Source organism: Oncorhynchus clarkii, chromosome 29 (assembly GCF_045791955.1).
Source record: "Oncorhynchus clarkii lewisi isolate Uvic-CL-2024 chromosome 29, UVic_Ocla_1.0, whole genome shotgun sequence".
Lineage (NCBI taxonomy): Eukaryota > Metazoa > Chordata > Actinopteri > Salmoniformes > Salmonidae > Oncorhynchus > Oncorhynchus clarkii.
The window spans coordinates 28,008,584-28,064,288 of record NC_092175.1 but is presented as its reverse complement, the minus strand read 5'-3'; the positions used below and the strand labels follow the sequence as shown (position 1 = coordinate 28,064,288).

At 40.7% G+C, this 55,705-nt stretch overlaps 2 protein-coding genes and 4 non-coding genes across 7 annotated transcripts; 3 read left to right on the top strand and 3 right to left on the bottom strand.

Moving 5' to 3' along the window:
• Positions 1–7,791: 7,791 nt before the first annotated feature.
• On the top strand, positions 7,792–20,635 carry LOC139388734 (uncharacterized). 2 transcript variants are annotated; one of them, XM_071135608.1, is made up of 5 exons: positions 7,792–8,145; positions 15,692–15,749; positions 16,003–16,035; positions 19,225–19,382; positions 19,575–20,635. In XM_071135608.1, exons 2-5 carry the CDS (start codon positions 15,701–15,703, stop codon positions 20,274–20,276), a joined length of 942 nt encoding a protein of 313 aa, XP_070991709.1. In that variant the 5' UTR covers positions 7,792–8,145; positions 15,692–15,700; the 3' UTR covers positions 20,277–20,635. The 2 variants fall into 2 exon arrangements, with proteins under 2 accessions (XP_070991709.1, XP_070991708.1); XM_071135607.1 differs by lacking the exon at positions 7,792–8,145 and having other exon boundaries at positions 15,617–15,749.
• A 239-nt stretch (positions 20,636–20,874) lies between these two features.
• Positions 20,875–20,956, top strand: trnal-uag (transfer RNA leucine (anticodon UAG)). The gene has a single exon. It is a non-coding gene; the product is annotated as a tRNA-Leu (tRNA).
• Positions 20,957–21,414: 458 nt separating this feature from the next.
• trnat-agu (transfer RNA threonine (anticodon AGU)) lies at positions 21,415–21,488 on the bottom strand. Its single transcript has one exon. It is a non-coding gene; the product is annotated as a tRNA-Thr (tRNA).
• Positions 21,489–21,844: 356 nt separating this feature from the next.
• Positions 21,845–21,926, bottom strand: trnas-gcu (transfer RNA serine (anticodon GCU)). Its single transcript has one exon. It is a non-coding gene; the product is annotated as a tRNA-Ser (tRNA).
• A 355-nt stretch (positions 21,927–22,281) lies between these two features.
• On the bottom strand, positions 22,282–22,415 carry LOC139388851 (U8 small nucleolar RNA). The gene has a single exon (XR_011629374.1). It is a non-coding gene; the product is annotated as a U8 small nucleolar RNA (small nucleolar RNA).
• A 14,426-nt stretch (positions 22,416–36,841) lies between these two features.
• Positions 36,842–44,903, top strand: LOC139388576 (vesicle-associated membrane protein 2-like). Its single transcript, XM_071135320.1, has 5 exons — positions 36,842–36,968; positions 42,016–42,118; positions 42,332–42,490; positions 42,670–42,721; positions 42,940–44,903. Coding segments are annotated over exons 1-5 (333 nt in total). The 5' UTR covers positions 36,842–36,966; the 3' UTR covers positions 42,957–44,903.
• The last annotated feature ends 10,802 nt before the right edge of the window (positions 44,904–55,705 follow it).

The following is a 55,705-nucleotide window of genomic DNA, read 5'->3' as shown; positions in this document are numbered from 1 at the left end:
CATATATCCAAAGGCATCTCACCTGCATCCACTAGTAAGGCACATACAGTACATATGTTGATTTAAATGCACCAATGCATATCTTTAAAGCTATATACTGGATTCTGTCCAGCTTCTGAAACTAAGTCTTTGCTGCTGTTCCATAAACTATACATTCGTAATCAATTGTTGTCCTGATCAGAGCTCTATAAATATCTATCAACGATTGTCTGTCAGCACCCCATTCATAACCGGAGACCGAGTGCATAAGATTCACCACGTTCTTTCACTTTGTTTCAACATTTATGACATGATCTTTCCATGTATATCACTCATTGAATATTTGTACTTAGAATATTTGTACTTAGAAACCCTCCCCATAGACTGTCCATACAGAAACAACTGTACATTATCAGCAACTTTTATCTTCAAGAAGAATATACAGCAAGACTTTGCCACAGACAATTTAAAACCCCAGTCAATCGACCATCTTTCAACATCCACTGTAGCTTGTTGAAAAGATTTGATCACACAAGAGACATTCCTTCCCCTCTTCCAAATAGCTCCATCATCAGCATATAGGGAAGCCCCAACACCCCTGCCTATATTTGAAAACACATCGTTTATCATAATGTTGAACAAAATAGGACTGATAGCACTGCCTTGAGGAATTTAATTGTCAACTCCATAGTCATCAGATAAAATGGATCCAATTTTAACTCAAAAAGAGTGATTAAATGAGAGGACCAAAACCCAGTTATATAATCTCCCACCAATACCAAGTCTTTCCATCTTAATCAATAGGCCTTCTCTCCACATAGTGTCATGGGCCTTTTAAATGTAAACAAAAAAAAAAAAAACAGTAGCCATCACTTTTTTCATGACCTGAGTGTTTTCAACTTCATTGCTCATCTTTACTAATGCATCCAAAGTAGATCTACCTTTACTGAATCCACTTTGACATTGACTCAATAAACCTCTATGCTCCAGGAAATATGACAATCTATTGACTATCATAATTTCACAAGTTAGAGGTCAGTGCTATTGGTCTATAACTATCAGCACCATGAAGGGTTCTTACCAGGCTTTACATAAGGTAATATTACTGCACGTTTCCAACCAGAAGGTATAACCCCCTCACTACAAATCGTATTAAATAATCCCAGGAGAACAAGCATGACCTCATCAGGTAAATGCTTAAACATTACAGCACAACTGATCACAAAATGGGGCTGTATCTCCAAAGCCTATTAAGGCTGAACGCATCTCATTTTTGGTAAAAACAGCATCCAAAGAAGAGGCAACAGTAGCACCATATCTCTCTAGAGCCCAATTCTCCTGATATTTCATCAAACATCGCTTCAGATAGTTGACGACAAGGGTTGTAAAAACTGTGTAACTTAATATTACTACCTGCACTGTAGATTTCCACCATCACACATTCATATTCAAATGGGGCAGTTATATTACGATATACAAGACCTTCTCTTATGAATGTAGAAAAATGACCACCCTGTCCAATTGATATATCAGATCTGATTGAAAAATAACCAGGGATAATACAATCAAGATGTGGTCTAAGTCATGTTATTGAACACATATCACATCAGGTTGGATCTCTAAATCTATTACATATTTCTTAAAAGTCCTGACCGTTAGCAATAAGGCATCTGGCATTCCACTGAAGGATAACAAAAACCATAACTCTTATTAACATCATACGGAGACATTCCATCATTAAAAGTCAACATATCAACAATCATGGCGACAGTAACATCTGTTACTCCTAAAAACTCATGCTGCTTCCACAGTGATCTTCAACTTGGCAGGTCTGATAACCTTTCCAGTGAAGGCTATTGAAGTCAATCTGATGAACTATTAAGGTGTCATTTGAAACAACACATTTGTGAGAACAAGATTTCTGAGCAGGTCTCGTATCCGTGTCTGGACCAACATAAGCAACATTTCCTCCACTTATTCCAGGACGGACCCTATTGTCTCCATCATTCTGCCTAATAGTTCCACCAATCTGCCTTGCAGCCTCTGCATAAGAGACATTATGAGTGATTTTATATCTTTGGGCATCTCTTGCTTCTTTCTTCACCTGTTATCCACCAAATGCTAAACTGTGTTCCCCCCCACAATTACAACATTTAACCTTAACAGTGTTCCCACATTCACCATAATCATGTTCCCCTCCACACTTTGCACAGAGCCGCTACATGTCCCATTCTTCGGCATTTAAAGCACCTTGGTGGAGGTAGGACAAACTCTCTAACAGTGAAAGCCAGGAAGCCCATCTGTACTTTCTTAGGTACAACCTTCTCAAACATTAATAATACTGACAAGCTTTCACTCCTCAAATCAAATCAAATTGTATTTGTCACATGCACTGAATACAACAGCTGACTTAAAAGCCCTTAAGCAACAATGCTTAAGAAGTTTTAAGAAACAATAAGTGTTAAGTAAAAAATAGATGAGTAAAAAATAGAAAATAAAAGTAACAAATAATTATACAACAGCAGTAAAATAACAATAGCGAGGCTATATACAGGGGGTACCGGTACAGAGTCATTGTGCGGGAGCACCGGTTAGTCAGGTAATTAAGGTAATATGTACATGTCGGTAGAGTTAAAGTGACTATGCATAGATAATAAACAGAGAGTAGCAGCGTAAAAGAGGGGTCTGGGTATCCCTTTGATTAGCTGTTCAGGAGTAATATGGCATGGGGGTAGAAGCTGTTTAGAAGCCTCTTAGACCTAGACCTGGTGTTCTGGTACCGCTTGCCGTGCGGTAGCAGAGAGAACAGTCTATGACTAGGGTGGCTGGAGTCTTTGACAATTTGTAGGGCCTTCCTCTGACACCGCCTGGTATAGAGGTCCTGGATGGCAGGGAGCTTGGCCCCAGTGACGTACTGGGCCGTACGCACTACCCTCTGTAGTGCCTTGCGGTCGGAGGCCGAGCAGTTGCCATATCAGGCATTGATACAACCATGCTCTCGATGGTGCAGCTGTAGAACCTTTTGAGGATCTGAGGACCCATGACGAATATTTTCAGTCTCCTGAGGGGGAATTGGTTTTGTCGTGCCCCCTTCATGACTGTCTTATTGTGTTTAGACCATGATAGTGTGTTGGTGATGTGGACACCAAGGAACTTGCAGCTCTCAACCTGCTCCACTACAGCCCTGCCGATGAGAATGGGGGCGTGCTCGGTCCTCCTCTTCCTGTAGTCCACAATCATCTCCTTTGTCTCGATTACGTTGAGGGAGAGGTTGTTATCCTGGTACCACACAGCCAGGTCTCTGACCTCCTCCTTATAGGCTGTCTCATCGTTGTCGGTGATCAGGCTGTTGTGTCATCGGCAAACTTAATGATGGTGTTGGAGTCGTGCCTGGCCGTGTTGTCATGAATGAACAGGGAGTACAGGAGGGGACTGAGCACGCATCCCCGAGGGGTCCCTGTGTTGAGGATCAGCGTGGCGGATGTGTTGTTACCTACCCTTACCACCTGGGGGCGGCCCGTCAGGAAGTCCAGGATCCAGTTGCAGAGGGAGGTGTTAAATCCTAGGGTCATTAGCTTAGTGATTAGCTTTGAGGGCACTATGGTGTTTAACACTGAGCTGTAGTCAATGAAGAGCATTCTCACATAGGTGTTCCTTTTGTCCAGGTGGGAAAGGGCAGTGCTGAGTGCAATAGTTATTGCATCATCTGTGGGTCTGTTGGGGCGGTATTTAAATTGGAGTGGGTCTCTGACGCATTTTCTTTCTGAACAGCCTTTTGGCTTCAACCACTATGCCCCCCTCTACATTTTATTTTATATCATCTATGGACATAGATAGTAGAACCCCAGAAATGACCCCCCTCAACTTAGCTGAAGCTCCAGGGACATGACTTGTGATTTTCTTCCCATTGAGAGTTTTCATGTTCAGAATCTTCCCTTGCTGAACATGGTCAGAACAAAATATTATATACATATATATTATATACATTCTACCATTACCAATGAACTGGGCTATTGTGACTTCCCCTATATCTTTCTTAACAGCATTGGTTAATCAAATAGGGTGTAGATGAGACCCGTGGTCGCATCAAACACGATTATAACTTTCCACTCCGACACATCATTACTTCTGTTTTTCACTTCCTTCACGTCCTCAACACTAGAAGTACCACTGCTGTCAGCAGCGCTTATGGTAGGGCCATTTTTTTTCCTTTTCCTTTTCACCACAGACCATCCAGGTCCATGACTTTCATCATCCCACCCATACCATCAGAACTACCATCCATGTCGACCACAGTCCAGCACTGCTGTTGCTAAAACCGCCTACCACAATATAGAACAATGGATTATATTTTGCTTCCTTGTTTGAAGTCGAAGCTGGGTGTCCAATTTTTCTGTTACAGGCTTTTGAGTTTGTAGTTATTATGGATCCCCATTGGCAGCAGCCACTCTTCCTGGGGTCCAGCAAAATGAAGGCAGTTAATACAATTTTAAAACATTACAATATATTCACAGATTTCACAACACACTGTGTGCCCTCAGGCCCCTTCTCCACCACATATCTAAAGTAATAAATTAATGTGTATGTATAGTGCATATGTTATTGTGTGTGTGTGTGTGTGTGTGTGCGTGCGTGTGTTGTCACTCTGGCCGAGAAAAACGTCCACTCCAGTCAAAATCGGCCCACGCGGGAATACACCGCGATAAACAGACGACCTGCCTTCCCGCCTTTGGGGCAACGACTCCCATTTGTAGGGAGGAGACAAGATCATCTCGTTATTATATGCAGTATCTCTGCTATCAGTCAAAACATTCCCTAGTCCTCCGGTTTTCTTCTTCTGCCTCCCTCTGGTATACTACACTGGCATAATCCAGTTTTGGTCCAGGTTCTGAAATGTTTATTACTTAAATGTATTTGAGGCAGGGCTGATATTAAAAGGAAAATTAAAAACTATTCTTGAATTTCTTAAACATTTCAGAACTGCGCCTCTAGGTTTTCACTAGTTACCACAGCCACAAAGTCAAAATTGGATATATTGTAAAAATTGATCAAAGCACAAATTCGAATGTTGGTATTAATTTAAGAGTTAGGAGTTAGGGTTAGGTATAAGGTTAGGTTAAAATCACATTTTAAGAAGATAAATTGTAGACATGGGCGGGGTTTATGACTGCTGGCTGTGACCCCTCTAATTAGATTAGCATTACTTGGGGCCAACCAAGTGGCGCAGTGGTCTAGAGATTCTGGTTTCGAGTCCAGGCTCTGTCGCAACCAGCTGGGTTGTCCGGGTTCGGGGAGGGTTTGGCGGGCAGGGATGTCCTTGGCCCATCACGCACTGCCGGCAGCAGTGCCCGCTGACCCGGTCGCCAGATGTACGGTGATTCCTCCAACACATTGGTGCGGCTGGCTTCCGGATTAAGTGCTGTTTGGTTGGGTTGTGTTCCGGAGGACGCACGGCTCTCGACCTTCGCCTCTCCGAAGTCCGTACAGGAGTTGCAGCGATAAAACAAGACTGTAACTACTAATTGTATACCACGAAATTGGGGAGAAAAATGAGTAAAATAAATATGTATACTAGATTAGCATTACTTGTCGAATACATTGCACGCTTTCGCTCTACTATAGGCCTAATGGTAAACAAATGATCTGCGAAAATAGTCTTAATTGAATAGTGGGCGAGTGAGGGTAGCCTATGTTGGAGCCATCATTCTCATTGACTGTTTCCCACAGGTATGAAGCGCGCACGAAAGAACACGAGGCCAAAATCAGGCTTATTAAGCTATTTTTCATCAATATGTAACAAATAGAAACCATTATTGTCCTACATCCTATTATCTCACACAACAAACACTTGGTATGCCCAAGAAAGATTCACAAAATAAATGTTAAAGTGCCCCACAATATAATTTTGCAAATGAGGGAGGTGTCAGAGGTACTTAGTATTTTAAGGGACTGCAATTAACTGACTTATCTCATATCAAAACATATAAGATCTCCCAATCCTGTGTTAACATCAGACCTTAGACACTATTCTTTCCCCGTAGGAATGGCTGAATAAACTATTTTTTTAGGACTACTAAACTGGCGAGCTGTATAGAGGATACAATATTGGGAATGTTTGAATGGTAAGGCTGAAGCACCCGACTGCAGACTACAGTCGAGGAGTGAAATCGGGGAAGGTGCATATGCTACAGCCGAAAGTCGGACACTGATGTGTTTTTTTTCAACAGCAAGGCTCAGTGCTGCCATTGTTGATACACGTTTTTCTTAGTAATGTCATAATCAACATGTCTCCAACCCCCATATCACACACTCCCAAACTGTAAATATACAGTGCCCCCGTAATTATTGGGAGAGTGAAGCATTTCTTCTTTTGGCTCTATACTTCAAAAGTTTTGGTTTGAAATCAAACAATTACTATGGGGTTAAAGAGAAGACCATCAGGTTTAAAGTGGGGGTATTTCCATCCATATTGGGTGAACCGTTTAGAAATAGCACCACTTTTTGTACATAGTCCCCCCCCATTTTAGGGGAGCAAAAGTATTGTGACAAATTCACAAATGTGTTTCAGTAAAGTAGTACAAAGTGAAGTATTTGTTCCCATATTCATAGTACGCAATGACTACATCAAGCTTGTGACTCCACAAATATGTTGCATTCATTTGCTGTTTGTTTTGGTTGTGTTTCAGACGATTTTGTGCCCAATAGAAATTGTTATTTTGGAGTATATAAGAAAATCATGTTTCTAAACACTCCTACGTGAATGTGTAATGAATACTCAGGGAGAAAAAGGTGTAGATTCACATGCAGAGGGCAGCAGGTGTTTATTACACATTCGCAGAAAGCAGGCAATGGCCATACACAGGCAGGCGAATCAAAACTAGGACTGAATGCTATATCTGGTTCTCACAAACGAGCTAGGAAAAGGTTTAGTAGAGTCAAAACGAACAATACCTCACAAAGGCACAAACAGAACGAATCGAACTAAATAAGGAGCTGGTGAGACCAGGTGAGTAACTAACACAGGTGAAATCAATTAACAAAAATGAAAGACAGGGCTAAGTTCAAGAACACAAAGAAACAGAACACAAGGTTGACTAAGAAAATAAATACAGAACCTTACAGAATGTGGATGCCACCATGACTACGGATAGTCCTGAATTCATTTTGAGTAATCACGGTAGCATTCACTTTAATGTAGAAGTGTTTCTTATTTACAATAAAAGTGACTCCAAAAGGACATAATTTACCATTATCTTCACAAAATAATCTGAAACACAACCAAAACAAAGAGCACAAACTTGATGAGGTCATTACGGGCTACATATATGAGACCAAATACTACTTTAATAGACATATTTGTCCCAATACATTTGAACCTCTAAAATGGGTTAAGAACATTATTTGGGAATGATTTATTGTTATTAGGGGATGACCCGCGAGGGATACAATTGATTTAAAAAAGTACAATCGAAATGTTGTACGTAGTTACTGACCCTATGCGTCACTCTGAAGAAGTTCGATTAAGTGCACCGTGACATTAATCAAATCCCCTCAAGATCCATCCTGTACGCGCGGGCAGCGATCTCTGCGGACGACTCACTGCTCGCCCTGGGGTGTAATTCATCACGCTAATTCTGTTGCAAAACGTTTTGTCTGTTGGTTTTGCAATGGAAACATTATACCATTTACTTTAGGAACCAAGCAACGTCGAACGGAACCGAGAGGGGTTTACCTGCATTTGACCCAATATAAGCTATCGTTTCCGTTTGAAGTAAACGGTTTCTGTTGCCAAATGTTTGGCAACGGAATCTGAGTAATGAATACATTCCTGTTTTGCAACATGGAAAAAGCATGTTGAAGACGTTCATATTTTTGCAAGTAAAAATGGATTGTTTCGTTGATAAAGTATGGAAGTTTCACTAGAGCAACATGTTTTGAGATGTCTGAAAGGTCAAACACATTTAGAGTGCAGGTACTAGCTATTTGATGAGCGGAAGAAAATAAGAATATCGCTATGGTTGTGAAGCCATGTGCTTCTTTGTTTACCAAAACAGCGGCTGTTGGAGCGATTGTGTGAATGGTTCTGTGAAGAACGTGGAATTTGGGCTTGTAAGAAGTGAGCCGCACAAACGGCGACAAAGTCTGCGTTTTTAAGTCAAGTTAAAGGTTAGTAACGAATTGTTTTTGGTTTGGCATGCGCGCCTATTTTCGATTGTTTTTGTTTCCTCGATTTTGCTTTGATCATCAAACTAAATTGTTTGCATGCTCAAGTCTTTAGGCAATTTGAGCTATGGAGCTTGTCCACAACTTGGTTGTATCAGGCGTGTAAACCTAAACGCGCCACTTTCCATCTTGCTAACGTTAGCTAGCTAGCTAGCTACACAACAAAGGGATCTCTGAGCTAGGAGGGTAACGTTAAATAGCTACCCCTGAAGAAAGTGGCACAAATGTTAGCTGAATTTGTAAGGACAAATCTCAATAATCCCAACGTTTGTTTAGGTCTGAAAGTGCATCACCAGGTTGATTTCATCTAGCAAAAATTACCTAACGCTTGCTATATTGTTTTATCTGTCATGTATAATCTATTACCTAATTTTAGAAGTGTACTTTCACAATCAGTGTATTGGCAAATAATTGACTGCTCACTGAAACCTATTTATTCGAAACCAGCTAGCTTTTCTGAAATATATATACTGGCGCTCTAATAAGGTTGCATAGCGCATACATTTATTACTACATGACTGTCGGGTATGCGAGAGTGAGGGGATGGTCACGTGTGTGAAACGCTTGTTTTACAATCAACCTCTAACCAACCCCCCACCCCAATTAGTTCAAGCCAGGGTCATGGCTACAAATTTTTTTTTTACAATGAATGTTGTATTATTAAGGTTCTTTGAGATTGTGGTCTCATTAAATGCTATTCAGACCTAAACATGCCCAATGTTGTGGATACAATATTATTTCCCCAGTACCTGCACCTGGCCTGGAGCAGTCTATTTCAATCTGTGGGACATACAGTGTTTTCAGAAAGTATTCACACCCCTTGATTTTTTTCCCACATTTTGTCTGTCATAGTTGAAGTGTACCTATGATGAAAATTACAGGCCTCTCTCATCTTTTTAAGTGGGAGAACTTGCACAATTGGTGGCTGACTAAATACGTTTTTGCCTCACTGTATCTTGTAATTGAACAAAATAGTAAGGTGGCCAATAACTGAGGACCATATGCCAATAATATGGGATTTTTTTTTGGGGGGGGGGGGTAAACCGCTTATCAAAAAGCTTATAGTAGTAATGTTATTTCCACTGAAATTTATGACATCAAAAATCACAAAACATTGATGGCTTGATCACAAGATCACAACACTATTGAAGGTAATATATTGCTTAAAAGCTGTTGAATATGCCGATGATACGTGGTGCTACACTAGCTAAAGTTAGGCTCTGTGTGTTTAGCTTGCTAAATAAATAGCTACATAAATATATATGCTAGCCTATTAGCCACATGAATGACTTGTGATCATTGCCTTTGCTAGTTTCATTGTATTGACAATCCCAGGCTTAGTTACTTTTTTCAGTTTTTGTCCAAAATATTGAGTCATTGAAACAGTGCATCCCAAATAGGTGAAGGCAGCAAACAATGTATCAGGCCAGCTGTGATTTACAACCCGACAGCAATATTTTTTGGACTACCAAGAAATGTATTGGTGAATTATATTAATCATGCATTGAACTGCATCCATCTATTCTGCCAACAGTGCCTTACTGTACGTCATGGAATTTTTTGTCAAATATAATGTATTTTTAAAACCTCTTATGAAGTTGGTTTTGTAGCATCAACTGGGAGTTGGATATTGTTGACTGGTATTATGATTGTCTGTTTTGTTTTATTTCTGAACGGTAGTTAATTAAAACACTTTCATTTCCTCTTTAAAGGCACCATTCGCCTCATGGTGAAATCCTTGAATGGTTTTCTTCCTCTCTGGCAACTAAAGGAAGGACGCCTGTCTCTTTGTAGTGACTGGGTGTATTGATACACCATCCAAAGTGTAATTAATAACTAAACAATGCTCAAAGGGATATTGAATGTAGGCTTTTGTTTTTTTTACCCATCTACCAATCGGTGCCCTTCTTTGCGAGGCAATGGAAAACCTCCCTAGTATTTGTGGTTGAATATGTGTGCGAAAATCAATGCTCGACTGAGGGACCTTACAATTATCTGTATGTGGGGTACAGAGATGAGGTAGACATTCAAAAATCATGTTAAACAATATTTATTGTACTCCACAATACTAATTAAACACTATCCCTTAACGCGCCAATCCCGTTAGCGGGATAGATTTGACAACATCAGGTGAAATTGCAGAGCACCAAATTCAAACTACAGAAATATTAATATTCAACATTCATGAAAATATAAGTGTAATGCATCAAAATAAAGCTTAACTTCTTGTTAATCCAGCCACTGTGTCAGATTTAAAAAAGGCTTTATGGCGAAAGCACACCATGCGATTATCTGAGGACAGCGCCCCGCAAACAAACACAAAATAATTTTCAACCAGGCAGGTGTGACACAAAAGTCAGAAATAACGATATAATAAATGCCTTACCTTTGAATATCTTCTTTTTGCAATCTCAAATGTCTCAGTGACACAATGAATGGTCGTTTTGTTCGATAAATTCCTTATTTATATCCCCAAAAGGTCAATTTATTTAGCGCGTTTGATTCAGAAATACACCGGTTCCAACTCGCCCAACATGACTACAAAGTATCTAATAAGTTACCTGTAAACTTGGTCCAAACATTTCAAACAACGTTCCTAATCCAACCTCCGGTATCCTAAAATGTAAATAATTGATAAAATTTAAGACGGGATAATCTGTTTCCAATAACGAAGAAAAATAACACGGAGCGCGCTCCTGTTCACGTGCATCAAAATACTAGAGACCCTCCGAGTGACACATACAAAGAACAGCACTACTTCTTCATTTCTCAAAATAAAAACATCTACCAATTTCTAAAGACTGTTGACATCTAGTGGAAGCCATAGAAACTGCAATCTGGGCCCTAATAAATCAGGTTTCCCATAGAAAACAATTGGAAAACACAATTACCTAAAAAAAAATGTTTCCCTGGATGGATTGTGCTCGGGGTTTTGCCTGCCAAATCAGTTCTGTTATACTCGTAGACATTATTCTAGCAGTTTTAGAAACTTCAGAGTGTTTTCTATCCACATCTACTAATTATATGCATATCCTAGCTTCTGGGCCTGAGTAACAGGCACTTTACTTTGGGCACGCTTTTCATCCAGACGTGAAAATACTGCCCCCTATCCCTAAGAAGTAAGCACATGTCTACTCCTGAATGTATGTAGGCTTGCCATAACAAAGGGGTTGAATACTTATTCACTCAAGACATTTCAAAAAACATAATTCCACGTTGACATTATTGGGTATTGTGTGTAGGCCAGTGACAAGAAAATCTAAATTCACAACAATACGTTTTCACAACAATACGTTTTCCACAATACGTGGAAAAAGTCAACTTTCTGAAGGCACTGTATCTGCCAACTCGCTGCCTGGTTTCAGGTCCCTAGGATTGGTTCAAATTTACCATCCGTAAGTGTTGTGGACTGTGGAAAAATTGTGCTTTGTGGGGAGCTTGTCTACTATGTAATAAAGTGCTTACAGTGCAGGTAATGGTTATTCCCTATACCTACCGCAATGTGAGCACTTCTGTCACAAAGCAGACGTCCTATCTGCTAAACTCTGACGTGGTCATCCAACAAGAAGTCTACTTCATTCTATTTGGCCAATTACATATTTTCTGGAATTGATGGCATCCATTGAACTAGTTCATTATGCCCCTTGGTGTCCAAAGTGCTGTTTGTAGATAAAGTAGATAAACTCATCAGACCTACTGCAAAACCAGCATTTTCTGACTCATAAGGTGCACCACTCAGCCGGTTCCACCAGAGGGTAAGAATTCCTTGGTCTCGGTTGCCGCAAATAACATTGCCAGGGATCTCTAGTATGAACATCCCAGCAGTCATTTCTGTTTTGTCTAATTTGTTGGAATTTAGTGCAACTAGTTGCTGATCATGTGCTATGCTTCTAACTATGCTTCTATGTGGTTTTACATTCTAAATGGGGCCACTAAGACTAGCTTGTGTTGAGAGGCGGAGTCTTGGGCAATTGCCAGCAATCTTAAGGGGCATTGCACTTGTCTCGGTCTGACAGCACTGGCCGAGCTCGACCACTGGAGCGGAACTACAGCTGTTGTTTACGAAGCATGTGACAAACATGGGAAGGGACAGCGCAAACAGGCCCGTTAACTCATACAGATAGGAGTTTAGTGGAAGATCGTAAGATCACATGACAAACACTACACAAGGTATTAGAAATGTGAAGTGTATGTTTGGATAAACAAGTGAGAAATAAAGTGTTTGTTCAGACCCTATCCATCTTGCATTGAGACTCTGTCTAGTTGTAGTTTACCACCCCAGGTGTTGTCGAAGTATGACGTGAACTCGACTGTAGCTGGAAGGTATTTTGTAATAATACAGCTTTGAATGTTGACTCGTAAATCAAAGTAGCACTTATTATTACGTTGACAACTAACCAAAGTTTTCGCAATACCAATCTATTCCCTTGTTCTTGAGGAGGATAGCAGTCTCCTAGCTACAACATCCCAACTTGTAAGGCGTGACGAATAACGTATTTTGAACTTCATTCCATATTGATATCTATCAATCAAATGTAAAAAAAAAGGGCTTTATGAACTACATCAGCAGTCACAAAGTGCTTTACAGATACCCAGCCTAAATCCCCAAATACTATTGACCACAGTTTTATCCCTAATGTGAAGCATTGTAGAGGTATCAAAGACACACGACTGGAAAAGACTACCTTTTAACAGTATTATCACAAAAGTATATATTAGTCATCTCCACTGTCTGCCCTATAATGGTAGTATGTTGTCTTAATGTAGGGGGTGGGGGATATACTGGTTAGGACAGGTTGGCCATGAAAGTGGTTTATAATCCTCTGCTGTATCATTACAGGATATTCTATATGATTATTATGGTGAGAATGTTTCTTGTCAGGGTCTCCCCACTGTTTCAGTGCATATCTCAGATTCCTACCCCACCCCCCTCACACCTGTTTTAAGCACCTCTCTGAGACGCCTCCGCCTCCTTAAAGTGCGTCTCTTGCCTGTTCAGGGGGCCTCTGCCACGACTACAACCCTGATGAAGTCCCTTACTGACATATTGCCACCCCTCAGTCCCGCTTTTCCATTCATGTACAAATACATTTTTAAATAATAATTTCTATAGGTTTACAAACAGGCATAATACTAATTTTATGTGTTTTAGATTGTTGTGACTGTGTTATCCAAGTAAAGAAGTAAACAAGGCGGCCCCTTGCCACAGCGCCTGTCTGGTTTATGAAGGTTAGTGATTCACTGTGCTTTCTCAATTCCCGGTGGAGAACATGATGACAGGGTACCTGTATTTTCCTTAAAGATCACAGCGGTACAATGTTTTTCTGTGATATTTGTCTCCCTCAGGGTGATCATAAAGTAGCGCAATGTAATCTCTGACAGCAATTTGACAGAAGCTTGCTGTGTGTGTGTGTGTATCCTATGCTCATTTCTCTCATGTAGACTCCTTTCTACCAATGCCCTAGGGCAGTGATTGGGGACATTGCCCTGTGTAGGGTGCTGTCTTTCGGATGGGAGGTTAAACGGATGTCCTGACTCTCTGTGGTCACTAAAGAGACCATGGCACTTATCGTAAGAGTAAGGGTGTTAACCCCGGTGTTCTGGCTAAATTCCCCGAAGCAAGGGTAAAAAAGAAACGTAACCTAGAGCCATAGAATTTGAATGTCTGACAGTGCAAACTGTTACTGATGACATATATGGGTGCTATGTGGTTATGTTCAATGTACTTTTAGCCTGTCTTATATATTTACTTGACCATCAAAGAAACGCAGGTGTTGTCATTTCTAGTAACAAGGTGGTAAAGAGCGGTTTTGGTATCATTTTTAAGCAGTATTTACTGAAACAGAAGTCAACCGTACACCCCCAACCAAATGTTTAATTTGCCAAGTAACGGACGTTAAAACGAAAAACTCCATCTGTTTTGTGAGAAGGGGTTACTTTTGCCGTTCAACCAGGTTTCGTCAGGAAAATAGCTGTTTTGTATTACCCCCTTTCGAGTCCAACACACCTCTGAACAGAGCTTAAAGGCCCAGTGCAGTCAAAAACACGATTTTCTTGTGTGTTATATATATTTTCATACTATGAGGTTGCAATAATATGTGAAATTGTGAAAATAATGATAAATCCCTGTTGTTTGAGCTGTTTGAAAAGACTGTCTGAAATGTCATGGTGGAAGGGAGTTTTGGCCTTCCATGGTGACATCACCATGCGGCAAATGAGTTAATAGACCAATAAGAAAGATGGTTCCAACCCTCTCTGCTAATAACAGCTCATTTTCCGTTTCCCCCTCCCCACTCAGAACACTCCCTGACAGTCCTAGCAAAATTCTTGCTTGAGAAATTGCTTGCTAAGAAGCTGTTTTTGTTTGTTTTAAATTAAAATGGTCAAAAATAATCACAGTAAGAGACTTTATTCTTACCCAGAAATGATTTGATATTGAGATAAAAATGGCTGTATTCGACCTTTTTGAAAAACTTGGGAAAGTATTCTGTATTGGGAAATGTATGAACAAATTTGACCTACATGCATGCAGGTGATGAGGTTCATGCCATACCATACTGGTAGTGATATGACATAAAGAGGTGGCCTACAATGTATTTGTGAGTTAAGATCTTCTTCTGAGTATTTCTAACAGGACCATATGCTGCTGGAGTGGGGCCATAACATCAAGGAACCCTGCCTCCCCATGCACGCTTTCAGCCCTCAGCGGGTGTCTGGATGTCACCATTGTACAGCGCGTTGGATTTAATTTGAAGTTTGACTTTATTACCCTTGTGTACGCACTTATAATAGCGCTTAATGAGCGCTTTAACCATTTCCACATATCAAGAAGAAAATTATGGTAGAGGTGCAAGGGGTGGAGTTACTTGGTGTCAATAGCCAATGGAAAGCACCCAAATTATGAGTGGTGTTGAGTACAGTATTTATGAACTGTATAGTTGTCTGGCTGAGACTAGACTGTGAAGAGATCCAAGTACAGGTAAGTAAGAATATGATTTGCAGATTATGTACTTAATATGATATATACTTTGATCATTAGGGTGGTCAAGAGGCCTGGCTAGGTTAATTCAATTCATATATTTATCATTATTGGGAAAGGTTGATTGCGTACCTAAAACAGACTTTTCTGTAGTGAAGTGGGAAAATCTTTATATTCCAGTTTAGGCTCCTGTGTAATGTAATTAATCTGTTATAAGAACAACAATGATGATTGAAGTGATTCATGGGGTAAATTAAAATCTTGTTGTGAAGTCATCTAGATTAGCTATTATTTTATGCAGGTAGTACAGGCTAATGTTGACGTAGTTTCAAATATGAGAGGAACTGGAGCATTGTGAATTGTCAGTTTATCTCTGATCATCCTGGCACATGCAGCTGGTCTGTATGCCAGTACAACTCTACTGGGTGAGCATGTTAGTGTGTTCTATAATCAAAACAGAATTCAAGCTGTATTTGACGCCAGTCATGCTTCTTCCTGTGTGTTCTCCAGGGCGCAAGGATGATTGTTCAGGTTCTCCTGACGGGGACACTATGCTGTCTACTGCCAGGTCTGTTTCCACATGAAACCAACATTTATGCCTAGATGGCAACTAAATATAGCCTATAGAATGGGGTATTATCTTTCTATTGCAAAAGTAAGATTCTTTCAGTAGATGCAAGTGATAATGCAAAGAGATTTTTATGAAATAGAAAATGTTATATTGTTTTCATAAAGTTCTGAGTGCAGATATTTCGGGAGCAAAAGCCGCCTCTCCTCCTCTGACCCCGTTTGTTTCCTCTACCCCTGATCCCTTTCTGCAGGTTTGCTGGATGCTACACCTCTGAAGGCTAGAGGTAATGAGTCGTTCCACCAATTGTGTGCATTTTGAGAAGTGTAACTTGGTCAAAAAAACTTTTGATTGGAACGTTCTGTCATAATGAGCACACACATATTCAACTTAATAAAAAAACACATTTTCCCATCTCAAAAGGTTGAAAGACTTAGTGCCTTTTAAGTGCTAAATAAAGGAACCATTGACTGCAAGCTGCACAAAGAAAATGACATTGTTAAAACATTTCTAGCCTGTCTATCTATGGGTAACAGGGTTGACGTGTTAGCCTGTCTATCTCTATGGGTAACAGGGTTGACGTGTTAGCCTGTCTATCTCTATGGGTAACAGGGTTGATGTGTTAGCCTGTCTATCTATGGGTAACAGGGTTGATGTGTTAGCCTGTCTATCTATGGGTAACAGGGTTGATGTGTTAGCCTGTCTATCTATGGGTAACAGGGTTGACGTGTTAGCCTGTCTATCTATGGGTAACAGGGTTGACGTGTTAGCCTGTCTATCTATGGGTAACAGGGTTGACGTGTTAGCCTGTCTATCTATGGGTAACAGGGTTGATGTGTTAGCCTGTCTATCTCTATGGGTAACAGGGTTGACGTGTTAGCCTGTCTATCTCTATGGGTAACAGGGTTGACGTGTTAGCCTGTCTATCTCTATGGGTAACAGGGTTGATGTGTTAGCCTGTCTATCTATGGGTAACAGGGTTGATGTGTTAGCCTGTCTATCTATGGGTAACAGGGTTGATGTGTTAGCCTGTCTATCTATGGGTAACAGGGTTGATGTGTTAGCCTGTCTATCTATGGGTAACAGGGTTGATGTGTTAGCCTGTCTATCTATGGGTAACAGGGTTGATGTGTTAGCCTGTCTATCTATGGGTAACAGGGTTGACGTGTTAGCCTGTCTATCTATGGGTAACAGGGTTGACGTGTTAGCCTGTCTATCTATGGGTAACAGGGTTGATGTGTTAGCCTGTCTATCTATGGGTAACAGGGTTGATGTGTTAGCCTGTCTATCTATGGGTAACAGGGTTGATGTGTTAGCCTGTCTATCTATGGGTAACAGGGTTGACGTGTTAGCCTGTCTATCTATGGGTAACAGGGTTGACGTGTTAGCCTGTCTATCTATGGGTAACAGGGTTGATGTGTTAGCCTGTCTATCTATGGGTAACAGGGTTGACGTGTTAGCCTGTCTATCTATGGGTAACAGGGTTGATGTGTTAGCCTGTCTATCTATGGGTAACAGGGTTGACGTGTTAGCCTGTCTATCTATGGGTAACAGGGTTGATGTGTTAGCCTGTCTATCTCTATGGGTAACAGGGTTGACGTGTTAGCCTGTCTATCTATGGGTAACAGGGTTGATGTGTTAGCCTGTCTATCTATGGGTAACAGGGTTGACGTGTTAGCCTGTCTATCTATGGGTAACAGGGTTGATGTGTTAGCCTGTCTATCTCTATGGGTAACAGGGTTGATGTGTTAGCCTGTCTATCTATGGGTAACAGGGTTGACGTGTTAGCCTGTCTATCTATGGGTAACAGGGTTGACGTGTTAGCCTGTCTATCTATGGGTAACAGGGTTGACGTGTTAGCCTGTCTATCTCTGGGTAACAGGGTTGATGTGTTAAACCTGTCTATCTATGGGTAACAGGGTTGATGTGTTAGCCTGTCTATCTCTATGGGTAACAGGGTTGATGTGTTAGCCTGTCTATCTATGGGTAACAGGGTTGATGTGTTAGCCTGTCTATCTATGGGTAACAGGGTTGACGTGTTAGCCTGTCTATCTCTATGGTAACAGGGTTGATGTGTTAGCCTGTCTATCTATGGGTAACAGGGTTGACGTGTTAGCCTGTCTATCTATGGGTAACAGGGTTGATGTGTTAGCCTGTCTATCTATGGGTAACAGGGTTGATGTGTTAGCCTGTCTATCTCTATGGGTAACAGGGTTGATGTGTTAGCCTGTCTATCTATGGGTAACAGGGTTGACGTGTTAGCCTGTCTATCTATGGGTAACAGGGTTGATGTGTTAGCCTGTCTATCTCTATGGGTAACAGGGTTGATGTGTTAGCCTGTCTATCTATGGGTAACAGGGTTGATGTGTTAGCCTGTCTATCTCTATGGGTAACAGGGTTGATGTGTTAGCCTGTCTATCTATGGGTAACAGGGTTGATGTGTTAGCCTGTCTATCTTTATGGGTAACAGGGTTGATGTGTTAGCCTGTCTATCTCTATGGGTAACAGGGTTGATGTGTTACGCTTGTCTATCTCTATGGGTAACAGGGTTGATGTGTTACGCTTGTCTATCTCTATGGGTAACAGGGTTGATGTGTTACGCTTGTCTATCTATGGGTAACAGGGTTGATGTGTTACGCTTGTCTATCTATGGGTAACAGGGTTGATGTGTTACGCTTGACACCCTCAGTTTTCCACCACAAAACACCAGAAAATGGCCAAAACAGCTCACTTGCATTTACACTATGATTTGACTATTTGATGTTCAATGTTTCTTTTGAAAAAATAAAATGTTTCACCATATTAAAACGAGAGTTCAGTTCACAAAACAGGGTTGACCTTAAAATGAGGGAAAAAAACGTAAATGAACACTAATCACGTGAAATAAATAATAATCTTCAGAAATAACTTTGTCAAAGCAAAAAATAACTAGGGCTTTACAAAGATGGTGAAACTTTGGGGATTAAATGGGTTAAAATCTTCCTAGAAGTAACACAGGGTTGATGGAGGGACATGTCAAAATGCTAAATGCTTTTTCGTATTCAAAATAAGATTTATTGAATTCTCCATGTGCTCTATATTAAAGGGCACTTCATTTAATATAGCAGGCGTTTAAAATTCGATATATTGTTCTACTTAAAATATCAAAGGGATGCAAAAGGCACTCATTTCGTGGAATGACCCTAATATTAGAAAATACAACATCGGCACATGCTTGTTTTACTGGGTAGCCTACTCTTTGATTTATGTGTGTGTGTGTGTGTGTGTGTGTGTGTGTGTGTGTGTGTGTGTGTGTGTGTGTGTGTGTGTGTGTGTGTGTGTGTGTGTGTGTGTGTGTGTGTGTGTGTGTGTGTGTGTGTGTGTGTGTGTGTGTGTGTGTGTGTGTGAGAAAAAAATAGGTTTTCTAATTATTTTGCTTAAATGTTTTGTCTCCATCCACCCTCTCTCCCACCATGATTCCTGTCATTAAATGCAGCTGTAGGGGAGGTCAGCATCGACTCTGCCCAGGCTCATGGCTTCCTGTCTCAGTCACGCTCCAAACGGAACATCAACCCGGACCCCAAGTGGCACCGCGGCACGCCTGATTTCCAGTCCTACTACAAATTCTACAACAGCATAGGCCATATTGAAGGAGTGAGTAAAGGGATCACATCATGAGAGAGATTTATTTTAATTTTATTTCAGCATTATAATGAATCTTAAACAATATTTAATTCAGGTTCTTGTCATCTGTCCATCCCTCAACCAATCTGATTACTTATTTTCTCTTTCCCTCCCTCTCATTCTCAAATCCTGTGTGGATCTCTCTCTCTCCATTTCTCCCAGCTGTATGAGATTGACAAGATCAGGATACTGTATCAGCAGATGCGTCACCTAGAGCAGGTCTATGGGCCAGACGCCTCCAGCTACCAGAATGCCCTGGGTGTGATAACCCCTCCACCTACCACCGCAGCTCCTACCACCACCACAGTGCCTCCTACCACTCAGCCCCCTCCTACTACACCAGCACCACTTTCTCTAACTGAGGCTGATGTCCTTTATCTGTGTAACCCCAAAGACCCCCTCTGTAAAGCTCACATCGTTTACCTGCCTGCAGGGGCCATCCCAGTCCTCTGTGACCCACGCTACAACCCTACCTGCAAACCCCAAACCGGCAAGGTGGTCATAGCCGCTGCCGGACCTGCGGAGCCAGCTGTTGAATCACCTCCCCCACCTCCAACCCCTCCTAAGAAGTCTCTCCCACCTCCTTCTCCCATTGTCATTAAAGGGATGGAGTATGACTGCGACCCTTACTGGGACCCTGACTGCCTGATCGATCACCCACCTCGCTCTGTCCAGGTGACTGAGCCACCACCACCCCCTACTTTCCCACCTGTTGTGGTGGCCCCTGTTGAGGAGGAGGAGGAGGAGGAAGAAGAAGAAGAAATGGCCACCGAGGACACAGTAGCACCTTCTGACCCTTATGATTGGGGGCGTGACCTTTTTGACCCTTACCACTATTCCGACCCAGCACCTGACCCCCAGTAGACAGTTTTTTGTTTTGTTTATCTAAGTACAAACATAACACATTAGTACTGCAATACAACAGAAGGTCATTTACCAAATACAGGTAGGACTGTGAGCAAAACCATAACAAACACAATTGTACACAAACACAACAATTTCCCCACATGTATGACATTTCTCAGTTCCATCAGAGAATATTGTTTTGAGTTGTAGAGACAACGGACTTATAATTTATTGTATTCAACGTGTGTGTGTGTCTGTTATCAATTAATATTAACAAAAATTAAGTGTCACGTCCCATTTGAAATTGTTTGTGGTAAAAGGTCGCCCTCCAGCGGTGAGAACTGAAACTATAAATTAAACGATCTATCTGGACAGTCTGTTTTGTAGATTTAAAATGTGTAGGAATAGTACAACTTTTTTTGTGTGTGCATTTTGTTAGATTTGGATGCTGTTACTACAAACTAATGCTAGCTAGAGTAATTAGCAGGACGACATACAGTATGTGTGTGCTAGTGAGTATGTAATAAGGGACGCTGAAGCAACACAAAAATGATTACCATGTAGCTAGCTGACTATGACTTGTGTTTTGGAAAACATTTCTCCTGAGTTTCTGTAAGGTAGCGTGGCCGAGCGGTCTAAGGCGCTGGATTTAGGCTCCAGTCTCTCAGGAGGCGTGGGTTCGAATCCCACCGCTGCCATTTGCGTTTTTAGGCCAGGTCACCCGTGATTCAAGTCATTACATGTCCGAGGACGTCGGAAGATTGTGGTTAGCAGTGTGTTATTTTGAGCAGGTCTTGTTTTTGCTGGGGTAAGCGGCTGTCTCCGGTTGTATGTTCGAATCCAGCGATAGAAAGTCGTTTTTTAAAACCTAAATCTTAACCCTTACTTACCTTAACCATTCGGAGTTAATGCCTAAACTTAACCTTAAAAATCCGGAGTTAGTGCCTAAATTTAACCTTAAACACTTCGAAATTTGACGTTTGAGAATCATAGATGAACATCTAATTGAGAGCTTGTTCGTTCAGTAACATATAAACATGGTGGAATACACATAACAGCGACTGTAGGAATATAGCTAGTGTATACTTCAAAGCACATAAAAATGACTAATTTAGCAACATTCTGTAAGGTAGCGTGGCCGACATTCTGTTGTAAAAGGCACCGCTGAGATTCGAACTCAGGATCTCCTGTTTACTAGACAGGCGCTTTAACCAACTAAGCCACGGCACCACTGGTAGAAAAAAGAAGCGAAATGTTTTTTGTACGCTGTCCATCTATTTAACTTTTACGACGTTATAGCGTAATTCAGTCTATACTTATTAATATAATGTTATTTATTAAAGGTCACGAAATAAAGTAGAAGTCTGCATTTCAATTGTATCGCTCTGACCCAGTCCTGTAATTGCCGTAGTCAAATATAGAAAATGTACAGGCCTACATTGAATTACTTTGCATAGAGGCAAAAATCACCATGAATTTGATTTTCCTAAATACTCGTTTAGAAATAACGTAACATTTGCAATGCAATGTGAAACGAAAACAAACTACAATTCCAGATCTCACATCCAGGACAAAATCTCTTCCACCGACGAGGATGGGATTCGAACCCACGCGTGCAGAGCACAATGGATTAGCAGTCCATCGCCTTAACCACTCGGCCACCTCGTCACCACATACATTAATTGCATAATGTTTATGAATATCTCACAAATGACATATTTTTTTGCCTTCTAACGGATTTGAGATGTCAATACTATTCCCCATAACTTAATTCTCCAAACCTGCTGCGTAAATTACAACCTGCTACAGAAAAGTCACTAGCCGTTTCGGAATGGCGTGTTTTTAGGGAATGTTATCTGTGTGCATGGGCGGAAGTAATCAAGTTTTCAAATCAGTTCGCTAGAATTTGTTAGATGTACCGGGCACTGCGTTTGTATTTATTTATTTCAAACTATTGAAAAAAATAACTACTCTTTCAGAACTTCTGACTTTCATTTAACAAAACGTTTTACGTCGTCATTTAATCAGAATAGGATCCTCGGAGTGTTGCGTTTCTCCGAGGACCAGGTGAGAATAATCATTTCTCATCTATCTCCATTCATCATGTTCTGATACTTCATTTCTGAAGTAACAGGTAAGGATATACCTCACTGACGATGGGTTGAGAACATGGCAGCGATGGTCAAGTATGCGTGGCAAGTCATTTTAGGTCATGGTTACAAGGTTAAAACATTTTTTTTTTTAGACGATACTGATATATTTCTAATTTTAAGTCCACGTCAGCACCTTCCAAAAGTTGATATTTTGTATGCCTATCGTTATATATACGCACATGTCATGAAACATCAAGATCCTCTGCTTATTTGATGAGAATGCTTTGCGGCGAATATTAGCATAATCTCAGCACCACCAGCCTTCCGATTGGTGCTTACTCCAGTTCGTTTATTTGTTTTTTAAATGTAACATTTGTTCTATCATATAAAGTACAACCATTTATTTCTACAAGCAAACCTTGTGCGGGGAACTTCGTCCTAATTACTGTGCTATTTCGCTGAATAAATACAAAAGATAAAACACGAAATAAATTAGCTCTCGCGAGACTGCTACTCCAGCACTGATCCCGTTTACTGGTGATGGCAAAGGTGCTCTGATGCTGTACGCAGCAGAAATGTACAAACACAACATCAAACTCGCAAGACTGTGCTCCCATGGAAATGTATTTTGCACTTGCTTATCGTGACAGTGACCGAAAGAAACACACTTCGAAAACAGATTCAACAGTTGGACCCAGAAAACAGTTTTAGCAGCAGCCAGTGTATTTCAATATGAATTTACTGATGAATTAAAGTTACAGATAATGTTTTCCTTCATGTTTTAATTCCTATCTGCTCCTAGCCTATATCACTCCCTGTCACCATGCCACATTAGGTATTACACTACACATACTTGGGGAGTAGCGCCACTACATATAATTCAACTAATAATTCAGCTACATTTTGCAGTGGCTTGATGGTAGTTTAACTAAATTCAAATCTTTGCAGTGTTTTCAGTAGTTAATTACAGTGAACAAAAATACACACGCAACATGCAACAATTTCAAAGATATTACAGAGTTACAGTTCATATAAGGAAATCAGTCAATTAAAATAAATACATTAGGCCCTAATCTATGGATTTCACATGACTGGGAATACAGATATGCCTATGTTGGTCAAATAAAATAAAAAAAGGTAGGGGCGTGGATCAGAAAACCAGTTAGTATCTGGTGTGACCACCATTTGCCTTATGCAGCGCGACACATCTCCTTCGTATAGATGTTCAATGGCTGTGCAAAGTTGCTGGATATTGGCGGGAACTGGAACACGCTGTCATGTTTGTCGATCCAGAGCATCCAAAACATGCTCAATTGGTGACATGTCTGGTGAGTATGCAGGCCATGGAAGAACTGGGACATTTTCAGCTTCCAGGAACTGTGTACACATCCTAGCGACATGGGGCTGTGCATTATCATGCTGTAACATGAGGTGAAGGCGACGGATGAATGGCACAACAATGGGCCTCAGGATCTATTATCGTATCTCTGTGCATTGAAATTGCCATAGATAAAATGCAATTGTGTTTGTTGTCCCTGGTTTATGCCTGCCCATACCATAACCCCACCACCATTGGGAACTCTGTTCACAACGTAGACATCAGCTTACCTCTCGCCCCCACACGACGCCATACACCCTGTCTGCCATCTGCACGGTACAGTTGAAACCGGGATTCATCCGTGAAGAGCACACTTCTCCAGCGTGCCAGTGGCCATCGAAGGTGAGCATTTGCCCACTGAAGTTGGTTATGACGCCAAACTGCAGTCAGGTCAAACCCCTGGTGAGGACGACGAGCAAGCAGATGAGCTTCCCTGAGACGTTTACTGACAGTTTGTGCAGAAATTATCTGGTTGTGCAAACACACAGTTTCATCAGCTGTCTGGGTGGCTGGTCTCAGACGATCACGCTGGTGAAGAAGGCGAGATCCTTGGCTGGCATGGTCACATGTGGTGTGCGGTTGTGAGGCCGGTTGGACGTACTGCCAAATTCTCTAAAACAGCATTTGAGGTGGCTTATGGTAGAGAAATTAACATTAAATTATCTGGCATCAGCTTTGGTGGACATTCCTGCAGTCAGCCTGCCAATTTCACGCTCCCTCAAAACTTGAGCCATATGTGGCATTGTGTTGTGTGACAAAACTACACATTTTAGAGTGGCTTTTTATTCTCACTAGCACAAGGTGCACTTGTGTAATGATCATGCTGTTTAATCAGATTCTTGATATGCCACGCCTGTCAGGAGGATGAATTATCAAAGGAGAAATGCTCACTAACAGGGATATAAACAAATTTGTGCACACAATTTAAGTGAAATAAGCTTTTTGTGCATATGGTACATGTCTGGGATCAGCTCATGAAACATGGGACCAACATTTTATGTGTTGCGTTTATATTTTTGTTCAGTGGACTTTTTTGCCATGTGCGGTTTAGCAAACTACTGGATATTGTTAATTCTGGCAGCTATTTTAGATTTAGTTTTAGTATTAGTTTAGTATTAGCTTGAGTATTTTAGATTTAGTTTTAGTCTTAGATTTAGTCTTAAAATACCTTTAAGTCTTAGTCACATTTTAGTAATTTCATCCTTCGTAACATTTTTATTATCAGTCGACTAAAAGTCTGGTCATTTTTTTGTCTAGTTTTAGTCACAGTCATTATAGTCAACTAAATAGTCTGTGCATTTTCTTTCAATTAAATAATATTTACCTTTATCTTCCATCTTGTGCACAGATAGCCTTGTCCAACTAGGCCTACCATCCCCTCGTATACCTTAGCTGGCAACATTGTTATTATGGCAGATTTGAACCAATGCCAGCCATAATTAACCATGTATAGGCTATATAGCCTTGGTTGCAGGTTAAACAATTTACAGCTCTGATTTTCTCCCCCATCATATCCCTCGGAGTATGGTAAATAACAGTGCTTTCACTACTAGTATTCAGCAAATAGCATTCGTTTTTCCAATTGAACAAAGAAAAACAACCGCAACTCACATTTAAGGATCACGAGTGCAGCAACATAGATAAATGAATAACAGCGGACATGGCAAATATAGCTTCTGGTGTGATTAGAGCAAAATTGGCCTATATGAAAACAAAGATGATCAAAAACATTATTGTTTCTTATTTTGGCAAATTACAATTGACGTTTCCTGGCTGCGCATATCAATTCAAAAGAGAGAGAGGGTTGACTGATGTGACGGCTTGCACAACTTGCACAATTGAAGGGCATTACCCACCAATGAGAAGATTGCACAAAATATTCTGCAAAGGCATGCATTTATGATTGGACAAAACAGATTAAAAGGAGCTTCATGTCAAATTGAATGTCCATTAGTCTCATGTGGATTTCTCATCTTGTTACATTTTCGTCAAACAAAAATTTTAATAAATTGTTATAGTTATCGTTTCTTTCAGGACATCTGGTCTCGTTATTGTCATTAGTTTTCGTCAGGAAAAATACGTTGTTGACTAATATCTTTCATCACAGTTATTGTTGACAAAATGAATACAATTTTAGCAAAAATAAATGCTTTTTTGCAACAGAAAAAAAGAACCACTAATAGCACAGCCTGCACATTAACGTTTATATTTTTAAGGGTTATGCAGGTTGATAACGATATCAACCAAATTATATTGTATCAGACTTTCCAAACAACATTCCCAGCGAATGAGAAAACAGTCATGGTATTTAGTTTAAGAGAGTGAACAAGATTTAAAAAATACAACATTGGAGCTAATTTGAATGAGAGCCAAATAGAGAACGACCGATAATCTGTCGGGTTGATCTTTTTGGTAGCCCTTTGCTAGTCTATCAACTATCTAGTCAATCAGTGCAGCCGATGTCCCTTTACAGCGCGAGAGCACGGTGCCTCTTGTGTCAAACTGCTGCAAGGTACAGCCCGGCGCCACTCATTTCTAACGAGCCTGTCATGAAGAACCTCTGTGTTGCAACTGCTAGCTCCTCACTCATGCTGCACATAATTTGATAACACACTTCAGTAATGTGACACGCATGTAGACATTTTGAAACTGTTAATGAATTTACTGTTTGGCAAACAGTGTTGGGGAAGCAACTCTGAAATTATAGTTTACCAAGTAACCAATTACTTAACACTGGAAGAAGTAAAACTAAACGAAAGCTACCATTAAGAAAAATATAGTTTACTTAACTAAAGTTAATTTGTAAAAGTTGTTCACTACATCCAAACTGCTTTGGGAAAAATGGTCATATGTAAATCTCAAATGTCATAGACTACAAATTGTAAGAACATATCACTTTGTATGTTGGGTCATATGGGTTATATGTTATAACTGGCTTACTGGGGCTCTCTCATGCCGTCCCTGGAAGGGGTGCGTCACCTGAGTGGGTTGATTCACTGATGTGGTCATCCTGTCTGGGTTGGCGCCCCCCCTTGGGTTGTGCCATGGCGGAGATCTTTGTGGGCTATACTCAGCCTTGTCTCAGGATGGTAAGTTGGTGGTTGAAGATATCCCTCTAGTGGTTTGGGGGCTGTGCTTTGGCAAAGTGGGTGGGGTTATATCCTTCCTGTTTGGCCCTGTCCGAGGGTGTCCTCGGATGGGGCCACAGTGTCTCCTGACCCCTCCTGTCTCAGCCTCCAGTATTTATGCTGCAGTAGTTTATGTGTCGGGGGGCTAGGGTCAGTTTGTTATATCTGGAGTACTTCTCCTGTCCTATTCGGTGTCTTGTGTGAATCTAAGTGTGCGTTCTCTAATTCTCTCCTTCTCTCTTTCTTTCTCTCTCTCGGAGGACCTGAGCCCTAGGACCATGCCCCAGGACTACCTGACATGATGACTCCTTGCTGTCCCCAGTCCACCTGGCCGTGCTGCTGCTCCAGTTTCAACTGTTCTGCCTTATTATTATTCGACCATGCTGGTCATTTATGAACATTTGAACATCTTGGCCATGTTCTGTTATAATCTCCACCCGGCACAGCCAGAAGAGGACTGGCCACCCCACATATGCTCTCTCTAATTCTCTCTTTCTTTCTCTCTCTCTGAGGACCTGAGCCCTAGGACCATGCCCCAGGACTACCTGACATGATGACTCCTTGCTGTCCCCAGTCCACCTGACCGTGCTGCTGCTCCAGTTTCAACTGTTCTGCCTTATTATTATTCGACCATGCTGGTCATTTATGAACATTTGAACATCTTGGCCATGTTCTGTTATAATCTCCACCCGGCACAGCCAGAAGAGGACTGGCCACCCCACATAGCCTGGTTCCTCTCTACGTTTCTTCCTAGGTTTTGGCCTTTCTAGGGAGTTTTTCCTAGCCACCGTGTTTCTACACCTGCATTACTTGCTGTTTGGGGTTTTAGGCTGGGTTTCTGTACAGCACTTTGAGATATCAGCTGATGTACGAAGGGCTATATAAATACATTTGATTTGATTTGATTTAATTAACAGAATGTCATTTAGCCTATTAGACACAAAAAATATGTTTCAAATACGAATTATGTAGGTCTGATGCCCCAAAAAAGAAAGGAAATCATTGCCTACTACACCCATATTCTTTGTCTTTTTGTAAAAAAAAAAAAGTATTGTGTAGTTCCAGTAATTAGCTACACTGCTACATGGCAAAAAAGTAATTATCAACTGAAGACACTACCAAGATTTCACTACCAAGATTTCAATTTAGTTTATTACTACCAAGCTACTGCAAAATGTAGTTCAATTACTTGTTGAACTATATGTACTGTAGTTCACTACTCCCCAACAATGTCGGCAAAACAATTTCCATACAGGCTACAACACTTTACAAAGCAAGAAGATACCAGGAGATTCCTAGCCCTCTAGAGTTTCTTCTCAATGATGAATGTATGGAGCGATCGATAGAGCAGTGGAAATAAGTTCAGAGTGAGTCATCAGTCAACCCCATCACTGTGTTTAATGTACTGTATTTAGCCAGAGTTAAGTCATTGAATTTTCCTTTTCAACTAAGTTGCTGTCTGATGAAAACCAGATTTAGAGCAATATCTCATGGTACCCAGCTTTATATACAGCTGAAGTCGAGTGATGGTGGCACCCACCTGGACACCCAGTTGGACACCCAGTTGGACATGCACGGCTAGTTACCATTTTTAACAAGACATAGCTAACCAATTATGTATATATACAGTGCCTTGCGAAAGTATTCGGCCCCCTTGAACTTTGCGACCTTTTGCCACATTTCAGGCTTCAAACATAAAGATATAACACTGTATTTTTTTGTGAAGAATCAACAACAAGTGGGACACAATCATGAAGTGGAACGACATTTATTGGATATTTCAAACTTTTTTAACAAATCAAAAACTGAAAAATTGGGCGTGCAAAATTATTCAGCCCCCTTAAGTTAATACTTTGTAGTGCCACCTTTTGCTGCGATTACAGCTGTAAGTCGCTTGGGGTATGTCTCTATCAGTTTTGCACATCGAGAGACTGAAATTTTTTCACATTCCTCCTTGCAAAACAGCTCGAGCTCAGTGAGGTTGGATGGAGAGCATTTGTGAACAGCAGTTTTCAGTTCTTTCCACAGATTCTCGATTGGATTCAGGTCTGGACTTTGACTTGGCCATTCTAACACCTGGATATGTTTATTTTTGAACCATTCCATTGTAGATTTTGCTCTATGTTTTGGATCATTGTCTTGTTGGAAGACAAATCTCCGTCCCAGTCTCAGGTCTTTTGCAGACTCCATCAGGTTTTCTTCCAGAATGGTCCTGTATTTGGCTCCATCCATCTTCCCATCAATTTTAACCATCTTCCCTGTCCCTGCTGAAGAAAAGCAGGCCCAAACCATGATGCTGCCACCACCATGTTTGACAGTGGGGATGGTGTGGTCAGGGTGATGAGCTGTGTTGCTTTTACGCCAAACATAACGTTTTGCATTGTTGCCAAAAAGTTCAATTTTGGTTTCATCTGACCAGAGCACCTTCTTCCACATGTTTGGTGTGTCTCCCAGGTGGCTTGTGGCAAACGTTAAACAACACTTTTTATGGATATATTTAAGAAATGGCTTTCTTCTTGCCACTCTTCCATAAAGGCCAGATTTGTGCAATATACAACTGATTGTTGTCCTATGGACAGAATCTCCCACCTCAGCTGTAGATCTCTGCAGTTCATCCAGAGTGATCATGGGCCTCTTGGCTGCATCTCTGATCAGTCTTCTCCTTGTATGAGCTGAAAGTTTAGAGGGACGGCCAGGTCTTGGTAGATTTGCAGTGGTCTGATACTTCCATTTCAATATTATCGCTTGCACAGTGCTCCTTGGGATGTTTAAAGCTTGGGAAATCTTTTTGTATCCAAATCCGGCTTTAAACTTCTTCACAACAGTATCTCGGACCTGCCTGGTGTGTTCCTTGTTCTTCATGATGCTCTCTGCGCTTTTAACGGACCTCTGAGACTATCACAGTGCAGGTGCATTTATACGGAGACTTGATTACACACAGGTGGATTGTATTTATCATCATTAGTCATTTAGGTCAACATTGGATCATTCAGAGATCCTCACTGAACTTCTGGAGAGAGTTTGCTGCACTGAAAGTAAAGGGGCTGAATAATTTTGCACGCCCAATTTTTCAGTTTTTGATTTGTTAAAAAACGTTTGAAATATCCAATAAATGTCGTTCCACTTCATGATTGTGTCCCACTTGTTGTTGATTCTTCACAAAAAAATACAGTTTTATATCTTTATGTTTGAAGCCTGAAATGTGGCAAAAGGTCGCAAAGTTCAAGGGGGCCGAATACTTTCGCAAGGCACTGTAAATAATTGTAGCTAGCTAGCGAGCTAGTTAGTTAGCCTAACAGTACGCTAGCCATGTTCGTGCCATTTACATTAGCAAACTAACCTCACTGACAAGGTTCATAGGTTCCAGTAGGCAAGATATCGATAAGCTGTGCAAACTAGTGGTGATACACTACATGACCAAAAGTATGTGGACACCTGCTTGTCGAGCATGTCATTCATTTGCTGCTATAACAGCCTCTACTCTTCTGAGAAGGCTTTCCTCTAGATATTGGAACATTGCTACACAGACTTGCTTCCATTCAGCCACAAGAGCATTAGTGAGGTTGGGCACTGATGTTAGGCAATTAGGCCTGGCTCGCAGGCGGCGTTCAAATTAATCCCAAAGGTGTTTGATGGGGTTGAGTTCAGGGCTCTGTGTGCAGGCCAGTTAAGTTCTTCCACACCAATCGGGTCAAACCATTTCTGTATAGACCTCGCTTTTTGCACTGGGGCATCGTCATACTGGAACAGGAAAGGACCTTCCAAAAACTGTTTCAACGAAGTTGAAAGCACAGAATTGTCTAGAATGTCGTTGTATGTTGTGCGTTAAGATTTGCCTTCACTGGAACTAAGGGCCATAGCCCGAACCATGAAAAACAGCCCCAGACCGCTATTCCTCCTCCACCAAACTATACGGTTGGCACTATGCTTTCGGTTCTCCTGGCATCCGCTAAACCCAGATATGTCCATTGGGCTGCCAGATGGTGAAGCGTGACTCATCACTCCAGAGAACGCATTTCCTCTGCTCCAGAGTCCAATAGCGCCAAGCTTTACACCACGCCAGCCGACACTTGGCATTGTGCATGGTGAGGCTTGTGTGTGGCTGCTCTACCATGGAATCACATTTAATGAAGCTTCCAACAAACAGTGCTTGTGCTGACATTGCTTCCAGATGCAGTTTGGAACTTGGTAGTGAGTGTTGCAACTGAGAACAGATGATTTCTATGCGATACGTGCTTCAGCACTCGCGGCTGAGCCGTTGTTGCTTCTAAAGGTTTCCACTTCACAATAACAGCACTTACAGTTGACGGGGCAGCTCCAGCAGGGCAGAAATTGAGCTCTTTTCAGTAAGGCCATTATACAGCTATTGTTTGTCTATGGAGATTACAAGGCTGTTTGCTCGATTTTATACACCTGTCAGCAACGGGTATGGCTGAAATAGTCGAATCCACTAATTTGAAGGGGTGTCCACATACTTTTGTATATATAGTGTAGGATGGTAATGTAGGATAGGGTGCTATGAAGGCCACTGGCTGGTATATGGAGCCAGATAGCTGCCAAAAGGTTGAACGTACGTATCGTTAGGATCGTAAGAAAATCCATACGTAAATTGTCAGGATCATAAGAAAAGCCACTTGTGAAAATGTCACCTGTGAACAGACAAACACCATGTTACGATTACGGGCTAACATTTTATGCTTGAACAAATCTTGTGTCACAATTCTGGCGTACAATAATACCTTTCAGAGTTTTGGCAGTTTCCCCTCATCAACAGAAAAAGCATACATGACTAGCTAGCTTCGACTAGCTACATTTCTTTCATGTCCTTTGCATTACTGACAAAAAAGGTCTGTAACCAAGTAAAGGGAGGCGTAAAGTAAGAATTGAACGTGTTAATGTTCATTCATAGTTGTAACATAGGGTTTGTACGTTTACAGATCTAATTTAACGTTTACATTTCATGTTTCATGCATGGCTTTTCATACAATCTTAACAATTGACTTACGATCTTTCTTTCTTACGATCTTAACGATGCATATGTTCAACCTTTTGGCCGCTATCTCGCTCCATACTGGTAACCTGTCAAAATTCTTGACTGTCAGCAGCATCCTTCAATCTGGAGTCGTCATTAGTCACTCAAACACAATATAGCAGTGTATGTGAAATGTATTGCCAATATATTACGATGTAGTTAGTATTAGCGTCTCACAATAAATGCTTGTGTGATATGGCCATACCTTTTTCCAGCTAGCTAACTTGGCCTATAATTTGTAATTTTTTATTGTTAACTTCAGGGCTCCCGAGTGGCACAGTGGTCTAAGGCACTGTATCTCAGTGCTAGAGTAGTCACTACAGACACCCTGGTTAGAATCAAGGCTGTATGTAGGCTGTCATTAAGTAAGTAAATAAGTAAATTAAGTAAATAAGTATTTGTTCTTAACTGACTTGCCTAGGTAAACGTAATAAAATACATTTTAAAAATGAGTCAAAAGCGCATTGTTAATGTCAAAAGGGCACCCTTGTGCTCAAAGGAAGTGTGGCTCTGGATAAGGAGGACACTAGTGTAGTGAGTGCCTACATTTTTCATACTTGTCCCCCATGGGAATCGAACCCACAACCCTGGCATTACAACTCTGGTCTGCTAAAATGACGACAACAACAAAAACAGAGTGGTGCGCATGTCCTTCCACTTTTGGAAGCCTGACTTCTTTGATGAAAAAAATAAAATACTTGACATAAAATTGTGAATATCTGACAAATAGTACAGCAGCAATTTCTTCAGAGCATCATGAAACGATCTGCAAACAACAGCCAACTCAGAACTGGGGTTGAATCTATGTAGCCCATACCTGTATGCTTACAAAGGCAACCAGTCCAGGCAACAACTACTCTCCAATCACAACCATGGGTAAATAAACATGACAATATAAATAATGTTCTATGTATACCATTCCCAAGGTAGGATATGATCATAAACTTATATATTAATCTATAATATTAGAATTATTGAGGATAATGTTAGCTGTATAAAGTAATGTGGTTTCACTTATTGTCCAGAGTACATATTTGTTGCATGACATTACGTTAAATGGGCTAATGATACTAAATAAAATGTAACATAACGGATGTAGCTAGCTAGTGGAATGTATTATTTTATTTGAATAAACTGGGTGTTTCGAGCCCTGAATGCTGATTGGCTGACAGCCGTGGTACACGGGTATGACAAAACAGTTATTTTACTGTTCTAATTACATTGGTAACCAGTTTATAATAGCAATAAGGCACTTCAGGGGTATGTGGTACTCCGCGTTGCATCGTGCATAAAGAACAGCCCTTAGCCATGGTATATTGGCCATATTTTTTATTTATCTAGGCAAGTCACTTAAGACCCGCTTGGGCTTTATTGCTTAAATATACAATATCAATCAAAAGTTTGGACACACCAACTCATTCCAGGGTTTTTCTTTATTTTTTGCTATTTTCTAAATTGTAGAATAATAGTGAAGACATCAAACCTATCAAATAACACATATGGAATCATGTAGTAACCAAAAAAGTGTTAAACAAATCCAAATATATTTTTTGATTTTAGATTCTTCAAAGTAGCCACCCTTTGCCTGGATGACAGCTTTGCACACTCTTAGAATTCTCTCAATCAGCTTCATGAGGTAATCACCTGGAATGCATTTCAATTAACAGGTGCATCTTGTTTGAGCCAATCAGTTGTGTTGCGACAAGGTCGGGGTGGTATACAGAAGATAGCCCTATTTGGTAAAAGGCCAAGTCCATATTATTGCAAGAACAGCTCATATAAGCAAAGAGAAATGACAGTCCATCATTACTTTAAGACATGAAGGTCAGTCAATACGGAACATTTCAAGAACTTTGAAAGTTTCTTCAAGTGCAGTCGCAAAAAAATCAAGCGCTATGATGAAACTGGCTCTCATGAGGACTGCCACAGGAAAGGAAGACCCAGAGTTACCTCTGCTGCAGAGAATAAGTTCATTAGAGTTAACTGCACCTCAGACTGCAGCCCAAATAAATGCTTCACAGAGTTCAAGTAACAGACACATCTCAACATCAACTGTTCAGAGGGGACTGCGTGAATCAGGCCATCATGGTCGAATTGCTGCAAAGACACCACTACTAAAGGACACCAATAATAAGAAGAGACTTGCTTGCGCCATGAAACATGAGCAATGGACATTAGACCGGTGGAAATCTATCCTTTTGTCTGATGAGTCCAAATTTGAGATTTTTGGTTCCAGTGAGACGCAAAGTATGTGATCTCTGCATGTGTGGTTCCCACCGTGAAGCATAGAGGAGGAGGTGTGATGGTTTGGGGGTACTTTGCTGGTGACACTGTCTGTGATTTATTTAGAATTCAAGGCATACTTAACCAGCATGGCTACCCCAGCATTCTGCAGTGATACGCCATCCGATCTGCGCTTAGTGGGACTATCATTTGCGCTTAGTGGGACTATCATTTGTTTTTCCACGGGAAAATGACCCAAAACACACCTCCAGCCTGAGTGATGGAGAGAGATGGAGTGCTGCATCACATGACCTGGCCTCCACAATCACCTGACCTCAACACAATTGAGATGGTTTGGGATGAGTTGGACCGCAGAGTGAAGGAAAAGCAGCCAACAAGTGCTCTACATATGTGGGAACTCCTTAAAGACTGTTGGAAAAGCATTCCTCATGAAGCTGGTTGAGAGAATGCCAAGAGTTTGCAAAGCTGTCATCAAGGCGAAACGTGGCTACTTTGAAGAATCTAAAATATATTTTGATTTCTTCACTTTTTTGGTTACTACATGAGTCCATATGTGTTATTCTATAGTTTTGATGTCGTCACTATTATTCTACAATGTAAAATAAAGAAAACCCCTTGAATGAGTAGATGTGTCCAAACTTTTGACTGGTACTGTATATATGTTTTGCTTTCCAGTGGAGGAAACTGGGGTCGTCATTAGGTATCACAGCCCAAAAGCCCATTTCTACAATTTCTCTTTTTAAAATCTGATTTTAAACTTAACCTCAACCCTAACCACACTGTTTACTTTATGCCTAATCCTAACCTTAAATTAAGACCAAAAAGCAACAACAAAAAATATTTAAGAATTTGTTCAATTTGTCTTTGTGTTTGTGGTAACTAGTGGAAACCGGAAATTTGGGTGGACGAGTCCTGCGGGGACGACAACGTAATTGACCAAAAGTGGATAGAGATTCCGCCTGTTAATATCTTTCATTCAAAAGAGGTTCACAGTTATCACTATTAGGCTCGCTTCAGCGTGATTGCTTACAGATTTAGGACAGTTCCCTCAATCAGCAACATAATATACAGTCTGGAGTCGGCTGTAGTTAAATAATATATATTTTTCTGATATTTTATATCATTTTATATTATATTTGATATTTTTGACAACTTTTACTTTTACTGCACTTACATGCCTAAATAATGTACTTTCTACTCCATACAATTTCCCTGACACCCAAAAGTACTCGTTACATGTTGAATGTTTAGCAGGACAGGAAAATGGTCTAATTCACGCATTTGAAGACAAATTCCCTGGTCATCCCTACTGCATCTGATCTGGCGGACTCACCAAACACTGCTTTGTTTGTAAATTAAGTCTGAGTGTTGGAGTGTGCACCTGGCTATCTGCAAATTAAAAAAAAAAAAAAAAATGTGCTGTTTGCTAAATATAAGGCATTTGAAATGATTTATAATTGTACTTTTACCTTTGATACTTAAGTATATTTTAGGAAGTACATTTACTTTTTATACTTTTTTTTCTTTTGGAAAGTTTTTATTGATCAATTTCCTTTAAAAACCGCTCATTTTCGTTTACATCGTTTATACACATAAAAACGTCATAAAATCATAAAACAGCATTCGAGTATTACATTTTTAAAAAATTAAGTACATGTTGTTAAAAACAATAGAAACAACCATGAATAAAAGTAATTTTTCTTGTAAAAAACATCAAATTCTGTAAAAGCCTTTAAAATGTGTACAAATGATTTAACAAAAGTAAAACAGTTTTAAGACATGAAAAACATGTTAAAAAGTAACTTTGTTTAAAGGCTGTCTTCGGTCCTTTTGATACTTAAGTATATTTAAAACAAATAACTTTTTGACTTTTACTCAAGTAGTATTTTATTGGGAGACTTTCACTTTTACCTGAGTCATTTTCTATTAAGGTATCTTCACTCAAGTATGAAAATTGGGTACTTTTTCCACCACTGTAGACTATGGAAGTGTTGACAGGCATTAATATCAGGTTAATATCTGATTTGCCTAGTTACATAAAGGTTAAATAAAAAAATTAAATAAAAATATCCAACCTGTAGACGCCACAGTAGTGGCGTTAAATAAAGGTAAAAAGTAAATAAAAAATATCCAACCTTCATACACCACGGTAGTTAAATCTCAATTCTCGGGATTAACCTGCTGGTTTCAATGAGGCTGGAGTTTCATCCCACCCCTATACAAGGAACGCCATTTTGTTGACGTTCCATCCACCTTTAATGAGGTCCACCCTCAAAATGACAATAGGCCACTCTGCCTTTTCAACTAATACATTATGGTTTTCAATGAGACATAGTTTCCTAACCATTAAGATTTTATGGATTTTAAAACTGATCAACCCCTGGTAAACCTTGACCGTATATGGGCACACTGCCATATGTCTTCCATTCCTTTGGTTGACCACCCCTTTAAACCTGCGGCTCCCTGGATGACGAATGACGTCATCAAGCCATTTTCGTTCCCCTAATCCAAGTGTCTGTTTATTACATGTTCATTACAGTACTGACACAGAGGAGTCTAGCTGTAGCTCAGTTATAATAAAACGATATTGGCGAGGTGCGGCATAAAAGAAGCACACGAACGGAGAAAAGGGGAACATTTACAAGGGGAAATAAACACATATTGGTGGTAAACATTATCACTCCCTCCTATATAAAACGCCAGAAGAGGGAATCAATTGAGAGGGAGCGAGAGGAAAAAAGAGCGCTGAAGGCAGCCCACTCAATAGCCACTTATTAGGCGAATAGCCTACATTCCAGTCGGATTTGCGTACATTAATAAACCATCATAAGAAATGTGAGTATCACCCTGTTGCCTAACCTACTGGTGACATGTATTTTCTTTGTTTGCTTGATGTCTAATGTGAATGTATCATTCCATGGTCGGTGGGCAGCAGGGTGCAAGCCTATTTGTTGTTCAGAAATGGTTTTAGAAAGCCAATTAAATTAACAATTGTCTCCAAGGCATATATGGCATTTAAATCGTGCGTCAGGGTTAAAGACCACTATAATTGCATTATCATTGTGTTGATGAACTATATTTACTATTTGATGTTTATTTATCAACATTTACTGACAACACATTATAACACACATAGGTTAAATGGGATATATCCAACATTAGCCTATAGGCTATTCCATAGGCGTCGAATAACGGTTACTCATTGGCCCCTGTTGTCAGCCATATTTCCTTACAACATATTTCAGTCACGTTGGCTATTTATAATTAGGTATATTTATTCACATTTAAAATATGTATTTTCTTATCATTGGAATTGGACATGCACGCATTTTCTCCGGGTTGAACTGGTTTGATTTGAATGGGTTGACGTCCGTTTATTCGTCTGTAGGCTATCTGAATATCCATTTGTAAAATTACATTGGAATTGAAAGTAGAAAACCTACACATTTCTAATTTGGCTATTTGGATTGGTTTCTGCTATTCCTTTCTAGACAAATGAATGGATACTGCTCAAAATACACTTATTATGAGCAACTTCGACCTAAAAACATATTTTATTTAATTCAACATGTTTAACATCTTATTAGAGAAGCAACACATCCATATTATCTTGGATGTAATGGATGTAGAGGTTACTATTATTAGCCATTTTATGGGTTTAGCCTACTTGATATTGCTAACCAACGGTGGGGGTGGGGGTAACTGACGCTCATATCTGTCGATTGTCGCGCGATTTAAGTATTTTATTTGAGGACTCAAGGCTACACTGGGGATGTGACCGTTTTCTGATCCTTTCCTTGACAGGCTATAGCCCTACTATGTTACCTCGTCTGTATTTTTTGTTTTTTTTGCGACTGCTAGGTTACAGGACGCAGGTGTTTCACTGCCAGGGAAGATGGCCGTGTTAGTCTTTTCTCTGTTGATTCGTGCATACAAACAAGGTGTTGAAACAGACTACCGGTACATCTCGTTGAGGCCAGGCAACAAATGTCAATGTTACATCTTCAACATGCTGTTGATAAACACATGTAACCATACCATTGGTTATGCATGTATCCTATTTTCTCACTGTTAACGCCCCCGATAAATTGGTGGTGACATTGCTTTCAAACGAAACTAAGGACCACCCTCACCTTTTCAACAAACATGAAACCCCCTCTCTTTATGCTAACTTAAATGGGAGAAATGTTGGGGAACCATGCAACGCCCGTGCCAATCCTACTTTTCAACACTGGACAGCGCTGCCTTTCGTTGTTTTCCCACGGTGCTGAAACCGATTTACAGGCTAGTCCACTTTGTGACTATGGTGTGTGTGAGCGCTGTCTCGTAATGGATGAAATACTATTTGTAAATGCTTCATTTGAATGTTTATGTCAATCGGTCATTTAAAGTGAAGAAAGACGTGTATTTAGGCCTACTAGTTAATGTAGTTGCCTATTAATAACAAAAGGCTAATTGTCGTGTGCGTGTGTGTAGAATGATCAAACAGAGCATGACAGCTGTTTTTCAAAGGGAATATGAACTGTTAACTGGCTGATATACTGATTTGCTTGACAAGGGACGTTTTTTTTCATCATATTGGTTGAGGACGTTGCCAATGTGAGTTAGGCCTGCACTGTAAATAAAACTGTAATTAATATAGTAATTTTAGGTATTATCAGTAAAACAACTCTGAAACCTTTTACTGCAGCATATTGTAAATTATGGAGTCTTGTGGGGAAATGGCTCTATTTCGATTCTTACTGTAAATCCATCCCACAGAATACAGTACCGTACTGTATCTTTAGACTGACAAAAACCTTTGACCACTAGTTTGATGCATGGTATTGTTGTTTCTGGCTCATTAACATATTTTAAGGCATATTCGCTGCACCTGCGAGTAAGAATGTTGTGCCAATTTAACTTCTATTTGGTTTTAGAGCCAGCCCCATCAATTTAAACGGAATAGTGGAGAGATTGGAGTGGTAGCAAGTCTTAAACCTTAAATGGTTGAGCGTTTTGAAGTTCTTTTGCTCTGTTTTGCCCTGTAGTCACTGCCAATTTAGAAGCCTCTGTTAAGGCCTTTAGAAGTGCAAGTGATATAAAACACCAAATATTCATTAAAATGATGTAATGTGTGAACACTTTACCTAGCAGTAAACCTGCTTGCACCAATCCGTTGTAATAACAGAAAAATACTGTGAAATACAAACCTCTCCCCTCAATGAATGAATCAATGAATTCATTCCAATCACGGTAGCATTTACTTTTCCACAGTATAATACAGTAAAATGTACGGCACTGTACTTGATTTGATACCATATGTATATCACAGTAGGTGTACTTTAATATGATATACAGACTTTTAATTGCCACCAAGCTGCCTGTACTACTGTCAAATTCATGGTAACCCCTTTACAGCATGGTCTTGCCCTGGATTTCCCCCAAGGCTGCTGTCGTCACTCCATTAGTCTTATTTCCAAGGCTAGCTTACACAATACATTTTGTCGTTCACATTGAATATTTTCCCCGTCACTGTGCACACAATCCACCCTCTGCTTTTATCACGAGTCCCTGAGAAAACAATGGTTGTTGTAGGCAATGATCTACAAAACACACAGGGTGAGTTGCCAATAACCGTCCTCATCCATCGTTCATCTGGCTTTTCCTCGCGGCGCAGTGACGATGGCCCCTTCTGCAGTGAAGGTGAAAGAGACTGGGCAGGATTTGGCCTGTAAACAAGATGAGAAAGAACACGACCAACCTAGACATCACTAACATAATGGAGGCTCCCAGTAAAATACATACGACTTGGGTAGCATAATGATTAATGTGGCAAAATGGCACAAGCCAGAAAATTAGTGTTTCCAGACAGGGCTTGCTTTGGACTGATAAAGCCAGGCAAACGAAAACATCAGGAGTGTACAGAAGGATTTGTAGCCACATGGAGATTAGCTGTGTGTGACGGACTTAAAGGTGACCTTTATACTGAGTTTTGTCTCACTCTGCTGGAGGAAGAGGGTCACTACCGACAGGAGGCAGCCTCAAGATGTAGTTGAGAAACAAGATTGAAAGCGGTTCATACTCAACGCTGTGTATTCATTATTTCCCACTTATCCCTATAATACCCCTATGATTATACAATAATAAAAAGGCTACAGAGACTTCAAATGAAATAACATTGAGTTTGATACTCACTCTCACATACAGTTAGAGCTATTATGAAAATGACTACTTCCCTAAAGCCATTTAGTTTACAGTGTATGACCCCTGCTTGGGGGTGCAGTTACAGTTACACAACTATTGCTCTACTTGGGTGCTGGAAATACTGACGAGACACAATACACGCCATCATCACACCGAAACAAAAAAAAAGATACCGTTTAAGTGGGAAGTTTACATACACTTAGGTTGGAGTCATTAAAACTTGTTTTTCAACCACTCCACTAATTTCTTGTTAACAAACTATAGTTTTGGAAAGTCAATTAGGACATCTACTTTGTGCATGACACAAGTCATTTTTCCGACAATTGTTTTGACAGATTATTTAACCTATAATTCACTGTATCGCAATTCCAGTGGGTCAGAAGTTTACATACACTAAGTTGACTGTGCCTTTAAACAGCTTGGAAAATTCCAGAAAATAATGTCATGGCTTTAAAAGCTTCTGATAGGCTAATTGAGATAATTTGAGTCAATTGGAGGTGTACCTGTCGATGTATTTCAGGGCCTACTTTCATACTCAGTGCCTCTTTGCTTGACATCATGGGAAAATCAAAAGAAATCAGCCAATAACTCAGAAACAAATTGTAGACCTCCACAAGTCTGGTTCATTCTTGGGAGCAATTTCCAAGGTACCACATTCATCTGTACAAAGAATAGTATGCAAGTATAAACACCATGGGACCACGCAGCCATCAAACCGCTCAGGAAGGAGACGCGTTCTGTCTCCTAGAGATGAACGTACTTTGGTGCAAAAAGTGCAAATCAATCCCAGAACAACAGCAAAGGACCTTGTGAAGATGCTGGAGGAAACAGGTACAAAAGTATCTATATCCACAGTAAAATGAGTCCTATATCGACATAAACTGAAAGGGCGTTCCGCAAGGAAGATGCCACTGCTCCAAAACCGCCATAAAAAAGGCATTTTTAGAGAAATGTCCTCTGGTCTGACGAAACAAAAATATAACTGTTTGGCCATAATGACCATCGTTATGTTTGGAGGAAAAAGGGGGAGGCTTGCAAGCCGAAGAACACCATCCCAACCGTGAAGCACGGGGGTGGCAGCATCATGTTGTGGGGTGCTTTTCTGCAGGAGGGACTGGTGCACTTCACAAAATAGAACCAGAGAATGTGATGGTTTGGATTCATTCAGAACCTCACTGAATGTGCTTCAGTAGTGGGTGTTATGAATACAGTGGAAAAGAGTTGTAAGCACAGCTGATTCTTATCATTGTATTTCATGCTTGGTGGATCATTTTATCTAGGCCCTTAGATCCTGGTGTTGGATGTTAATGTTCAGTATTTATAAACCATTCAGCCTGTTGAGGCTCATTAAAGAGAGATATTCTGCCTACCTTTCCCATCATCCAGTCAAGCTGTTGACTTGATCCAAACCTATAAGGTTGAGATTCAGCCTCAGTGAGTACTGTGATGGTGGATAATTCCAAGCAATCTGGAGGCGAAAGAAACGCACACCTGTTTAGGCGAGGTGCTGGCTAGTGGAGTAGAAGACTTGAAAAAGAAAAGGATAATTCCAAGCAGCCATGATTTGATAGTAACTTATTTGACTTTTATGTACCAAAGGGATTGGTTTGCCTATTTAGTAGATGCATGCATTACTACATGTTCATTCTTACATCATTGAAGGTGAATAGACTGACGAGTTGTGTTTGATTGACAGGTCTGCCCCAGCTGCTGCCGGCGCCCCCGCAGATGGAGCGGCGCCCCCTCCCAACCTCACCAGCAACCGCCGCCTGCAACAGACACAGGCTCAGGTGGATGAGGTGAGGAACATGCAGACACACTCACCTTGTATTACACACGTACTGACCCACAGAAATATCTTTACATTGCTCACATGCTGTGAATAGTCACAAGCTGACATGGACTGGATGAATGCGTGTCCAACACACTAATGTAAACAATACATTACTCAGTCTGAGATGATTGAGTGATTCACCCTGTCTGTTTTCGGCCCATGTTTCTTCCCTCCCCAGGTGGTGGATATCATGCGTGTAAACGTGGATAAGGTTCTGGAGCGTGATCAGAAGCTGTCAGAGCTGGATGATCGGGCCGATGCTCTGCAGGCTGGAGCCTCACAGTTCGAGACCAGCGCTGCAAAACTCAAGAACAAGTATTGGTGGAAGAATGCCAAGGTAAGGGTATAGACTGGGATAGATAGTACATTAATTCATGATAATAGTAATTTCCTTTGAGGCTTTTAAGACTCATGTTAAAACATAATTAAATGAATTAAAAGTATACTTTGTGATTAACCTCATGTTTCATCCCCCCTGATTTACTGCCTCTCCATTTCCAACTCTGCTTCCTCTAGATGATGATTATCCTGGGGCTGATATGTGCGATTGTCCTCATTGTCCTCATCGGTAAGGTTCACACCCACACTCTTCCTGCCATGGCAGTTTGAATGAAGATATACTCTCTGCTTAAAAATTATATATATATATTTCTCTCTCTCTCTCTCTCTCTCTCTCTCTCTCTCTCTCTCTCTCTCTCTCTCTCTCTCTCTCTCTCTCTCTCTCTCTCTCTCTCTCTCTCTCTCTCGCTCTCTCCTCTTTCTTTCTCTCTAATTATCTCTCTCCAGTCTACTTCAGCACCTAAGATGAGTGGCTCCTACCCCAGTCTGCAGTCAAGACTGCCCGCTTCCTTGCAACAGAAAATTATTTAAATTGACGAGGAAATGATCCACTAACGTTGAATTCATTAAATTGCTCCTAAATAGTCTCAATATGACCCTGCCCTGAACGCCCTGACCCCCTCAGCCCCTGCTTCCACCGCCTCACCTCTGGACTCCTGTCAGTCTATGTCCTGTAAATCTGTGGACCTGCCTCCTTTGTAAATACTTCCTGCTTTTCTAATCTGTCGTTCATACTAGACTCCAATACTTGTTGTGATTGTTACCGATGACAACAACAGAAAAGGAAAATGATGACCCTGGTGATAATTGTTATATACCAGACACATATATAGTTCTTTGTAGAGTTTTATTCTGATATAATGTTTTTGTAGGTTGTGTGTGGGTGTGCGTTTTGTATTTTTTAATTGTTGTATTCATTTTACTTATGCTTCAGATTTGAACTGCTGCCTATTAATCAGAGTGTGCATATCTTGCACATTCTCTCTCACTGTCTCTGCCTGTCTCTGGATTTCTCTCTCTTGCTCTGTATCACATAGAGTATAGGTGCATCTTTGCACCGTGACATAGTCTCCTTTAACCGAGGTACTTTATCAATATTCCCATCCTCTTCTCCCATCTTTTGCTTCTCCATCACTTTCTCTCTTCTATACCATTTAGCCATTTACCGTCTCTTCAGAATCCTTTCACTCTTTCTCTTTGTTTTCGTTTCTGTCTCCCTGTCTGCTGTTTCCTAGTCATATACCTTCTCTTTTTAAACTACCATTAGAGTTGGACCAATGTCTGTAGATGTTTTTTATTTTACTTAGTGTCTTATTTCGAGAACATTCCTTGATGGCAGTCTAGTACAAATGCTGTCACTGTAGCACAGGTATGTGTAAGTATCTTTGAAAACAGAAAATAGATAGCCTGTATAAAGTAACCGTAAATATTATTGTAGAAATCAATATAACAAGCCAGAGTGGGGAAAATAACAATACTGATAGAAAGGAGGGCTGACTAGTTTTTGTTTGGTGGATCATAATTTGAACCGGATTCATTTGTTCATTTCAGCAACATAAAATTGCATAAAGTTGCTGTGACAATGGACCAATCCGACAGAGATGTCATTACTAACTAAATAATCACAATGACACAGTAAAGCCTTAGTCTCTAATCAAAACGTATCACCTTAATGGTCAAAATGTTCAAATCCACTCTTTATATTGTGTAGGGGGACTGAAAACGGTTAGGTGGTGTGAAATGCACAAAGAACTTTGATATTGATGGCGCTGTCTGACTGGTCAACAGAATGACCGCTGTCTGACTGGTCAACAGAATGACCGCTGTCTGACTGGTCAACAGAATGACCGCTGTCTGACTTGTCAACAGAATGACCGGCAGAGAGAGAACCTCTTGCAGCAAAACCTCACCTATTGATGAGCACATACACAGACAACTCAGCCTTATTTGAAAGTGAAGGTACAAGTATTAAGATAGATGAAGCAACTGGCATAGACAAACAGTAGCAGAACAAGATGATCTAGAGAAAGGGACTAACTTGGGTCATGGGTACCAGCTTCATCGACAGATTCAGAGTTGCTGTAAAACTTAAGTGAACATTCCTAGAAATGTCATGAAAAACGTCTTAGCATTCCAGCACACAAGATAGAGTGAGCGTTTAGCTAGTGCTGTGGTTCTCTCTCTTTCTTTCATTTCTCCCTAGTTACTGCCTTTTTCTTTTTTAAACATAGTAATAGAGTATATTTTATATAGCATATGTTTGTGTTTGTGTGAAGCAGACAGGTAAAGAGGAGACTGAACTCAAGCAGGGCTTCACTAACTGCTGTGAGCAGTGAGCTCCTCTCTACCTGTTTGCGTGTATGTGTCTTTTTGCGGTTTACCTCTGTAAGATAAACACTGCCAAGAAACTAGGGAGAGGCTTTTATTTTCTGTTATTTTCTCATTGGTGCCCTTAATGGTATGGTCTTAGTGGATTGCTCTTGCATGGTTACCTCTTGTCCCATGTCCCTGTAAAGGCTTACCTGTTGCTAGTGCTATCGATCTGCCAGCTCTGTTAGCCTACGTTATGAGTAGTAACAGAAAGACCCCTGGAACTGTGGGATATATAGTTGTTCCCATAGGTTATGTCACTTCAACATGACCTCTTCCCCTCTGTTCCACCGGATCTGCATACTTCCTACATCCTCCTGTTTCACCTCCGTCCCCAGCTCCCCCCTCACTGATTCAGGATCCTACACTGTGAATGTGTGTGTGAGTGTGTGTTGGTGAAACACTGCCGCCCTGGGAATATCCCTAGTTTATCTTGACAGATTAGGCCACTTAGACCTCACCGATGTGGGCAAGCTGTTTCCATGACAACTGAATTCGATGAGCAGAGTGGTGAGGTAACAGATTAGCCCACTGACTTTTTCAGACTGGTCAAGTTTGCCATTTTTCCAGGTATGCTCAAGGAATATTAACTGGCAGAGCCTCCCCCCCCAACCACGCATCACTTTATGAATAAACGACACAGATATTCCCTTGCTCTTTCTCTCGCCCCCTCACTCTCTCTTTCTTTCTCCTCTCTCTCTCTCTCTCTCTCTCTCTCTCTCTCTCTCTCGCTCTCTCTCCCTCTCCCCCCCCCCCCCCTCTCTCGCTCTCTCTCTATCACACACATGTTAATGGGAATGGCCTTATCCATTATCTCCCTGTGAAGCATATCCCCCACCCTCCCCCTTTAATCCACTTAAGTAGAGCAAACTAATTCAGAGGGAAATTACCAAAGACCAGGTCTTCTTTCTTATGCTGCCAACTGCCATCAAAAACAAGTAGAGGAACACAACATATTTTACCCGGGTCACTTTAACAGCAATAGTACTGGTACCTGTTTTTAAAAGCATACCCTTAACCCAAAATACCTAGTCACATGACTTTTTAACCCTTTCAGATCTTAGTCAACATGTCATACCCGGCAAATAGATGGTGACATTATGTGCTATTTGAAGACCTAAGCTATTTGAAGACCCAAACCTAAGTAAAATGTGCTTCATCCCCCCCCCCCCAAGTCTTTAGACATATGCTCCTATAACTAATAATAGCACAACTTATCTTTTGTGTGTCTCTGTCGTGCTGACAACAATTTAAAGATAAAAAAAAATATGAACGTTATCTATAGCTGTTTAACAAAACAAACAAAACATGTATAAAAATAAGTCTGTATTGTCTGGTGTTGTAGTGTGGGGGTATATTTGGGGGAAGGGGGTTCCTATTTCCTCTGGTCAGGGATTATAACAGTTCATGAAAATCTACAATGTGAAAACGAAAATCTACATGAAGCTATATAAACATTTGAGTAGCAAATAATCACCATTTTGAAGGTGACAAAAAATAGAGGGCTGCCTTCGAGTTATTATTGTCTCAGTGGATTGGAGTGACATGACACGACGGGTCGGGGTAGGACTACTGTGTTGTTCACAAATCCAAGGGTTGACCTAAGAGTGCTCAGTAAATTTAGATACAAAAATAGACAACTTTATGTCCTGTGAGTGCTCATTTCTGTTGCTTTTCTTCTCTGTGAGGATGGGTCTGTGCAACTTTTAATGTCCAGGCACTTTTTCCTGTTGTATTCTGGGTGCATTTTGCGGGGCTAGAATATGATATGGATGAGAATATTGTGTTATTGCCAACCCTAAGAGGTGTTCGGTGGATTCAACATAAGAGGCAACCTTTTGAGGCACTGGACCGTCACAGGTTGGCAATAAAATCACAATGCTCTAACTAAAACACATGAAATTTATAAAATATAATGTCGGACCCTATGTTTTCTTTGTAATTTGCATAAAGTTAGTAATAACTTAGGTATGATGCCAATGGCTTGGGTTGTGTGTACATTGGAAGAGGGGGGAAAGATTAAATAAAGACTTGTTCTCTATGTTAATCATGTCAGACAAGTCAAGAAAATGGGATGTTACTGGAATTTTTTATTTTATTTTAACCCTCTAGTCAAATTTCAAGAATTCTTAGAATGGTGTCACGATTCGAAACAGATTCCTCTGTTGTTAATATGATTATTTTTGTTTGAGCTGTTCATTTTGGGGATGGAATATTATTTTGTTCTTTGAGGACTGTGGTTGGGGGAAGTGACAGTCAACATTGCCTCTTTTTGCCTTGCCTTTCAGGAGGGAATAGACTGGGGGATCATGGGTAATGTGTACTGTTCAGTCTGTTTTATTTAATTGATTGTGTTTTTGTTTTGAATGGGATTGTATATTCAACAAAGTGGATTGCAATGTACCAGAGGAAACCAATTTAAAACCAGAAGTACATAAAAAACAATTGTAGTGTAAATCTATCAATCTCTTATTATATTGATGAACATCATGGAAATATATATATATATATTTCCATGATGTTCATTGGTTTTCCAATATATATATATATTGGAAAACCAATCATTCTGATGACCTGTGTTTATTGTTCCGAGTTTGAAACTAATGATGAAATGAAATTAAATCTATGATAAAATGGGTCCAAATAGAATTGATTTATCTACAACTGTATTGCAAACCAGATATATTTGTCATATGTCACCAAGACAGGATGGCATATCTCACTTGAATTTGAGCAAGAAAGAGATTAATCACACACCAAAAACATGAACCTAAAATAACTATAAATTGTCTTCACAAAATATTTTAGCAGACAGCCATCGCGTAGCTTTCATGGAATGTATGAATCACACACATAATCTCTCACCAATTTAGGGTTTCATCATCCTGGAGAGAAGATGTGGATTATACAATTATATTTAGGCTAGCTAGGGTTACTATGGGAAGGTGTCCATCTATGCTAGTAAAGACAACATTTGTTGAGTGTTCAGATCACCAACATTGTGAATCCACTCCAAAGGAACCAAAGGCCAAGTCAGAAGAACACTGTGTGTGAACTGTACACTCAGATGAAGTTGTATGTACAGTTGAAGTCGGAGGATTACATATACCTTAACCAAATCCATTTAAACTCAGTTTTTCACAATTCCTGACATTTAATCCTAGTAAGAATTCCCTGTCTTAGGTCAGTTAGGATCACCACTTTATTTTAAGAATGTGAAATGTGAGAATAATAGTAGAGAAAATAATTTATTTCAGCTTTTATTTATTTCATCATATCTCAATTAGTATTTGGTAGCATTGCCTTTAAATTGTTTAACTTGGGTCAAACGTTTTGGGTAGCCTTCCACAAGCTTCCCACAATAAGTTGGGGGAATTTTGGCCCATTCCTCCTTTACAGAGCTGGTGTAACTGAGTCAGGTTTGTAAGGCCTCCTTGCTCGCACATGTTTTTTCAGTTCTGCCCACTAGGATTGAGGTCAGGGCTTTGTGATGGCCACTCCAATACCTTGACTTTGTTGTCCTTAAGCCATTTTGCCACAACTTTGGAAGTATGCTTGGGTCATTGTCCATTTGGAAGACCCATTTGCGACCAAGCTTTAACTTCCTGACTGATGTCTTGAGATGTTGCTTCAATATATTCACATCATTTTCCATCCTCATGATGCCATCTATTTTGTGAACTGCTACACCTGCAGCAAAGCACCCCCACAACATGATGCTGCCACCCCCGTGCTTCATGGATGGGGTGGTGTTCTTCAGCTTGCCAGCCTCCGACATTTTTCCTCTGAACATAACGACGGTCATTATGGCCAAACAGTTATATTTTTGTTTCATCAGACCAGAGGACATTTCTCCAAAAAGCACGATCTTTGTCCCCATGTGCAGTTGCAAACCGTAGTCTGGCTTTTTTATGGCAGTTTTGGAGCAGTGGCTTCTTCCTTGTGGAGCGGCCTTTCAGGTAATATCGATATATGACTAATTTTACTGTGGATATAGATACTTTTGTACCTGTTTCCTCCAGCATCTTCACAAGGTCCTTTGCTGTTGTTCTGGGATTGATTTGCACTTTTCGCACCAAAGTACGTTCATATTTAGGAGACAGAAAGCGTCTCCTTCCTGAGCGGTATGACGGCTGCGTGGTCCCATGGTGTTTATACTTGCATACTATTGTTTGTACAGATGAACACGGTACCTTCAGGCGTTTGGAAATTGCTCCCAAGGATGAACCAGGCTTGTGGAGGTGTACTATAGGTCTTGGCTGATTTCTTTTGATTTTCCCATGATGTCAAGCAAAGAGGCACTGAGAAGGTAGTTCAAGTAGGCCTTGAAATACATCCACAGGTACACCTCCAATTGACTCAAATGATGTCAATGAGCCTATCAGAAGCTTCTAAAGCCATGACATAATTTTCTGGAATTTTCCAAGCTGTTTAAAGGCACAGTCAACTTTGTTGATACAATGATAAGTGTAATAATCTGTCTGCAAACAATTGTTGGAAAAATTACTTGTGTCATGCACAAAGTAGATGTCTTAGCCGACTTGCCAAAACTATATTTTGTTAACAAGAAATTAGTGGAGTGGTTGAAAAACAAGTTTTAATGACTCCAACCTAAGTGTATGTAAACTTCCGACTTCATCTGTAATTGAAATGGGCACAGCACATTCATAGAATTATTATAACACATATTTCTACACTTTTGCCATAGGAAATATAGGTTTGAGTCAACATTTCATTGGTTTGACATTAGTGTTTATAGGTATATCCCCTCACAATGCCTAGAGATTGCAAATGCAGTCTTGTCAGGACAAGGCCTCAGCAGGGGTGTATTCATTACGGTTTACTGTTCAAGAACCAAATGGAAACAAACAGAGCAAACAATAGTTTCTATTGGACGAATTCAGGTAGGTCTATCCTTGTTTAATTTCCGTTTGCTTCTGTTTAAAGGTGCAATATGCAGAAATCAGTACACCATTTCCTGGTTGCTAAAATTCTAAAGGTTCGCTTAATTTCAGTTTACGTGACAAAACAAGCAAATGTAGAGAATCAATGTACCATCTAAACCACTGTTATTTTTTTGCATTTTGTGTAACTTATTTTTTTATTTATTGTGTACATAATGCTGCTGCTACTGTCTCTTATGACCAAAATAACTTCTGGACATCAGAAAAACGATTACTCACGTGAACTGGAAGAAACTTTTTCCTTTAATGAGTCCGACAAGAAGAAAATCCTGCTTTCACTGGAACAGGCCCAAATCCATGCCTTTTGCGTAAAAAAAAGATGCCAGGAAAGGGGGCGCAGTTCGGGGATCCTTCTGAGAATCCGGAGGCGAGCGAGCAAATTCCCAATGGCTTCCATTCTTTGTGTTGACGTGCAATCTTTAGAAAATAAAATTGATGACCTATTATTAAGATTGTCCTACCAACGGGACATTAAAAACTGTAACATCTGTAACATCATATGTTTCACCGAGACGTGGCTGAACGAAGAAACGGACAATATAGAGCTGGCGGGATTTTCCATGCACCGGTAGAACAGAGACACTACCTCTGGTAAGACAGGGGTGGGGGTGTGTGTCTTTTTGTCAATAACAGCTGGTACGCAATGTCTAATATTAAAAAAGTCTTGAGGTATTGCTCGCCTGAGGTAGAGTACCTAATGAGAAGCTGTAGACCACACTATCTACCAAGAGAGTTCTCATCTGCATTACTCGTAGCCTTCTATTTACCACCACAAAGCGAAGCTGGCACTAAGGCCATATACAAAGAAGCATATGCAGAAATGGTGTGGCAGGGGACTTTAATGCAGGCAAATTTAAATCAGTTTTACCAAATTTTGTGCAACCAGGGAAAAGCCAGGGGTAAAACATCCTAGACCACCTTTACTCCACACACAGAGATGCATACAAAGCTCTCCCCCGCCCTCCATTTGGCAAATCTGAAATCCTCCTGATTCCTGCTTACAAGCAAAAACTAAAGCAGGAAGTACCAGTGGCTCAATACGGAAGTGGTCAGATGACGAGGATGCTACACTACAGGACTGTTTTGCTAGCAGAGACTGGAATATGTTCTGGGATTCATCCAATGGCATTGAGGAATACATCACCTCAGTCATCGGTTTCATCAATTAGTGCATCGATGACGTCGTCCCCACAGTGACTGTACGTACATATCCCAACCAGATGCCATGGATTACAGGCAACATCCGCATCGAGCTAAAGGCTAGAGCTGCCGTTGTCAAGGAGCGGGAGACTAATCCGGACTCTTATAAGAAATCCTGCTATGCCCTCAGATGAACCCTCAAACGAGCAAAGCGTCAATACAGGATTAAGATTGAATCCTACTACACTGGCTCTGACGCTCGTCGGATGTGGCAGGGTTTGAAAACTATTACGGACTACAAAGGGAAACCCAGACGCGAGCTGCCCAGAGCCTACCAGACGAGCTAAATGCCTTTTATGCTCGCTTCGAGGCAAGCAACACTGAAGCATGCATGAGAGCACCAGCTGTTCCAGATGACTGTGTGATAATGCTCTCGGTAGCCGATGTGAACAAAATCTTTAAACAGGTCAACATTCACAAACCCGCTGGGCCAGACGGATTACCAGGACGTGTACTCAAAGCATGCGCGGACCAACTGTCAAGTGTCTTCACTGACATTTTCAACCTCTCCCTGACCGAGTCTGTAATACTTACATGTTTCAAGCAGACCACCATAGTACCTGTGCCCAAGGAAGTGAAGGTAACCTGCCTAAATGATTACCGCCCCATGACACTCACATCGGTAGCCATGAAGTGCTTTGAAAGGCTGGTCATGGCTCACATCAACAGCATCCTCCCGGACACCCTAGACCCACTCCAATTCGCATACCACGCGAACAGATCCTCAGATGACGCAATCTCAATCGCACTCCACACTGCCCTTTCCCACTTGGACAAAAGGAACACCTATGTGAGAATGCTGTTCATACAGCTCAGCGTTCAACACCAGAGTGCCCACGTAGCTTATCACTAAGCTAAGGACTCTGGGACTAAACACCTCCCTCTGCAACTGGATCCTAGACTTCCTGACGGACCACACCCAGGTGGTAAGAGACGGCAACAATACGTCTGCCGCGCTGATCTTTAACACTGGGGCCCCTCAGGTGTGCACTTAGTCCCCTCCTGTATTCCCTGTTCACCCACGACTATGTGGCCAAGCACGACTCCAACGCCATCATTAAGTTTGCTGACAACCCACGACAACGATGAGATGGCCTATAGGGAGGAGGTTGGAGAATTGGCAGTATGGTGCCAGGACAACAACCTCTCCCTCAATGTGTGCAAGACAAAGAAGCTGATCGTAGACTACAGGAAAAGGCGGGCCGAACAGGCCCCTATTAACATTGAATGGGCTGTAGTGGAGTTGTTCGAGAGTTTCAAGTTCCTTGGTGTCCACATCACCAACGAACTATCATGGTCCAAACATACCAAGACAGTCGTGAAGAGGGCACAACAAAACCTTTTCCCCCTCAGGAGACTGAAAAGATTTTTGCATGGGTCTCCAGATCCTCAAAAGGTTCTACAGCTGCACCATTGAGAGCATCCTGAACGGTTGTATCACCGCCTGGTACCCCCCTTGTACACTGTTGCTACTCGCTGTTTGTTTGTTACCTCGTCATAGTCACTTCGCCCCAACCTACATGTACAGATTACCTCAACTAGCCTGTACCCCTGCACACTGACTTGGTACCGGTGCCTCCTGTATATAGCCTCGTTATTGTTATTCTTATTGTTTATTGTTTGTTTGTTTGTATAAGTAAGCATTTCACGGTAAAGTCTACACGTATTCAGCGCATGTGGCAAATAAAGTTTGATTTGATTTGTTTTGAAGCATAGAAATAACACACATAGAACATAGTGGGCTCACAAGTGGCACAGCGGTCTAAGGCATGGTATCTCAGTGCTAAGAGGCATCACTACAGTTGCTGGTTCAAATCCAGGCTGTATCACATCCAGCCATGATAGGGAATCCCACAGGGCAGCACACAATTGGCCCAGCGTCATCTGGGTTTGGCTGGGTAGGTTGTCATTCTAAATAAGAATTTGTTAGTAACTGACTTGCCTAGATAAAGGAAGGTAAATCATTAAAAGAACAGATCAACTGTTTCCTAGACTTTGTTTCAATGAGAATGACAGATATACAGTGCCTTGCGAAAGTATTCGGCCCCCTTGAACTTTGCGACCTTTTGCCACATTTCAGGCTTCAAACATAAAGATATAAAACTGTATTTTTTTGTGAAGAATCAACAACAAGTGGGACACAATCATGAAGTGGAACGACATTTATTGGATATTTCAAACTTTTTTAACAAATCAAAAACTGAAAAATTGGGCGTGCAAAATTATTCAGCCCCTTTACTTTCAGTGCAGCAAACTCTCTCCAGAAGTTCAGTGAGGATCTCTGAATGATCCAATGTTGACCTAAATGACTAATGATGATAAATACAATCCACCTGTGTGTAATCAAGTCTCCGTATAAATGCACCTGCACTGTGATAGTCTCAGAGGTCCGTTAAAAGCGCAGAGAGCATCATGAAGAACAAGGAACACACCAGGCAGGTCCGAGATACTGTTGTGAAGAAGTTTAAAGCCGGATTTGGATCCAAAAAGATTTCCCAAGCTTTAAACATCCCAAGGAGCACTGTGCAAGCGATAATATTGAAATGGAAGGAGTATCAGACCACTGCAAATCTACCAAGACCTGGCCGTCCCTCTAAACTTTCAGCTCATACAAGGAGAAGACTGATCAGAGATGCAGCCAAGAGGCCCATGATCACTCTGGATGAACTGCAGAGATCTACAGCTGAGGTGGGAGACTCTGTCCATAGGACAACAATCAGTCGTATATTGCACAAATCTGGCCTTTATGGAAGGGTGGCAAGAAGAAAGCCATTTCTTAAAGATATCCATAAAAAGTGTTGTTTAAAGTTTGCCACAAGCCACCTGGGAGACACACCAAACATGTGGAAGAAGGTGCTCTGGTCAGATGAAACCAAAATTGAACTTTTTGGCAACAATGCAAAACGTTATGTTTGGCGTAAAAGCAACACAGCTCATCACCCTGAACACACTGTCAAACATGGTAGTGGCAGCATCATGGTTTGGGCTTGCTTTTCTTCAGCAGGGACAGGGAAGATGGTTAAAATTGATGGGAAGATGGTTTGGAGCCAAATACAGGACCATTCTGGAAGAAAACCTGATGGAGTCTGCAAAAGACCTGAGACTGGGACGGAGATTTGTCTTCCAACAAGACAATGATCCAAAACATAAAGCAAAATCTACAATGGAATGGTTCAAAAATAAACATATCCAGGTGTTAGAATGGCCAAGTCAAAGTCCAGACCTGAATCCAATCGAGAATTTGTGGAAAGAACTGAAAACTGCTGTTGACAAATGCTCTCCATCCAACCTCACTGAGCTCAAGCTGTTTTGCAAGGAGGAATGGGAAAAAATTTCAGTCTCTCGATGTGCAAAACTGATAGAGACATACCCCAAGCGACTTACAGCTGTAATCGCAGCAAAAGATGGCGCTACAAAATATTAACTTAAGGGGGCTGAATAATTTTGCACGCCCAATTTTTCAGTTTTTGATTTGTTAAAAAAGTTTGAAATATCCAATAAATGTCATTACACTTCATGATTGTGTCCCACTTGTTGTTGATTCTTCACAAAAAAATACAGTTTTATATCTTTATGTTTGAAGCCTGAAATGTGGCAAAAGGTCGCAAAGTTCAAGGGGGCCGAATACTTTTGCAAGGCACTGTATAACTCAGGTAGGGTTGCCCCAAAAGCTACATATTGCAGCTTTTAGATTTTTTTTTGCAACAGAATTGGCTGAATGAATACACCCCAGGTAGGCAGGTCCAAAAAGTCAGTAGCACCACCCAGTGGATGTTTACCATAACAATTACTTCATTGAATTGTGAATGCATGTCACCCCATGTGTCACCCTCCATAGCTGTACCACATGACACATGTTGTTGGTGTTACTGCCTGAGATGAAATTATATTTCATTTTAATGCCCAAATGAAAATGTAAACAATATAAATAATTAAGATATCATAAGGATCTAGAAACAATTAGAATCTGAAAACAATTAAAAGGGATGGGTCTGAATGAATTATGGCTTTTAAAGCTAGAATCCTTAGTTGCTACATCAATTTTTGGACTTATAAATGAATGATACCCATTGATTCTTGAAGAATATAATGTATAAATGCGTCATGAGCTTAGCTCAACTGTCATACCCCATGAGAACCAAATATATGAGCTTGTTTTACTCCAATGTTTATAAACAACGTACATGTCAACAAACACTGTATAACCTCAACACATGGTTAAAACTTGTTTATGGATTTAATGGATGGTCAGTCCTTGCCTCCATAGCTGTGTCTATGAATTTGAGAGGGGTTATATTTCTCCAGGCCCATCCCACAGCTTTTTTTTTTTTTACTAAAACAGAGGCAGGGTTTAATACCTCTGTGTTAACGGTTCAATTAAGGATATTATTTTAATAGTAGGCTAGTGTTATCAGGGGGGTGGGGGTTCCTCCTCTGGCAGTAGTGTAGACTTTTGGTGAGGAAATGATTTATGTCTGTGCAAAGGCTTGTCATACTGCTGCAGTAGAATTTGTAAGCTCATTTAGTCGGCCTTTGGATGACGTACAGTATGTCTGGAATTTAGTTAAAATGTGTCCTACCAATTTCCATGCATTGTTTCCTTTATTATTACCTGGTTAGTATGGGGAAAGAATTTGATATAAAGAAACCCCTACAATGGTTCACATGCATGTGTTGTG

Excerpts from the sequence above, each read along its gene's own strand:
- LOC139388576 (XM_071135320.1), top strand. Across the intron at positions 42,119-42,331 it reads CACAGGCTCAGGTGGATGAG|GTGGTGGATATCATGCGTGT; the intron begins GTGAGGAACATG and ends TTCCCTCCCCAG. Across the intron at positions 42,491-42,669 it reads ATTGGTGGAAGAATGCCAAG|ATGATGATTATCCTGGGGCT; the intron begins GTAAGGGTATAG and ends TGCTTCCTCTAG.
- LOC139388734 (XM_071135608.1), top strand. The coding sequence starts at position 15,701 with ATGATTGTTCAGGTTCTCCTGACGGGGACACTATGCTGTCTACTGCCA. Across the intron at positions 16,036-19,224 it reads TACACCTCTGAAGGCTAGAG|CTGTAGGGGAGGTCAGCATC; the intron begins GTAATGAGTCGT and ends CATTAAATGCAG. Across the intron at positions 19,383-19,574 it reads GCATAGGCCATATTGAAGGA|CTGTATGAGATTGACAAGAT; the intron begins GTGAGTAAAGGG and ends CATTTCTCCCAG.